This window comes from Amblyomma mixtum, chromosome 4 (assembly GCF_055824585.1).
Source record: "Amblyomma mixtum isolate Tamu chromosome 4, ASM5582458v1, whole genome shotgun sequence".
NCBI classification, from domain to species: domain Eukaryota; kingdom Metazoa; phylum Arthropoda; class Arachnida; order Ixodida; family Ixodidae; genus Amblyomma; species Amblyomma mixtum.
The window spans coordinates 35228644-35300141 of NC_143015.1; the positions used below are offsets into that span (position 1 = coordinate 35228644).

General features: G+C 50.2%; 2 protein-coding genes and 1 pseudogene across 2 annotated transcripts; 1 reads left to right on the plus strand and 2 right to left on the minus strand.

Moving 5' to 3' along the window:
- Nucleotides 1–10368: 10368 nt before the first annotated feature.
- On the minus strand, nt 10369–11887 carry LOC149346109 (uncharacterized; annotated as a pseudogene).
- Nucleotides 11888–13683: 1796 nt separating this feature from the next.
- LOC149346110 (beta-1,4-mannosyl-glycoprotein 4-beta-N-acetylglucosaminyltransferase-like) lies at nt 13684–43267 on the plus strand. Its single transcript, XM_089586333.1, has 2 exons — nt 13684–14817; nt 39224–43267. Exons 1-2 carry the CDS (start codon nt 13711–13713, stop codon nt 39428–39430), a joined length of 1314 nt encoding a protein of 437 aa, XP_089442459.1. The 5' UTR covers nt 13684–13710; the 3' UTR covers nt 39431–43267.
- Nucleotides 15129–21083, minus strand: LOC149346111 (uncharacterized). Its single transcript, XM_089586334.1, has 2 exons — nt 21024–21083; nt 15129–15873 (listed from the first exon to the last, which is right to left on the minus strand). Exon 2 carries the CDS (start codon nt 15870–15872, stop codon nt 15384–15386), a length of 489 nt encoding a protein of 162 aa, XP_089442460.1. The 5' UTR covers nt 15873; nt 21024–21083; the 3' UTR covers nt 15129–15383.
- Nucleotides 43268–71498: the final 28231 nt, after the last annotated feature.

Consider the following 71498-nt stretch of genomic DNA (forward strand, 5'->3'; position numbering starts at 1 on the left):
GCAAAATTTACATTATTTACAAGTGAGCTCGGTAACGAGACGCTCACTGCTGGAACGCTGCATGAGGACAGCGCATGATGAGACCATCAGATGAAAAAGCCCCCCTGGCCGTACCGCTGTCGAGGTTTTAAAGAGTTCCCTTTCCCTAGGTTCCCTAGATGGGGGCCGGGTCTGCCGTGGAAGGAAGTTCTCTGTGGCACCAATCACAAACACACACACACTCCCGAGGGATCACACCACCGTCACGCGCTGGGAGAGGGAGAACGATGCCATCCACGTAGCGCAGACGCCGGAATGTCCATGAGCGGCGTTCCCGCGCGTTTCATGCGTTCGAACGTGCGTTCGCACTCGGTGTAGGGTAAACGCTCGCTCAAAACTTCATCCGGGCAGACGGACGCGGCTTCCGTGGACAATCCAGGCGCTCACCAACGCGCGTCTCGAGGCTAGTCAGCGTTCCACTGCTGCCATGCCGTTTTCTTCCCCACGGCGAAGGCGAAAAGTAACAGGCTGCCCCGCCGGGGGAAGGAGATCCCGATGGACAGGGGACTGCATCCGCTGTCCGGAATGATGTCGCCTGAGGCTGGCCTTAACCGGAGTCGGTTGTCTCTCGGCGGTTCTGGAGCTCAGCGCAGCCCGAAGGCTTCCTTTGCACGTGCAGGTTCACAAAGGGCACTGCAAAGTGACTCGGGCTCCGCTAGCGTTAGAACCTCGCCGAAAACCCAACCGCTCAGTCAGCAAGCACGACACAATCCCCACTAATCAATGCCACAATGCCAGGCTCTTTCCCTCTTACAAAGCCAATGAATCCCTGGGAGTAGTCCAGCAGCACTTAGCAAATGCCCACAAATCGGCACATTACACTACAATTCGTATCTCAATTTAAAACAATAAACAAAACCAATAGATTCAAAATTCTACATCAGGAAAAAAAAACACCAGCAAACAGCAACTTTGATGCTGCTTCTTGTGCTAGGGACCTCGACTTAAGCCATCGGCGTTGCCGTTGAGACTTCCCCTTTTTGTAAACCTTGCATAACCCCGCAAGGCTTCGCTCAAAATCAGACAATGCCATAAAATCAAGCGACTCCAGGCGCTTATGCTAGTGGCCTACAATGGCCCGTCTGGCTAGCACTTCGTGTTTTAGCGGGCGCTGCTAAACATGGGCACCACTAGTCCATGTTTCAAAACAATCTTTATCAAAAGAAACGCTTCCAATGTAAAAAACGCGTCCGAAACCTATTCCTCCTCAAAACTTTTTTTTTCCCGCAGGAAAGCAAAAAAACAAAGAAAAAGCAAACAGCAGAGACATTCTCGGAATCCGCTGCTAACGAGCCGCGCCGCGGCCCAAAGGGGTTGCCTATTCTTCAACCGCGCGCTGCGGGGTCGCACACCAACAGTGGCTTTAGCAGCCGACAATCGACAAAATTCGAAGCGCTTAACTCCGCTTTGACACCTGCGAGCCCCAGACGCCATGCAACGACGATTCATTCTGCACCCCTGCCGCGCGTCTTCAACACCCGAGCAGCGTCTGAACAGGTGAATGCGAGGGGTTGACGGTCGCGCATGAAAGAAACGCCTGCGTGTACTCTCTCGATTCATGAGTACCCTTCGCTCCTTTTTTTTTTTTTTTACTTGAGCGCGCTCTGCTGCGTTCCCTCGTGCGGTAGCAGTGCGTGCTTCTCTGTGGCCCGCTGCAAGTTTCACCCGTCCTGCAAGAACTACCGCAGGGTCGCCGCAATAGGGCAGGTGGCTTTCGCTTTCTCTGAACCCGCCTAAAAAGCCTGGCCTTCGTGCGGTGCCTATCGCATCTAGAGTGTCACGGTGGCAACCTCCGACGATTACGTTGTTGACCGGCCTTAACCCCTACAATGTTTTGGGCCTGTCCTTCGTCCTTTTTCTGCGGTCTACCCCTTGACTTGGCTCTCCTTGAGCGCGGCCGCTTTCTGGAAACTTCCTTAGCAGATAGGCCCTGCGCGCCTCCCTTTCTCGCGGTGTCCTCACCCTCCGCATCTTCTCTCTGACGCAGCACCGAGCCGCATTACCCGCTTAAGTTCGAATTATCGGCTGGTGCTTTCGGTGAGTCAACGCATGTCGCAGTAGCCAGCTGTGCCGACAGCACTTTACCTCCTGCTGAGCATAACTTGCGCTCCTGAGGCTTGCTATTCGATCCTACTACCCTAACGCTCTTGCCCGGAACTTGAACTATGCGACGCTGTTCGGCTAACGTAGCGTTATTGTCCTGGGTACTACCTTCTCGATCGCAGCAATCAGCCTCCTTCCCGGAAAGTGCATGCTTCTCTGGGCTCAAAACCAACGCATTGCCGCTTTCCTTATTCCTAGCAGTGCCTACATTATCCCCCGAGCCCTCACGGCTTGCGGATCTGCACTCTTCCTCATTGCTAGCCTTAATGCCTACATTATCCCCCGAGCCCTCACGGCTTGCGAATCTGCACTGTTCGCTAGCTTCTTGACCGAAATCATCGGCCCTCGCTCCCGAAGGGGCCTTTCTTTTCTGGACCAAACCTGTCCTATGCCGCCAATTTGGAGCAGCAGCCGGGCCATCCGGCGACTGAGCTGAGCTCCTAACTCGGTCCCTGACACTCCCGCGGTGTAGCTTACCACCGTCAATTTGGCTTTCGAAATCTGCCTCCGCGGGAATTCTAAAGTATCGGAAAAGCGCACTTTTAGCTATCGTAGAGTTGTGGGCATCCTCGTCAGACAACCGCGCTAATACATTGGCGGCTTCAGACGGTAAAGTTCCCATCAACACAATTGGCCAATCACCCTGGTCTAGCTGCTCCTCCATGGAAGTTCTGTCAAAATTTTCTAGAAAATTTCTGAAATTTTCGCCTTTTCTGAAAAAACTTAAACGAGATCGCGCTCTCATTCCTCTGAGCGCGTTAAGTTCACGCGTGAGTTCCCGCAGCTGTCTTTCGTGTTCCTGTTGCCGCTGCACTCTTTCGCGTTCCTGTTCCCGCTGCTCTCTTTCGCGTTCCTCTCTCTCTTGTTTTTCTTTACATTCAAGTTCCTCATCCTTTCTCTTTGCCAATTCTCTCTCCTCAATGGCCTCAAGGCATTCCGCAAGCTCGTCGTCTTCAGCCTCCAACGTAAGAATAGCCTTTAGCAGTTCTGGTTTTCTGAGTTTGTCTGAGACATCCAGATCCAACTCTTTCGCAAGCTCCCGTAACTTCGGTTTGCGCAGCGTCTTCAAATCCATGGCTGCTCCGAGTGCTGCTTTCTCTACTGCCCGCTATTGTCTTCCTGCAACTAACCCAGCAGCAACGACAACCCTGCAGTTCTGTTTCTGACCCTAACAAAAGCCTGGCAAAACTCAGCAGAAGAAAGTCCCGCACTCACCAAACCTCGCAGCCAATAATCCAGCGCAGTCGTTCCACTGCAGGTAACCAGTCAACACACAGGGCTCGTTGCACTGCCCCCGACTCGCTGTTCAGCTGCTCAGCGTCCCTTTGACCAGATCTCTCCGCTGGCGTCCGTTGTTTCGCATCCCACCGCTGCCACCAGTTTGTTAAAGACCAGGTAGCATGGTCGGGCGCCGGAGAGGGAATGAAGGAGGTCGGAGACGAGGATGCGGGAAAAGACAAGGAGAGAAAGCTTTATACAGCAAAATTTACATTATTTACAAGTGAGCTCGGTAACGAGACGCTCACTGCTAGAACGCTGCATGAGGAAAGCACATGATGAGACCATGAGATGAAAAAATGGCTGAGGCTTAGCTAAGGTTAAGCCTAGCCAGATGCGAAGCATATTGATGGCTAGGCTTGGTAATACATGGCTTTCCTTGGTTGAATACTTGGTCATTTTAATACAACCACTAGAAGCCTTCGTTGTGGGAGAAGACAACGGCATGGCTACAGCGGAACGCCGACTAACCCCGAGGCGCGCGTTGGGTGAGCGCCTGGATTGCCACGGAAGCCGCGTCCGCCTGCCCGGTGGAGCGAGCGTTTCACCTACACCGAGTGTGAACGCGCGTTCGAAATGCGCGGGAATGCCGCTCGAGGACATTCCGGCGTCTGTGCGATGGCATCGTTCTCCCTCTCCCAGCGCGTGACGGCGATCTGTCGTGACGTCATCGTGTCAGGTGGTGTGGCATCATCGTGTCGCGTAATTTGGAGGCGCACAACCACAGCGACGGCGCGAGGTGGGCCCCCGTTTCTCCACTGTCGTGACGTCATCGTGTCACGTGGTGTGGCATCATCGTGTCGCGTAATTTGGAGGCGCACAACCACAGCGACGGCGCGAGGTGGCCCCCGTTTCTCCGCTGTCGTGACGTCATCGTGTCACGTGGTGTGACGTCATGTATCACGTGATTTGGAGGCGCATAACCACGGTGAAGGGCTGAAGGTAGCTAAAGTAGTATGCTTCGCATAAAAGCCCTCCGGCCGTACCGCTGCCGAGGTTTTAAAGAGTTCCCTTTCCCTAGGTTCACTAGATGGGTGCCGGGCCTGCCGTGGAAGGAAGTTCTCTGTGGCACCAATCACACACACACACTCCCGAGGGATCACACCGCCGTCACGCGCTGGGAGAGGGAGAACGATGCCATTCACGTAGCGCAGACGCCGGAATGTTCATGAGCGGCGTTCCCGCGCATTTCATGCGTTCGAATGTGCGTTCGCACTCGGTGTAGGGGAAACGCTCGCTCAGAACTTCATCCGGGCAGACCGACGCGGCTTCCGTGAGCAATCCAGGCGCTCAGCCAAGGCGCGTCCCGGGGCTAGTCGGCGTTCCGCTGCAGCCATGCCGCTGTCTTCCCCACGCTGAAAGCGAAACGTCACGGAGGGCAGGGGCACAGGCTCTGCAATGGCTGAAGCCTACAGCAGGGCGTGGCGGCTCTTCTCTGCGCTCCTTCACTATTTCTCTCCCCTACTTCTTTCTATCTTTTCTTACTCCACCTCTCCTCTATCGGCATGCAGGCAGTGGTGGTGGTACCCCTACCAGTCACAAGCCCGTGCCCTTTCCTCTTTCCTATTCTCTACAGCCTCTAACAACAACGACAACAGGGTTTGTCTGAACATTTCTTGTTTGCTGCGTCAGTTCCGCCATGATTTGATGTATCTTCGCCGTTCCCGTTCTGTCACGTGACCTTATAATCTCATGCTCCTCTTGATGATAACTATACTATGCGTCAACTTTTCTTGGCACCGCTAGCGAAGTTACGGAGGAGGAGCATCTGTAAATGTGTCCCTCCGCCATGTAGTTCGGTGGGTCGGCCTCCACGGTGTCTTTCATTGCAGTTTCTGTTTCGCTTCCGCGGCCAGATAAAAGTGCTTTCGGCAGCTTACTTATCGGAGTACGATATCTTTTTTTTATTTCACTAAAGTTCACAAAGCTTTGTAGACATCGTTACTGAAGCCGGAAAGTTAGACATTGTTGTTTTCCTTTATATGTGCGCCGCAGCATACAGTAAGGCAATCCATTTGTAGCTGTTAGCTCAGGCATATTTTTCACTAACGAAGTGACGTACTTTGTTGGCAGCTTACCTGTTTTTAGCACTAGAATCCAATCAATAACGTGTGGTAATGCGCAATATTCCGTTAGGTTTTTGTGAAAAATAAAAAGGAAATTGTAAAAGAAGAGACAGCGCCTCGACTGATTTTTGCTAATGCTCGTAGAGACTATCGTAGAGAGTATCTGATGTATGCGTGTGTAAGTAAGCATTCAATAAACACTTGGACCAGTAGATAACACCACGTATTTTTATATAGCAAAGAAAACTACAGCACATAAGTTTTTCTGTGTAAGCACAACACTGTAGTCGAATAAATTAATAACAAAAATATATGGATGCTCCACAACACTGTCACTACAAAACGTGACAATAGTTTTCAGCGAAATCAAATCAAATTAATCAAATCAACGTTTATTTCCCATCTAACACTACAGATGGAGGAATCGTAGAAAAAAGCTGCCCTTGGGCAGCTTGACGAGTCTACAATCCTAATTATTCACAGGGAGGCAACACAAGAGTTTACACAATTTAAAAAAAAACAAGCACATCAAGGAAGCACCCGAGAATACACGAAAGAGCAATATGTATACATAATAAAACTTAAACCATGTTATTCAAAAACAAATTATGTAGTTCACGACGTGAAAAAGAAAACAAATCGAGGTTAATGTGGATATACCTATTTAGAAGAGATGGAAGTGTGTACTGAAGGCATTCCCTACCAAGATTTAGTCGAGGTGTTGGCACTGTCCATTCTGCGCCACGTCTTGTTGGATAGACTGATTCTTCTTTCCTTAGTTCTGCAAATTTTTTAAAGATTTGGTACATTCTTCTTGATTTCTGTTTTAAAAGTAACACTGAGGCGATATTTATAAAGATTATGTGCTTTAATAACTCTGGAATGACAAAAGAAAGCTGCACTTGGATGTCGGAACGGTAAATTATATGCATTTCGGAGATATCTTTTTTGCATTAAATTAATACGTTCAAGGTCAGTGAATGTCGTAGTGCCCCACACCAACTGGAAATAGTTTAAATGCGAGTTGAACATTGAATTGTATACCAGCATCTTAGTTTTTGCAGGCAGTATGTATTTTAGACGGCGTATAACACCAGTGATTTGACCTATCTTTTTGACGATATAATTGACATGATAATCCCATGACATACTGGCAGAAAATATGACCCCAAGGCGTTTAAACTGCTAAACAATTTCTACAGCCCGCGAGTTTAATATAATATTATCATGCGGTGGGATAACTTTATTTTTCGGCCTAAATATGACAGCTTCGGTCTTACTCTCGTTTATTTGCATCAGGTTAACTTCAGACCAGACCTCAATAGCTTTCATTGTGGCATTACACTGTTTGATGAGATCATGAACATTTTCACCCGAAAAAAATACGCTCGTATCGTCGGCATAGATGAAAAACTTTGTATTATCGCTAATGTTGACAATATCGTTTAGGTAAATATTGAAGAGTAGAGGCCCTAGCGTACTGCCTTGGGGGACACCGCAGAAGAGCGGCTTCGGTTCAGACCGTATACCATTCATGTACACCACTTGCTGTCTAAACGACAAATAAGAACTTCAACAATGAGAGCGCTTTTCCTCGAATACCACAGTAGTGTAATTTATTTAGTAAGATTTTATGATTTACCAGGTCAAAAGCCTTTGAGAAGTCCCCAAATACACCAATGACAATAGCTTTGTTTTCAAGTTGCTTTATTATATATTCCTTTTGTTGGAGTAATGCAAGTTCAGTTGGTTTGCTTTTGCAGAAGCCAAACTGAAATTGTGTTAGCAAGTTAAATTTATGGATGAAATTTGGCATTCTTAGATGGAGCATTTTCTCAAATGCTTTCGAAAACACTGGCAAAATAGAGATTGGTCTGTAGTTGGCGAGGGCGTTGCGGTCTCTTTTTTTGTAAAGAACAACTTTTGCTTATTGCATTTTTTCCGGAAAAACTGCAGTTTCTAAACAGATGTTAAAGATGTGAGCAAGTATGGGAGCAATTATGTCAACTACATGCTTGGCTGGCCGTATTTGAATATCATCAATGTCACAGCTACTGCTGTTGTTAAGATTTGTTATCACCGACACTAGTTCGTCTACCGTGACTGGGTGCAGAAAAATTGTTTCATCATTCTGAATTCGAACATATTTGCAAGCGTCAGATCCGGCAGCACGTGTTACAGCACGGGTAGCCAAGCTCGTTAAATAAGTATTGAATACATTAGCCAGTTCAACGCCTGAAACTTCCTTTCCATCAATATTTAATTTTGTTAATGCAGTGCGTGAACTTTCCCGCTGCAGAAGTGTATTTAATCTCGACCATAGTACACCATTTCGAGCATTCTTAACGTCTAGAAGGGACACGTGATAGGCTGTTTGTGCAGAACGCAGTTTTTTAGTCAGTTTATTCCTATATTTCTTAAATACCGCAAGGTCCTCAACCTTCCGGCTGCTCAAAAATTTTCTATACAGCTTGTCTTTCATTTGTATTTCTCTGCGAAGCTCTGGCGTTACCCATGGCTTGCGGATTCTGCGACTTTTCACACGTGTTACAAGAGGAAAGCAGTCGTGATATATCTGATTAAAGCAATCGACAAACGTATTATAGGCAACATTTGCGTCATGACGTTCAGCTACCTTACTCCAATATACTTTCATGAGCGCATCCCTAAAGGATTTCAATGCTGATTCTGTAATAGCTTGGTATGTGACTGATGTGGACTTACTTCCTATTGTACTAGCCTTCTCAATGCAAGCAAACACAGGAAGATGGTCACTAACAAAACAAGATAAAACACCAGAAAAGCATTCAGCTGCATAGAGTTAATAATAATTAAATCGAGAACAGAGTGGCCTCCGCTTGTGACTCTGGTTGGTGTATTGATCAGGTTAACAAAGCCATTAGACATAATAGTCATATTAAAATCTCTAGCAGATGGGTTGGGATTACCCATGTCAATATTAAAGTCACCACAAGCTATTAAGGTTTTCTTATTGTGATACTGAACAACAAAAGCCAGGAACATGTCATAAAACTGTAAAAATGATACAATATTACCGTTAGGAGGGCGATAACACACAGAGAACACAGCACTTTGTGTAGAAACTGAAATAATTTCATAATCTGGGGTAATTAAAGTGTATGCTTCAAGTAATTCGCCTTCAACGTCATCCTGAAGCAATAATGCAACATCATCGCCGCGAACATGTCTCTTTTCATAATATGTTGTATAATTCTTCAACCTGAAAACATCACAGTCACTTGTGCTCCACGTCTCGGTTAACATTATTGCAGAGAATTCAAAGGAAAAACTAGCAAAAAATTCTTCCAGGCAGAATACTTTGTTTTTCAAAGGCCTAGTATTAAGGTGAATACATTTGTAAGAGGTCGCCGGAAAATCTGACACCACTTGATCCACATCACTGGGAAAATAATAGCGAGTATCATCCGTCGCTTTTTTTTCAGCAAATTAGAACAATGCGTCAGTTACAGGCTATCAAGGTCAGCTTTGGTCTTAATAACGATGGCCACTGCAGCGCTGGTCTTTCGAACCAGAACTTTTCCGTTCACATACCAGACAAAAGCATAGCCTTTATCCTTTGCCTTATTCTTCGCGTTTCTAAGAAGTTCTCTGTGGTAGCGAGTTAGGTTTTCTTGAATGAAAGCTTTTGATTCGCTGTCTTTCAGCGCGTTCCTTTTCTGAACCCAAGTGTCCTTTGTCTGCTGCTTGGTAAACCGGATAATAATTCCGGGGTTTTTGTCTCTCCTGGCTGGCAGGCGGTTAGCTGATGCGACGTCAGCGTCAGTGAGCTGAGGGACTTGAAGCGTATCGGCAATCTGATTCAGAGATGGTAACAGGTTTTCGCCCGCGACAACAGGGACACCATGTACTTCCAGATAAAGCCGCCTACTGCGAAATTCTAGGTCATCGATTTGTTGCTCAAGATCAAGTTGTACTGTAGCACGAGCTAAGTCCTTCTCTTCCAATTCTGCCACCCGCTCTCTGAGCACCTTTATTTCTGCGTCCTGTCTTCTTATCTTCTCCTCAAATTCATCGAATTTTCCTGACTTGAACTGAACAAATTTTTCCATGTCACTGCTTTTTTCAACAAGTGCAGGCAAGCTTTCGAGCTTTTGATTAATGGCAATGAGAACATCGGTTTCAACTTCGCTTTGAACGCGTGTCGCAGCTCTTCTGCATGTTGGGCATCTCCAATTAGCCTTGGCGGTTTCGGTTTTTCCCTTAAAGGATTTCTCGGTTACGCCAGCGCACTTGCCAAAGTGGTACTTGCTCGAGGATTGTAAGCATTGCACTGACCCCGATCCTTCATCCAAGTCAATTGGCAACTGACATGAGAGGCAACTATAAGACATAGCTGAAAATCTTAGGAAAAAAAAGCACAGCAAGAACAACAAATCACGGAAGGAACAATTGCAGGGTGACACTATGGCAGCGGCAGCAGCAGCAACATTGTTGGCTAATTGTTGATAAAATAATAAGAGTGCTTTGTACACCAAACTGAAAAAGCAGGATTCCTCGATGAGCAGGTGTTCCCACGAGCTGCCGCCGCTGCCAAATGACCACCGAGCAGGAAGACGCCCAGTTATATCAGTTCCTGCAGTGTGCTAACTGCGCATGCGCTGGCAGAGTTCGTTGAAATGGCGATTCGAGGTAATCAGGGCTTCGGGGCTTGCAGCGTGGCACTTCTGGCAAGGGCTTTGTGCAGAGCCGGCACCACGTCCAAAGGTTCCCACGATGGCTTCTGTCAGCAGAGAAACAGCACGGAAACTGTAAAAAGCAGGAATCCTCGGTGAGCAGGTGTTCCCACGAGCTGCCGCCGCTGCCAAATAAGTAAGTTAAAAGGACAAGAAATTCATCTTAATCAGCAATCTTGCTGTCCTCCTCCCAATTCCGACACGCCACTTATTTCGCTGCTTTCACCGGAGGAGCTCGATTCAAAGTCAAGAGAAATTATAATGTTATCCAGCTGCGTGTCAATTGCTCCTTCACGTTACCATGCTTTTTCTTCAAGGCGTACGACATGGACACAGTCCCGCGACCAATTCTCTTCTGTAACGCGGGAGACCCCTTCGTGAACGAGTTTCTCGACTGCGGACAGAGTGAACGTGGTGTTATTGGCAGCGACGTAGCCTTTCACTTGACTCCGCATCAGTTCAATTGGGTTTAATTCACAGTGATAAGGAGGCAGCCGTACCACGTCGTGGCCAGCACTCTTTGCCAGAGCATCAATGCGGTACGCAGAATATCGATGTTTGTGTTGGTTTACAGCCTGTAGCAGCTCGGCCTTGAGCTGGTCGTCCGAAAACGGAATGTTTTTTTCTGTCAAGCATGACTCAATATCACCTTTCCGAGTATGCGAAGTTGGCATTTTTTCGAGTTGCACACTATGGTACGGGGCGTTATCTATCACTATTATACTGTTTTGATCAATGTTGGGCACTAATTGTTCCATGAACCACTTTTAGAATCGACCACCGTCCATTTCGGTGTGGTAATCGGCTGTTCCTTTGGTAGCACGAAAGAGCAGGCATGTGTTTTCGACGAATCCATTCTCACTGCCGGCGTGCACCATGATTAATCTGCCGCCTTTGCCGCTTGCTGCACGAAGTCGAGTTGTTAGGCCTTGGCGAAAAGCATCTTCCCTTGACGCCAATGTAGTATGTGTTCAAACTTTCTCTTTAACGTGGCCTGCATTAACCCAGGTCTCATCAAGGTAATAAATGGTCCTGCAAAAAAGGAAGGTGAATTTATGTGACGCGCGGTTTTGTGTTCTCCTTGCAAGATGAAAGTTCAATAAAAAAAAAAACAATGAGCCCAAAGTGATTCGACGCGATCTTTGATTTATGAGGGGCAGAGGTTGAAAAAAAAGCATATAGACTCACAAATGCAACCCCGAAGCGGCCTCGTCGCTCTAAATCGAAAGTGATCGCAGGGTACGTGAGACGATGCACCTGGGCGGTTTTCATCGCGATCATATGGCACGACGAAGCCGGCAGCGCAAGACACTCAGCTTACGTATCACCGTATCACTTCTATAACGCGCCTGCCTATCGGGGTTCATCCGAGCTGCTTCCAACATTGCACTGCGTGCTTTCTGATGCAATTGTCTCGCAATTTTGCAATTATACAACAATACATCTTGTTCTATCTTTGCGACATCACATAATGCATGCAGGTATATGTCCAACAATACGTAACAAAAAGCGTACTTGCCTCTGCTTCTTTCTCATTTGCCGGGTCGTCCGGAGGTACTTTCGTCGCCACACGACGATGTCGCCTCTTCCCAGGAGTGAATTGTTCCGCTTGCGTTTCCGGTACGCAAATCCGATATCGCTTAGTATCCTCTGCAACGTACGGACACTTATATTCGGCATATCCATATCGGGGTCGTTTACTACGTCCTCCCGTAGCTTTGCGGCAGTCGCCACTTCGTTGCGCATATAATACTGATGCACTTTGCGCCTCAGAGCAGCAAGAGTGACTGTGTCGTACCTTTCAAGCCGCGTCTTTCCGTTTTTTTTTTTTTAAACAAGCCCAGATTATGGTTTCTGCCTTCTTCGCTTTGGAGTTTTCAGACCACCAGAGAGGGCCTCCGCTTTAATACGGGAGACGACACGCTCACTCTCACCGGTGAGCGCGCTGACTTTGCGGCGCACGGATGATGTCGAAAGCTGAGGCTGACTGTTCCTTACGCCAGCGTACACGTTGCACAGCATCTCCTTTGCCTGCTTGGACAACCATCGGTGATTCAGTCTCACTTCGATTTTCTTTGGCGAAAAAAGAGGTTTAGTTTCGGAAGAACCCGACGGGGAGCAGAGAGTAGACGCCATCCTCTTTCAGCGCGCTGGGTGTTTTGAAGACCCGTGACGGCCGTGAACTCAGAAAACTCAGGAAAGAAAAAAAATACTTCGTAGTCACCCTTCAACGCTGACGAATCGTAATTATGTTAGAAATGTGCTAAAATCACAAGCTTTATGATTTTCATTCGTTTCAAGGTTAAACACTAATTTTAACCCAGGGACTATATTCATCTTCGCAGGCAGATAAAGCGCTTCGCCCCGTAGCCTTCCCAGCGATGCCAAAAAAAGTTGACGATGTGTTTACGCGTGTACAATCTGTTCTGCGGTTGGAGCATTAACCCCTCTCATTCTGTGAAGCCGCCCCAGTAGACTTTTTTTACGTCCAGAAAAATATATTTGGAATGGATTAAGTGTACAATTTTATTCTATTTCTAATGTGAGCTAATGTATATTCTCAGTATATTTTTCACGCATTATAAACATGGTAAGCGGGCAAGAATGCACTTTTCACGTACTTTTAAGAACCTTCAAAATATTATTCCTAGTATACTTAGAAAGCATTCGCATTGCAGTTTAAGGATAGGGACAAAAATGCGAAATAAATATGAAATAAATACAATGTGTTTGAAATGCATTTTTACCACATCCTCTTTTTCGCTAAGGGCAGCCGGCGTTTCTTTGCTTAATTCATTGTGTGCACATCTCTTCCACAAGTTCAACGCATGTTGGCGTGAAAGACGCTTGCGCTCGTTTAAAATTTGCCTTTTTTATGTTGTACTCTCTTGAACTGTTCGTGGAAAGAAGAGGTTGTGCCTTTAGGTTACCAGCTTCCAGCGTTGCTTATTCTAGGTGTGAAACCTGTTTCGTTTGTGTGTACGACCCAAATATTGACTTATATATTCAAACACCGTTGAAATCACAACTTTGTTTACGTTTCAGTAAAAACTAAGATTACTTGAGTTAAAAGTTATTCTTGAGTTAAAAGTTAAATTGAGTTAAAAGTTATTCTTTTAGAAATCAGTGGCAGCTTGTAGGCAAACAAAAAAAATGTTTTATGCGTAATGCAACTACATTCTAAAAAAGTACTACTGCTTGAGGGCGAGTGTACTTGCAATGTGAATACATAATAAGTCAACGCAATCATCTCGACTAAGGCGAAAGAGCGCGTTCAAAATGGCTCATTTCCACTATGAGCCACGCACATATACGTACTTTCAGCTCGACACATATCTGCACTTCTGCATGCCCTTCGCCCCACTAGATCGTAAATTTGTATTTTTATGTGCTACTTCGACCCACGAGTCACTAGCTTCAACAGCTGTGGAGCGCTGGTGAAAAGCTGCGTCTGCTGCGCGCAGCTTTTTCCTGTGCGCGACTCTGGTCGGACACCTAGATCCGCTTCCATGATCTCGTCGGCGAAACTGTGGAAGTTGCTGTTCTTCTTGTGTATAACTGGTTTCTTTGCTTGCGCAGTTTTGTGGTGCTCAGTTCGCGTGAAGAGCACGCGGCGAACCGATTATTTTCAGCAAAAATTGCTTTTGCCTGCTAACTTGAGTGCAAAGGCCATTCCACAAAATTCTGGGATCCGCGCGAATGGTAGTTCTTCTAGAGGATGGCACTTACCCAGGAATTCACAGACCGGACCACCACTGCGCAAGGACAGTGCCACTCACGTCACCTTGCCCAACTGCTTCCAAGAAGGTACGGTGCCGGTACTTTCAAAGAATATTTGCGTTTGCCGCAAAGGCTGGCACGGACACGAGTGTTCCGTTCCAGACGCTGTGTGGTCGAACAGGCACTTTCAAGAGTGGTACGCCCGTGGACTCATCAAGCGCCGTTCGAGACCACGTACCATCATCAATGGCTTCGTGTTCAACCACGAACTGGACCTGCTAGAAATTCGAGTAAAGGAGCTGGGTGATGCTGTGGACTACTACGTAATCTGCGAGTCCAACTACACCTTCTTCGGAACGGCCAAGCCTCTGCACCTGCGGTCAAACCTGAACGCCGGATTTTTGCGCGAAAACGCGCACAAGATCTTGCCACTGACCGTGGGCGTGTTCAACTACGGCGACGGTAGTCCGTGGGCGCCCGAAAACTACTTTCGCAGGTCTATCTGGCACAGAGGCCACAGCTTGCTAAAACACTTGCTACGGGACGACGACCTTTTCATGATAGCTGATGCCGATGAGATACCCAGCCGTGACGTGCTACTCTTCTTGAAGCACCACGACGGGTACGGCGAGCCAGTGGCTGTGAGTCTCCGCTGGTTCCTGTACGGCTTCTTTTGGGAAAACAGGAAGCCTGTCGTCGTGGGCGGCGCTTGCACAGTGGCCTTCCTCCACCACGTGTACGGAGACGACCCTCTCCGCCTCCGCAGGACGGACAAATATGCCGCAAGGAAGCTTTCAAACACTGGTACACAGCAGCAGCGGTGGACAATTGAAGGAACGCCGCCCCGTTACGCGGGCTGGCATTGCTCCTGGTGCTTCGATGCTCACGGCATACAGGTGAGTATCCTGTACTTGAAGGTTGTGGGCAATTCCTCTGCGCGGGGACGCACAGGCAGTCACTCGAGGCAGGACTTTGTACAAAGGGTTTATTCTCACATCAGGGGGCCGGTCGTCGTCGTGGCAGCTGGGTCAGGTGGTCCTTCCGCGGGGCTGGTCCAAGAGCGAGAGCTCGCGAGCCTCTCCGGTCTCGCCTTATAAAGGCTTTCTCCCAGCCTCGCTCCCCCCGCCCCCCCACTCGGGAAGAAGGGGTCCGAGGGTAACCGCGGTGAACGGCGCGAGATTTGACTCGCCCGCGAGCAGACCCTACATCTCCCCCCCCCCTCAAACGTCCGTCCCGGGGTCCGCCAGCAGGCGTTCGATGACCTCCGGGTCCGGGTCCATAGAGTCGTCGCAGGGGGGAGGGGTGCTCGCCGGGGGGCCGCTCACCGCTGGCTGGACGGGCTCCTCACGAGCCGCCCGGGGGGGCGAGGCGCCTGGCTCCGCTGGGGGCCCTGCCGGCAGCGCCCTCCAAAGCTCCTCGGCCGCCGGGGACAGCAGGTCTGGGCGGCTGGACTGGAGGATTGCTAAGGGCCGCCTCCTCCGGGCTGCCCCTCTGCAGTGGCGCAGCGGGGGAAGGCGCTGCAGCCGCCAAGCGCCTTTCCGCCGCGAAGGGGCTGCGCCTGGTCCCGCCACCTGGACCGCGCGCAGTACGAGATGGCCGCTCCGTTGGCGACCGTGGTCCAGGTGGCCACGTGCCGCAGGACCCTGGGCCGCTTGGGTTGCGGCTGCTCGGCGGCCGAAGCGCCGGCTGGGTGCTGAGGGGGGCCCTGCGCCTGGTCGTCTCTGGCCCTCTTGCGTTGGCCTGCACCACTGGGAGGTGCTCTCCAGTGGTTAGGCATGTGGTTTGGCGGGCGGTGGGGGCCACCGCGGCCGTGGAACCTGCGCCACTCGCGCGGCTCCTGCCGCCAGCCGGGTGGCGCGCCTTGATGGCGGCCACCGTTCGACGGTGGTCTGCCTTGCCTTCTGGAGTCCGAGCCACGGGCGTCGGTCCGCTGGAGCTTCCTAGAAGACATACTGAGAGGGCGAGAGCACTGCGAGTGATAATTGATCGAGAGACACGGGTGCTACCTGGTCCTCAGGTTGTAGCGTCGGTTGCAAACCGCACCGCTACCTGCTCGTCCTCCCGGGGGTGAGATCGCCGCATCGCGCTGATTTTCCACCGCTTCGCAGCCATCGTCCTTGCGAAGGTGGAAAGCCTTCAAATCAGCGACATGCACCGGACCGGCGGTTTCGCCGTTTGTCAACAACCGCAACTGGTAGGTGAGCGGCGTAGTCCGTGCCGTAACTTCGTACGGCCCAGCCCACTTGTGCGCTAGCGACGCGGCGAAACCGCGCGCTGCGTCACTAAGTGGGTGCGTTCTCTTGAGTACTAGGTCGCCCGTGTTGAAAACGACGTGACGGCGACCTTTGTTGTACTGATCCGCCTGCTCCATGCGCGCCACATCGAGGTTTTCGCGGGCTGCTCGCTGCGCTGCCTCCAGGCGCTCCCGGAGCCTTGCCGCGTACTGCGAAAGCGGAGGGGGCGCAGGCCCCGCCGCGTCGAGTAGGGCATTCTCTAGCGGAAAAGCGATCTCTCTCCCAAAATTCAAGTAAGCGGGTGTAATACCCACTGACCTGTTCACGGTTGTCCTTGTAGCGAACGCCAGTTCGGACAGCCGCGCGTCCCAATCTCTGTGCTGCTCGGTCGTCGCGACCAGCATGCTCTTCAGATTTCGATTCACCCGCTCGGTTATGTTGCTCTGAGCGTGGTAGGGACTCGTTCTCCTGTGGCGGATTTGAAGCGCCCGACAAGAGTCTACAAAGACTTTGCTTGTGAAATACGAAGCATTGTCTGTAATCAGGTCGGAAGGGAAACCGAAACGAGTGAAAGTCTCCAACAGTTTTTCCCAAATTCGTTCCGACACAAGCTTCCTAAGGGGGAAAACCTCAACCCACTTGGAATAGTGGTCCGTTATTACCAGGATGAATTGGTTTCCGCGCGCGGACCGAGGGAGGGGTCCCATGATATCGCACGCGACCACTTGCCACGGGTAGTTGCTAACTACCGCCTTCATCATGCCAGCGGGCTTGCCCGCCCGAGGCTTGGCTACCTGGCATACCGGGCAGGTACGGGCGTATCCCAGCACATCCTTTCTCATGCCTGGCCAGGTCGCGACACGGCATAACTTGTCGTAAGTCTTACTGCCGCTGCCATGGCCTGCCAGCGCTGAGTCATGGAAGTACTGCAGGAACCGTTTCCGCAACCTTCTCGGGACCACGACTCGGAAAGGGGATGCTATCGCCGCTTCCTCGTCAAGTTGGGGAATATAGCGGAGCAGCAAGCCATTATCGCCCAGCAGATACGCGTCGTACTTGCCCTCAGCGTTCCCGGTGCAAGCTGCGCTGCTCGCAAGCTCCTTCAGCACCCGCTGGCAAAGACCGTCTGCTTTCTGGGCCTCGATCAGCTCTTCTCTACTGACCGCTACTCCCCAAGACAGATTTCTTTCTGCCTCGCTCCTAGGCAGGCGAGCGGTCGCCGCCACGAGCTGCTGTGTTTCCCTTCTCTCACAGCACAGTGCGCGACCTTTGTCCGCCTCCTCCTTCTCCAAACCGGGCTCGACACTCTCGTCCGCCCTCTCCTCCTCTTCAACAGCGGTGACGCCGCTTTTTACAAAGCTGGGCTGCGCCTCTGAAGCGCTTCCGCCAGCATTCCATGGTGCGCGCGATAAAGCATCGGCCACCTTGTTCAAGCTGCCCCGGCGGTACTCGATGGCGTACGCGTAACGTTGCAACGTCAGCGCCCATCTCGCGAGTCTGCCTGCGGGGTTCTTGAGCCTCTTTAACCAAGACAATGCCTGATGATCTGTCTGCACGGTGAAGACCGCTCCGTCTAGGTACATGTCGAACTTCGACAATGCGAACATGATCGCCAGGCATTCTTTTTCGGTCACGGAGTAATTCCGCTCCGCCGATGTGAGCGTGCGACTAGCGAACGCGACAGGGCGCAGTTTGCCCTCGTGTTCCTGCAACAAAACAGCTCCAACACCGTAGTCACTAGCGTCTGTCTGCAAGACAAACTGCTTGTTCAGGTCGGGAAGGCGCAGACTAGCGGTATTCGCTATCGCGCGAGCCAAGGCAACAAATGCGTCACTCTGTTCCTTGCCCCAGACCCACTTCGAGCCTTTACGCAACAGCAGGTTCAGCGGCCTTGCAAGCTCCGAACAGCGCGGGATGAATTGCCTGTAGAACGCAACCATCCCCAAAAACCTCTGCAAGCTTTTCACATCCATGGGGCAGGGGTAGTTCAGAATTGCCTGCAGTTTGTCATCATTCGGTCTCAGTGTGCCATCATCCACGACAAAGCCCAAGAGGTTCACTCTCTTCGATGCCAACTGCACTTTCTTTGGATTTATGGTTAGACCGGCACGTCTCATTCTATCGAGAACGGAATTCAGGTGAATGAGGTGCTCCTCGAACGACTGTGAGAATATCACAACGTCGTCGAGGTACGCCATGGCGTAGTTGAACCTTGCATCGCCCAGCACGATGTCCATCAGTCGCATGAACGTGCTCGGGGCGTTAGACAAACCAAACGGGAGTCGAGTAAATTCGAAGAGCCCGCGGTGGCAGGTGAATGCGGTTTTCTCAATGTCACCTTCGGCCACCTCAATCTGCAGGTACCCTCTGCTTGCATCTAGGACTGTGAAGAACCTCGCGTTCCCTAACGCGTACATCACAGCCTCGATCGACTGAAAAGGGTACGCAACCGTAGGCGTCAGTGAGTTGAGCTTACGATAATCAACACACAGCCTGACCGATCCATCTTTCTTCGGTGCTAGAACCACTGGTGACGCCCAGGGACTTTGTGAGGGTCTCACCGCACCGGTGTCAATCATCTCGTCAAGGGCACAGTCGAGAAGCTGCCTCTTATGCGCACTTAACGGCCTCGGGTTACACCTGAAAGGGCGCGTATCACCCGTCTGGATCTCGTGCTGAAGCAGGTCGGTTCTGCCCGGTTTCTCCGTGAAGCAATCCGAAAACGGGAGTAAAGTTTCCGCGAGCCTTCGGCGCTGACTACTGGGTCCTGAGAAAGACGCAATAATCGCTTCCAACGGGCCACCGTCTCTCAGCGTCTCGAGGGAGCTCACCTGCCTTTCTGTCGCACAGGTGTGGACAACCACCTTTTGTGCAGGACAGCCGGGCAAGGATGCGCTTTCGAAGGGAATGAGGGGGGCGAGCTGGCTGTAACGATAGCCATTCTCCCCCATGTCGAGCACAATGCCTTCGCTCGAGAGAAAATCCCTTCCCAGAATTACTGGTATCGACAAGCCAGGCAGATAGACGAAGCGATGTCTCCGCTTTCTGCCGTCAAAACGCATCGTAAGACGCACTGCTCCCTTTGCCTTTGCCGCCCCAGCTGCTAAGCTTAACGGGGTTTCGGCCGGTCTGACACGGATGTTACCTATCCGGCAGGCCTCGTACACCTCGTCACCGACCAGTGACAGCGTTGAGCCCGTGTCTACGAGTGCAGAGTAGCATCGACCCGCTAACTGCACTAGCATAAAAGGGCTTGAGCGCGGAACGACTCCCTGAGTCCTACAGGCGAGCGGGACAAAGGCCTCCCCGTCGCCGGCGCGGGAGTTCTTTTCCTGACTAGCGCCTTGACAACCATGAAATTCTCCCGCTGACGGTGAAAGGCCGCTGCCACCAGACATCACCGCCAGCGCCTGGCGTTTCCCTGCATACGCCTAGCTTGGCATTCGCGTGCCACGTGGCCGGGCTGGTTGCAATTCCAGCAAAGCCGGTCATTCACCCGCCGCGTGGACGGAGGACCCCTCGTTCCACGAAGCGGTTGGGGACGGCTCTCCCCTTTCTCCGCGCATTCCTGACGCTCGCTCGGCGCGTGGCCTGTGAGGCCAGCACGACGCCGCTGCTCGAATGCGTACGGGTCAAGCGCGCGAGGGACAACAGGGGGTTCCGCCTGATTTTCCACGGCCATTACCTCGGCGCGCCGAGCCCTCATCGCGCATTCTCGGCCTCCATCCCATGCGCATCCCGGTTCCAGCGATTCGGCCGGCCTGGGGGGCGGCCGGTAGCGCAGTTCGGCGAGTAAATCCGCCTGCACGGTCTTGGCCTCCTGCGCTAGGGCCTCGAGGTTTGTAAAACTGCGGCCCCGCCGATACGGCTTGAAGCGTGGATGGCACTGCCTGATCACACGCGCAACCTGATCTCGGTCGGTTGCCGTCGGGTCTGCCCTCTTGTACAGCTCTTGCATTGCGCGTACGTACTCGAGGAGGCTTTCCTCTGGGTGTTGGGTGCGCAACGCGAGCTCATCCAGCATCCGGCGCTCATAATCAGGCGGCAAGAACTCGGCGCGGAAACGATCTTTGAAGTCCGCCATCGACTGGAAAGTCGGCTGGCAGCGCCTCCATCGCGCCGCGCTCTCGACGAGTGCTACAGGCAGGACCTGCCCTAGCATTACGTCATCTGGGGCGCCCAGAGCCGTCTGGTAGTCCTCGAGTTGTTGTAGAAACTCGTGGACTGATTTCGCGTCCGTGTACCCGGAAAAGGAGGGGGCCTCCATATTTATCCGCGGGCGCGATGCTGTCGCCGATGCTACCGATGCTGCGGCCTGGTTGGCGCCAGCCACCGAACCGAGCTGACGGGCTAATGCGGCAAACATCTCAGTCACCTCCCCTATTACGGCCGCCGCGTCGGCCGTCTCACTACCGGCTGCCCCGCCATCCAAAGCCGTGGCTGAAACATCCTTTCTGGGAGGCATAGTTCGCGCTAACTGTCCGGCCGCACCGGCTAATTGCTCATGGCAACAAGAACATTCACATACACAACAATCTATCTACAAACACGCGGAAATACACAACACAAAACGCCCGAAAACTACATAAATAACACAAAACCCCTAACAAATTTACAACACTACACAAGTCGCTACCCCGCGAACATTCCGCCTGACCCGCTCCTTAACCCTATCGGTCCGGCGTGGCCCCGAACAAAGAGGGCCTGCCACGAGTCTGGCTGCACATCCCAAAATCGGCAGAGAAATCGTCCACAAGGTGTTAATTAAAGCCCCACGTTGGGCGCCATTATTTGTGGGCAATTCCTCTGCGCGGGGACGCACAGGGAGTCACTCGAGGCAGGACTTTGTACAAAGGGTTTATTCTCACATCAGGGGGGCCGGTCGTCGTCGTGGCAGCTGGGTCAGGTGGTCCTTTCGGCAGGGCTGGTCCAAGAGCGAGAGCTCGCGAGCCTCTCCGGTCTCGCCTTATAAAGGCTTTCTCCCAGCCTCGCTCCCCCCGCCCCCCCACTCGGGAAGAAGGGGTCCGAGGGTAACCGCGGTGAACGGCGCGAGATTTGACTCGCCCGCGAGCAGACCCTACAAGGTGTAGAGATGAGCATCATTCTGTGCCCTATTGAGCAGTGGTACTTTTAAGGCGGTGACTTTCTTCCATTGTGCTTTTTTGATGAAACGTGGCTCTCTGCCAAGAACGGAGCAGCTGAAAGCTACCTACACGACAGTAACAAGACGTCTGAAGGGTTCAGTGACTTAAATGTCTTGAGATATGTCAGTGTTTTTTGTTTCTTTTTGCTGCACCGCAACTTCATTTCAGGCAAATGTATAACAAATATCATCGATCTCCCATAACCTTTTTCATCCGCTTCCGTTCATGCTTGAAGTGATGACCGAATGAAGCGTGGCTCATCTGGTCGCAATATGTCGCAATGTGTCGCATTGTGTCCGCGACTCTCGCAAGCGAAGCACATGATTTCATAAAAATCTCTCATGCCGCGCTTGAAGGTATGTGGCTGTGTCTGATACTAGAGAATGGGCGCTGCTGAATCCACGCTTCAGTCTTGCGCTCCAGCTGCTACGCTAACAGAAGCTCTAAGCGCTCTAGCCGCTGTCACAGGAACAACCTCAGGGTTTGGCTCTGTACTTTCGACTATGCGTACTCTCTTTGTGTTCACCGTTACCGCCTAATTTCGCTCCTCATCTAATGCGGCCTCCACAGCTCGGTCAAAGTCGCTTTGCTTGTGCCAGAGCACCGGCGCTCCAGGTCTCGCAAACCGGCCACAATCAAAGCGGTCATTTCCTCTTTCAGAAGGTGTCCCACGTTTTCTTTAGCGAGTCTCCATCCTCCTCCCTCCTTAGCGTATCGCGCGCCAGGCTCTGACGTCGCGACACAAACGTTTGCACTTCCTCCCCTACCATCCGTCCGGCCTCGCCGAACTTCTGTAAACGCACGTGACGGGGTTTAGTATCAAAGTGCTCGAGCGAGCTTCTTCAATTCCGAAAGTGATTTTGAGAACTGAACTTTTTCATCTCGTCATTCAAAACCAAGAGCAGCACCTGCAGTCTTGCACCGTGCCATTGCCAGCAGTTGTGCATGGAACCATCCCCCCCCCCCCCGTTTTCCTAATTTCATCCAGCATAGAAAAGGAATCGCTGATTTTAACCCCCGTCTCGTCACCAGTAAATGTCCGAATAACGCTTCCTGAGGTGAGCTTGCTTTCTCCGAGCCATGGGTGCGAAGATCTCCCTTAGATTAAGACCTTTTGTCTGCTCAAGCCCTTGGGTGTCTCAAGTCTCTCGAATGAGGTCAATGTCTCACAATCAGTCCGTGATTTTCCTTGGATTACAAATTTGAAATCATGAATGGCGCAGCATTTAGAGTACTTTAATTTTCGAGGCCCCACTTCTCACACCACGTGTCACGATCCCACATACAGCGTGGGTTCGCACGGGACGGAGAGGCAAGGAGACACCGCTACCCTCAGTACAAAACAGATATATTCCAAAATTGCATATTATCGAGTGTATCACACAAAGGATGAGGTGTCCAAGCTTACAAGCCGCAGCATTCGTTGGCGCCAGTCTTCGTCAGAAGGAACGAAGAGACTGTTGAGTTGATTTTGGTCGCTGGCTGGGACGCAGCTTCTCACTGATGACTTTGGCGCTTCGGACGCCGGAGGACCAATTCCCAGCAATGTCGTCTCGGGCCTTGCTCGTCATCCCATTGACCATCTTTCGTCATTTTCTTCGTCCACGTCCATTCGGGCAATCCCTCTTTCCAGGCTGGAGTGCCTCCTCCCCCCCCCCTCCCCCTCTCACAGCACCGGTGCCTGCGGCATTCACCGTCCTCACCGGACATACCCTTGGGCCTTTCCCCTCCGGTCGGTGCCTCTGTCACTCTTGCTATGGTGTGCTTGACCAGCTGAATTGCTGTCGCCTTGAATGTCGGCCTTAATAGTTAAGCAGCGTGCTAGTTAAGGCGTCTTAGCTGTATACTGGTGCACTACACCACTGAAAATGCTATGACGAAAAAAGCGCTATTTATGCCGTTTTTTAAAATTCTGTAAAGATTTAGCTAGCACACCCTGCGTATCTATCATGAAGAATGCGTGTAAGTTTACCTTGAATACTCTCCATTCTCTTGCAATAGCTAATAGAGACGTTATTATGAGTATTCCTGCACGCTACTTGTCATTATTGAGTAGCGATACACAATTATATCCATCCAAATATCAGCACTGTTGAAGTTGAATAAATAGACAAGTCCAGCTGCGATTCTAGCGTACTGAAGTGCTCATTGTTTTTACACATAATTTCTGGTTTGTTGTGACACTGAATAACTTCTGCTTGTGAATGTCGGCTATAACTGTGCGGGCACATTAAATGGTGACTTACTACGGACAGCAATGTGTAGCAGAAACCAGGATAAAGTAATTCGTGAAATTTGCTCGCTCTGGTGAAGCTACTCGTCCAGATGTTTGAAGAAAACTGTTCACAACAGTACTTCACACAACTATTTTTAAAAATATCTAGAGAACCGAGGACACTGTATGGCGCTCAAAGAAAGAGAGAGAAAAGAAAAAGGAAGGTAGGTCAACATGGAGTTACCCGTTAGCAAAGCCCAATCATAGAAAGGCATGAAAACGCTCCAGCCGCGGATATTGTACCAGACCCAATTTCGTCGCCTCACCCGTCGACAGTGGGACTCTCTTGAATCAACCAATCGGGAGGGTATGCGCGCCATAACTTATCTTCCTTTGTACACCTATAGTCATTCTGCATGAGTACGCTCAACTTAATCCATTAAGTGAAATCATCGAGCAGCGTGAGGAAAACAGAGCATGCAAGATGTCGCTTCAGCTTCATCGTTTACAGATTCTTCCTCCATGGTCATACTGTCAACTCACAGACAATCGCTCCTCTGCTTCGACGCCGATATCAGCCGCGCATTTTCCTTCAGGGTGCATAATATACACCGATGCATCACACACAGCACTGCAGGGAGTTACCGCAGTTTAGTCCCTCCCATCCTCATCTTAACTCCCGGGCTACATAGAGCGCGGATACTTGCCCCCCCTCTTGCCTTGAAGCTTCAAGCGATACACAATGCAATTTCTTCCCTTCCACTCGTACCCAGTTTCAATAATCTTCACATTTACAGTGACTCTTTTGCCGCCCTTAAGCAGCTTAAGGCTGTCCGGAGCACATTGCAAATTACACAATCCGTTCACCAACTTTGCACAAAATGCCCTAGCTGTGTATGTATGCAATAGATTCGCGGCCATGCTCACGATCCGCATAATGTTCATGTGGATACAATGACACACCTCGACACATAAGATATCCCGCCACCTTCCCCTCTTCCCCCAGATCCGTTCCTGTCCCATGATTCCAAGACACACGCTTTGCGTCAGCGAACACGTGCTCTAATTCCTCAATGTTCGTACCCTCTCCCCGTAGTCTCACTCGGGAGGAGGAGGCATGTGTTCGCCGAATTCGGGCAGGAGCGGCTCTGACTCATTCTGTAAGTCATCGGTGGCGTGACAAACGTTTCGAAGTGACTTACAAGTGCCCTCATTGTGAAAAACACTTGTTGTGCACTTCCCCGGCTACAGCCTCCGTGAGACGACGCTTCCTAAGGAAGGCAGGCCTGTGATGGGACGTTGCAGGCGACTATCGCAAGTGGACACATGATGATCGCTGTAAGGTATCGGTAGCGTTCGCGGGGGTTATCGGAACGCGGCTGGGGGCACTCAAAGTGGAGCGTCTCCTTTCTTGGAACGCGGCCGCTCGCGAACGCGCCGGGAAGTACGGGTGTCCACCCGACACACGGTACCGAGCACGAATGTATATTTGTGTTTATTTTCATTTGACACGACCGTGCGTTTGGGTTTGTGGAAAGGGCGTTTTGCCCTACGGAAGCTGGAGGGCTGGCCAGGCTCTTGATAAACCAATCATGTGAACATCGTAACATGATTGGAAGCCACCAAATGTGGGCCGGGCCTTTAAGTCTTTAAAACTGGGCCCCGGAGCCGGAAGCGGGGTTCTGCGCTAAGGTGAGATGCAACGCATCTTCGGCAACGCCGAGTAGGGGCCTCCCCTAGTATTAGCCAGTTGCGCTTTTTTTTGTTGTTTGTCCTTTTGCCATTTAATTTGTCTCGAGTGTCTAAACTTGTATATGCAATGTAAATACCTGTATATAAATCTTCAAGTATTCCTTTTTGTTATCCCTGTGTCTTCAAGTCTTCAAGTTGAAACCACCCGTCTCTGGCGGGGCACCTATGGTGCAAAGAAGAAGAAGAAGAAGAACCTGAAATTTACTGGCGCAGTCGACGAGGATCCTGCGGCCATCGGAAGACGGCGCAGGAAGAAGATTGAACGCAGGGAGAAAGGCGACGGTCAGGCAACAGCAGCGTTCGAGAAAGGACCTGCGGAGAGACAGCGGCAAGGATGCAAGGATCACGACAGTAGTCCAGCGACGCGGGACTGCATACGGTCCAGAAAAGCAGCGCGTCGATAACTTGACGGTCACCGGCGGCGGACCAGCGGCGTGCGACAGCTCATCGCAGCGTCCGGGGAAAGTGCGGTGGACTCCGACGCCAAGGAGCGGGCAATGCGGATCGACGCATCGAAACTGTGAGTTTCCTTGGTCGCATTGTTCACGTCCCTGTGTTCGAGCCGGTAGGACAGTTGAGAGGTATAGACGACGGTATGGAGAGCTATCCATGCCGGCGCTCATTCGATGTGAGGTACCAAGTGGAATTAGCGAAGGCGCGCTTAGCGTACTTTCAGGCTGAACTTGCAAAAGTGAATGGAGGAAAGGCGCCGCAATGCGAGGAAAAACCTCCGGATGTTAAGTGCGTCTTGGAGGTATTAGAAGCAAAACGCCAGCAGCTAGCGCTGGAGCTCGCTGAGCTGAAAGAGTCTAGAAGAGCCAGTGATTCAGCCAGGGAGAACTGCTCCGAGTCCCGAGAGGTGAGGCCGCCTGTGCTGGAAGTCAAAGGATTATGCTTGTCATGCACAGGTCAGGGAAACAGCAGTGAGGACGCTGAAGGCAATCAGCCGATATGCGCGGACGCCTCTTTGTTAGAAAATGCCGCAGAGAGCGAAAACGAGATTTCTGAGGGGATCACAGCGTTCCCGCCACTGCGGGCGACTAGCAAAGAAAAAGAGCAGCCCAGTTCTGATGGTCTAGGGCCAATCGATACCAAATTGTCCGAAACCAAGCAGGAGATCGATCTAATTCCTGCAGGCTCTATGGATGAGATTGCGATCTCTGACACGGAGCTAGTGACAGGAGAAAACCTAGCGTTGCCGCAACCGCACACTGTGTCCGCCATAGGGCATGAAGTGCCCCGTAGCGTTTCTGGTGGCAAGAGCCCTTCATCCGAGGCAAAGAGCGGAGGTGGGCCTGCTGGGCCGACCGGGCAGAGCGCCGCACAGTTGTGGAACGCACCCGATGTGTGTCCGGGCAGGTCATTTGAGTACCCGGAAATGAGTGGCGACTTGCCGCAAGGCAAGCTCGGGTCAAGTGACTGCGAGGGAGCTCATAGAGCCTCGGAGTTAGACGATGCCACGAAGCCGGCAAATGCCTATCAAGCAGGGAACGGCAACATCAGTGTTTGCTCGTGGAGGAACGGGGCAAATGGTTCCAAGCGAGGCGAAGTAGCAGGAGGCAAGGGCGTGGCTTTCAAATTGAAAGTCGCTGCGTGGAGAAGTACGTTCCGTGCTGCAGTATGCCAGATCAAGAGTAGCAAAGCCGGCCGCACTGTTATAGTTAGACTGTACAAGGCTAATGTTCCTTACGCAGTACGCTGTTCGTACTGGTGCGCCGGAGAGAGCGTTCCCTTAGGGGCGTCGCATGGTCAAAGATTTGGACTTGTCGAGGATCAGGACGTTGTTTTCGATCCTGGAGGGCAGTATTTTTGAATTCTTGCCCCGCTGTGGCACCAGCCTAATGAGCCGAGTGGCAGTTAGGCGTTGTGTTGAGACGCGTAGTGGCTCGAACGCACACAAGGACGCTCGGTGCGACTAAGGAGGCTCATGTGGCCACTTACGGACGTCGTGCGAGTGCTACTGAACGCTCTAGTTGCGAGTGTCGGTGTGTGTGTCGAGCAGGACGCGGGTGTGCATGCTGGTGAACTGGGTGCAACGCACCAACTTGGACGCTGCGTTACGGCGCACGGCAGGCATGCCACTGTGTGTATTTAGTGTGCATTTTGCGTGATGTTGTGTTGGTGCCCGTGTGCATTTTGTTGTTTTTGGTTTTGTTGGTGCAACTGGTCGCAGCGCGACAGCTTGGACTTCGGTGAATGCGCTGGTTTTACAGGTGTGAAACGCGCATTTGAATGTGTACGTTTTGTTTATGTTATGTCACCCGAAGGTTGGTTTCGTGTCAGACACCGATCCCTTTTGTTTGTAATTCTAAAAGTGCCATTTGAGCCCTTTGTAGAATCTTGGGAAGGGCGTGTAAGGTATCGGTAGCGTTCGCGGGGGTCATCGGAACGCGGCTGGGGGCACTCAAAGTGGAGCGTCTCCTTTCTTGGAACGCGGCCGCTCGCGAACGCGCCGGGAAGTACGGGTGTCCACCCGACACGCGGTACCGAGCACGAATGTATATTTGTGTTTATTTTCATTTGACACGACCGTGCGTTTGGGTTTGTGGAAAGGGCGTTTTGCCCTACGGAAGCTGGAGGGCTGGCCAGGCTCTTGATAAACTGTCGCGTCCGGTCGCTGTGTTGAATGCAGCGAAAGACGCACACGGTACTTTAAGACTTCGTTTATTTAAAGCCGATGAGGGTGCGACCAGCGTCGACCGAGGCAGGAGCCGAACTGGCCGCCCGAAGAAAGGAGGGAGCTGAGAAGCGTCCACGGGAGGGAGTGGCTTCCCAGAACAGGAGGAGGGTGCGGGGACGCACCGTGGGGGGGCATCTGGTGACAGCGTGCGACGAGGGGCAAGTGTCGTTAGGAGGAGGATTGAGTGGTCGTTAGGAGGAGGATGCGAACTGTCGTTAGGAGGGGAATGCGAGTGGTCGTTAGGAGGGGGCGCACACACACAAAAGCAATAAGGGGACACAACACTTCCTTCCCCCTTAGAAAGTTGCCTGGTATCGTGCAGGGGGTCGGCGCTCACGCGTGGAGGCGCGCTGGCTTTGTGCGCTCGGGGGAGAAACACTTGTAGGCTGGCTGTTGTTCGCTGTGTCTCCTAGGTCTGTCCTGGGCGAAGTCTCTTCTTCCGGGAAGAGGTGCCAGGCTATGTGGGAAAATGGTGCACGTGTTCTCTCCGCTGGCGGACAGCTCTCAGACGGCGTCGTAAATCTACGCAGCTGGTTGAGATGTCGGCGTGCTACTGTGCCATGTATGTTGACGAGCCAAGAGCGCAGGCCTATGCGTCTGACAATTGTAGCTTCCTCCCAGCGTGGCTTTTTCAGAAACTGTCGGGCGAGGACGCGCTGCCCCTCATTAAGCGTGCCGCAGCGCGGAATTGCTTTTTCTTCCCGGAACGTCTCTGCCTTTGGCTCGGGGAGGATGGCTGTGAGCTGGGTTCGCATTTCACGCTCGAACATCATTTTCGAGGGGGTCTCGCCTGTTGTGCTCTGAACCGTCGTGTGCTGCTTGAAGAGAAAGCGCGCAAGGCGGCGCTGCAGCGAGCCTGTCTGATCTCTTTCAAGGGCGCGTTTTAGCTCGGCTACGTAGCGCTCGGCTTGTCCGTCTGTCGCTGGGTGGTAGGGGGCCGATGTAACTGATGAGATCCCGTTGTCGCGATAAAACTTGAGGATCTCCGCAGACACAAACGGTGTTCAGTTGTCCGACACTACCTTGCGCGGCAGGCCGAACGTTGCAAATAGTGATCGGAGGTTGTCAATGACTGCTGCCGAAGTCGTCTGTCCCATTTGCCTTATCTTAAGCCACTTTGTGTAGGCATCTACGACCACAAGGAAAGTGCAGCCCTCAATCGGTCCTGCAAAATCAATGTGCAGTGTGTGCCATGGTGTGTCTGGCTTTTCCCATTCTGGGACAGGAGCTTTCGGCGGGGCGCTCCGGCTGCTCTGGCAAGGCTTGCATTCTCGCACCACTGTTTAGATGTCGTTGTCAATGCCAGGCCACCACATGTAGCTTCTGGCACACTTTTTCATTGCAACGATGCCCCGATGTCCGGCGTGGATGAGAGACATAGCTTGTCCGCGTAGTTCTCTCGGCATCACAACTCGGGACCCAAATATGATGCAGCCGCGATGGGTGCTCAACTCTGTAGCTCGCCTGCGGTAAGCGTCGAAGTTGTCCCCTTTGAGTTTATGCACGTTGCCTTGTTGAACAGCTGTGTAAACTAGCCGGAGAGCTGCGCACTTCTGCGTAGATGCTGCAACTGTGCCTGCTGTAAGCGGAGGTTCTGGCAGTGCTTCGAACATCAGAACGTCTCCTGGTGGAAATGGTTCGTCAACAGTTGCGTCTAGTGGCAGACGGCTTAGCGCATCGGCGTTTTGATGTTTGCCGCATATCATCACGCCTAGTGGAGAAAACCAGTTTCTCCCTAGAAGGCTTGATCCTGTGCCCTTCACAACAAGCAGAGGTAGCGTATGGGTCTGGCCGTTGTAGTTAACCTGCACGTTGGCAGAGCCCAATAGTGGCAGATTCTGTCCTGACCACGTTCGCAGGTGCGTGTCGTCTTGTTGCAGGGCTGGTGCGTCAGATGGCCATGAAGTTCGGAACGTGTCCTCACTGATCAGAGTACAGGCTGCGCCGGAGTCCACCTCGAACTTAATCAGCTGGTGATGTACGCTTACTTCTGTAAAAATCTTCGGTCGCGTGCCGAGATTCATGGTGTTCAGGTCGTACAACACAGATGGTGTTGCTGATGTTGTTCCATGGAGATCAGATAGCGGCGTATTCTCTGAGGCGTTGACGCTGTGATTAGGCTGGGAAGGTGACTTTATCTTGGCAAGTCTCCGTTTCGTAATGCATGCTCTTTCGATATGCCCTCGCTTGTGGCAAAAATTACACGTGGCTGACTGGAATCGACATCCCTGGGGGTTGTGTTGGTCGTCACACCGCCAGCAGCGTTGTGCCTTTTTGACCGATTTTACAACAACAGAAGGCTTGCGCACCTGGTTGCTTGTCTGGTGTACCGGCTCGGTGTTCCGGCGAATCCCTCTCTGCTGGTGACCGGCGCTCTCCGCTCGAACGGCGATGTCGTAAGCTTTGCTGAATGTGAGGTCCTTCTCAGCGAACAGGCGCTGCTGCAGTGACTCGTCACTCAGTCCGCACACAAATCTGTCGCGTAACATCACGTCCAAGGGAAGCATGGTGGTGTTAGCAGAAGAAGCTGCGTCTCCCTCCTGCCCGGTAGCTGTTGTCGACAGCGTTCCAAAATTGCAGTCGGCAGCGAGCTTCTTGAGCGCGGCTACGTAGGCGCTCACAGTTTCTCCTCCCAGTTGATCTCGTCGTTGGAAGCGAGCCCGGCTGTAGACCTCGGATGGCCTTGGGTCGTAGTGCTTTTGCAGCGCTTTTACGATGTCGTCGTAAGACACTGCCGCTGGTGTGCTTGGCTGAATAAGGGCGCAGACAGTATCGTAGGTCTGCTCCCCGCACAGCGTCAGCAGGTTGGCCCTCTTCAAGGCTGGGTCTGTGATGTTGTTAGCTTCAAAGTAGAACTGAAGGCGTCCAACCCACGATGACCACGATGAGCCGTTGAACTCTGGTATCTGATTGGGAAACCCTCGCGTAGCCATGGCTTGTCAATAGCGTTGCGTAGCGCGGGTCGAATCCACTTTCTCGTCGCCACTGTCGTGTCCGGTCGCTGTGTTGAATGCAGCGAAAGACGCACACGGTACTTTAAGACTTCGTTTATTTAAAGCCGATGAGGGTGCGACCAGCGTCGACCGAGGCAGGAGCCGAACTGGCCGCCCGAAGAAAGGAGGGAGCTGAGAAGCGTCCACGGGAGGGAGTGGCTTCCCAGAACAGGAGGAGGGTGCGGGGACGCACCGTGGGGGGGCATCTGGTGACAGCGTGCGACGAGGGGCAAGTGTCGTTAGGAGGAGGATTGAGTGGTCGTTAGGAGGAGGATGCGAACTGTCGTTAGGAGGGGAATGCGAGTGGTCGTTAGGAGGGGGCGCACACACACAAAAGCAATAAGGGGACACAACATAAACCAATCATGTGAACATCGTAACATGATTGGAAGCCACCAAATGTGGGCCGGGCCTTTAAGTCTTTAAAACTGGGCCCCGGAGCCGGAAGCGGGGTTCTGCGCTAAGGTGAGATGCAACGCATCTTCGGCAACGCCGAGTAGGGGCCTCCCCTAGTATTACACAGTTCCGCTTTTTTTTTTGTTGTTTGTCCTTTTGCCATTTAATTTGTCTCGAGTGTCTAAACTTGTATATGCAATGTAAATACCTGTATATAAATCTTCAAGTATTCCTTTTTGTTATCCCTGTGTCTTCAAGTCTTCAAGTTGAAACCACCCGTCTCTGGCGGGGCACCTATGGTGCAAAGAAGAAGAAGAAGAAGAACCTGAAATTTACTATCGCTTTATCGAGAAGTGTTACAACTTTTTAAGCGAGGCTTGCTGACACTCCTTCTTCTAACTTTCTCTCCCTTTCTCGTTATGCCTAATAGGAAACATCGCGAATAAAAAAAGAGTATCAAGAAAATGAAGTCAGTATGCATAGGCAGCACGCGTTCGGTAAAGCCACAGCCTATCGTGCAGACCCTAAGTTCTCAAGAAGCAGAGCAGTGCCTGGGAGGCCTTCACCGCCTACGTCGCCGCAGTCACTGACCGAGAATCTTTATTTCCGTCAGTGTGCGTGGATATAGACGGTCCAGCGCAAGGCAGACAGACTGCCTTTGGGCATTGTATGCAGAGCATTCACAAAGAAGCTGGGCTGTAGTCTCGTCTCACCCTTCGGGTCTGCCCGCTGGTTTCAAGAAATCCTTGCGGGGCGATCCCACCTAACTCGTTTATGGCATCACCCTGGGCCATCTAGCCAAGCTCGTACAGCCCCTATCCCACTGCGAACCCCCGGAGGCACCCTCATTACTCCAGCTACTACAACACTCGTTCGCTGTGCTTCAACCCATTCAGCCTCGTCCCAAATCCGCAGAAGCAACCTTCTCCTTCAACGATCTGCATACCAAAACTCGTGTCTTTCTGCGGAGCGATGCGATCTCTGAGCCGCCATTTCCTGGGCCGTATCTGGTTTAGGCCCTCAAACCAAACACTTCACTATACGCGTCCGAGACAAGCCGACAGTCTTATTAGTCGGCAGACTCAAGCCTTCCTACATCGAGAGCACCATCATGGACATTTTTTGCCTTGCCTCTTTATTCTACATTTCCGAACCCCTCGCCGCCGCCACCTCCAGGCCCACCGGATTGTAAGTGTTCACAGTCTACCGGACATCGTCCATGCGGAAGGCGGCTGGCGATGCCTTGCCGCGATGCGCGCTCTCATCGGGAGCAAGCAGAGGAGCAGACTGGACTGCGAGCTTCGGGTTGTAGAATGAACTAGTTAGGAAGACTAATCCCTAGCAATAGGTCGCATCTTAATTGCGCGTTTGCGCGACAGATTTCAGCCTAATAACGATGCGCAATGGGCAAGAAGTTGGAGGAGAATATTTTCGGAAATGATATATGTTGGTGCCATGGTTTGTGAAAACAGTTACATACTCCTATTTACTTTTTGTTCAAAATGCCGAGCTTTCCTTTAGGTTACCCAGCACATCATATCACGCTAGTAGCTTACGCTCTACTGCTCTGTAAATTTCTTCCCTCCGTGTCACTATCAACGGTTGACAACTGCCCTGATTCTGTGCAAAACGTACGCGTTAGCAAAGAAAACCAGCAGAAAATGACACCCACACGTTTCTCTCCAAGCAGTATTTCCATCTAAAAGCAAATACACTGGCCGTTTCAGGCTTATCAGGAATCTAAGAGAATAGGGCTTCGAAGAGTGAATAACAGAAGGCCTCCTAACAATAATAGTTTTGTTAAGTTTTGAAAACAAAATCTCTCTTCACAAACTGTTCTTTTTCTAAAGCTTCTCAGAAACGCTTGTAGTTATGCAGGCCTATTCAAGACAATGCCGACGTATTCCCTACGCAATGTGCAATCTTTCGATCCGTCCTCAGATTAAATTTCTTGCATTATGGGATCAATAAATGTAAGAAGAAGTCAAACTTAGCTGGCGTTCCTTTATTTTTTCTCGGGGCCAGCAGTTTCAGTTGCAGTTCAGTCTCTTCGGGAAGCCTTACTAACAGAATTACCAAGGCGGGTTCATTTGTTAAATGTGTAGCCTCACCATTCCCGATGGCTAAGCTGGGCAGGAAGAAGTGGCCGGCATGCGCTAGACAGAACGCCTCTGGCTACTCGGCTGCGCGGACGGTGTTTCTCGTTTTTCAGCGCCGGCATCATAGCACTCAATAGATGTGGCCGCCGAACCCGCAGTGTTGGGGCTCTATGACATTCCTATATAACACAGCCAGCCACTTAGTCCTACGCGAGTTACCGGTGCCACCGGCGCTTCCGCAACCCGCTACAGGCCCCGATCATCGCTGTCGGCCTCCCTGACCTCTCAGTCCACACCCCTGGCCGCTCAGCCGGGGACCAATCGCGTGACGAGAGGCAACCTCCCCTACTTGACAATCCTACTACGCTGGGCTTCCCACCTCTCCATCCACACTCATTGGTAGCCTGCTGCTCACAAGCCGAGGCCATTATCGACGCCAGCGGCGCCTCATGCCAGGTATGGTACTACATTCTGATGAAGTGGATGCTCCCATGTCAGTTCTTCGACCATCTCATCCTCCCACCTTCCTGACGAGCCTCTACATGACACGCTGAAGGCGGCCTTTTTTGACCATAGCGTGCTGTTATTTCGTCGCGGTATGGCTGCAGACCAAACTCCCCCGCGCATCCCGCCGCCTCCGCGGATGACCCCGCCGCTTCGTCATCACCGCCCCTGCCACCCGTATCTTACAAACGACATTCCCAACTCACCGACCTTTGCTCTCCAGCTATCCATTCCTGAATATTCTGAGAAATCTCCACCACCGAAACTTGCTGAAATGATTATCTCGGCGCCACGCACGCTCGCAGCTGACGGTGACGACACGATAGGCTCCAACGACTTGCAGCTGCTAAATATGTGTCCAGCATCATACAGTGCTATACTGGGCTCTGACTGGTGGCTCCTGCCTTTTCACTAGTACGCGCTGTCCCCTCTTATGACGAAGTGTAGGTCCACACAGTTTCGAACGTTTCCCGAGGTACTGCGGAGCGCGGTACCCTCGCCTAGCGCACATGGCACCACCGAACGTCGTGACTCATTTCCAGACATCTCAACCTCCAGCGCATCGTGCACTACTCTCGAGGGCTTCCTCAGGAATTCACGTTGTCACCCGACGTCGTATCCCGGCGCATGTCTTCCGGCATAATCGCCTGTCAGCACTGCTGTCTCCGCAGCTAAGCCGCCACTTCTATATGCATCTACTGTTCACTCAGAATATACGTCTTTCCCACGTATTATTTCAGTTGGGTTAGCGATGGCTGCGACGCTGCACCCTGTTGAGAGCTTTTCTTGAGGACACCTGCGCCCTACCGCCTATGTACCAACGCGTCGGACCCGTCTTCCCTCCCTGGAGCGTCACCACCCTGGCCACGTTAGTGTCCGGCACCACGTAATACGCCACCGTCAGTCCCATTGTACAGGGCTCGCAAGAATTTCTCATGTATCCAGGCTTCCAGAGAACGCCTTTTATTTACTCTACGACCTCCGAAAAGCCTATCCATACTGCTGGCTGTCATACCTAGGCTGCGCTTATGCCCGAGTTGTATAAGGTATCAGTAAAAGAGGTTAAAAGGCTGTTGTGTTGGCGCCGGCGTTGTTTTTAAGCATTCTGGTTTTTTTTCGCAAAAGACACGACACAAAAGAAACGAGGTAGACAGGACAAGCGCTTCTTTTGCGCAAAAAAACCCAGAATGCTAGGCACCAACTAGCCTGCAAAAACATACTCGCAAGTTGTTTTAATCTAGGTCCGGGCTGAGCTCTTTCTAAGTATTCTTTTTCTCCTGGCTAAGATCATAACAAAAAGGTTTGAAAATTTTTCCGCCTTGGTTTATGCGCTTTTTTCTGCGCCTGTATCTGCCAGAGCTAAATGCGTTTATGGCCCGTATGATCCATTCAGAAAATTTAGAGGTAACATTTTATAGAAAAGGAACTGTTACTGAGTTTCAGGAAATTTTAAGCTCCAAAGTTTTCTTCCTTTGTCCCTATTGATAGATTTTTGAAGACGCTACAGGAATAAAGGGTCTGAAATGGATTCTTGAGTCTGGATGAGGGCAGTTTCGGGTACGGCGTGAAACATCAGTCTAATGACTTCGTTTGGTCCTACTGCTCCTTCGTGTCGCTTATATTTATTCTGTGCACAAGCCCTTTCTCAGCATACGATATATAAGGACTGGTGATGTGCTGCTCTAAAATCAGAATGTCCCTTCTCTGTTATAATAAGAAAGCCCTAGAGGCATTCATAACAGAACAAGTCGAATCGCTTTGCACGCGCACATTCTTGGTTGTCTTATTTTATTGTCGCGAAGAGCTAACAATTTTTTATTGGCGCAATGAAACGTACAGTATCTCGAACAGATTAACTAGCAGGTTTGACATAGGAGAATGCCAGGAAGGAAAAAAAGACAAATGTTCATTTCCATTCTCGTTTGCTGTTTTTTTGTTTATTGGGGCTTAACGTCCCAAAGCCACCCAGGCTATGAGGGACGCCGTAGTGAAGGGTTCCGGAAATTTAGACCACGTGGGGTTCTTTAACGTGCACTTACATTAGACGGGCCTCTACAATTTCGCCTCCATCGAAATTCCTCCGCCGCGGCCGGGATCGAACCCGCGTCTTCCGGGTCAGCAGCCGAGCGCCGTAACCACTGAGCCACCGCGGCAGGGCCATTGCCGTTTAGAGATTTCGGAATGTATGCGGCAAGCAAAATTTTTGTCGAAATCAGCCGGCTAAATATTAAGACCGGCAGCACTTCCTATTTGCTTAAAACTTGTTTTCTGGAAAGTTTTTTGTTGATTTTTTTTTAATTTTGTACTCGGAACCCTGCTTTTACGATAAATTACTCATGCATATAAAACAATTGAGCTTACATTTTAGCTTCACAGGAGCGCGACTTTATAGTTTCATATTTTCAGCCTCTTGCGATGTGTGAAGCCATCGCGTGACTATAGGCTTGTCCCCTGCAGTTGAGATATGCTTTTTTTTCTCATGTCTCCAGTAGCAGCTTTTTACGCAAGCCAGCAGCCTAATTTCTCAGCACCCAGTTATCTCCAGAGGCGCTTCATGAAGGTTTGCAGAAGACACAATAGCGGTTGTTGAATAACACGCCGCCAGGCGTAGCCAAGGTTATAGCTAAACGATAGCATCTTGCACAAACGTGGGCACCTTCTTTTCTTCGTGCGACTGGTCACGATCTCTACTGCCACATTTAGCTTCCAATGACCAGGCTATTTCCTCTAATGGGGTGCTGCCTGTCATGCGCTCTATAGCGAAACGTTGAAGTCAAATGACATAAATGCGTTGGTATATACTACATATAATCCCGTGTCATGTGTTGTATACTGCTGTTAAAGTTTTACTCCTTCATTCTTTGTCGATTGGTGGTTTTTTAGAACTGCACCTCCATCTATTAAGGCAGCGTCTTGACGGAGGCCTTTGAGGAGCTACTGAAATCATAACGAAGTAGATATCGTTTCCAAAGCCACGAGCACAGCTGCTTTGCGGGTAGCAGCAACAATTATTTTCATGCTAGCTTCTAAAGGTGCGCTTTACTTGCTGGAACTAAAACCGGCTTGTTCCACTTAGTGAATCTTCCGACCAGAGCGAAAAATGACAGCCTGAAGTATCTGACAACACCGTTAAATATTGTGCTAAAGTCTAACAGCTAGTAGCTATTATAAAGAGTGGTCTACGTACATATTCTCGCTACGTGTAGCGAACAACCTTTCTGAGACTGCCCATATCTACAAACCGTTCTGTCCAGTGTATTTCGCAAAATTCCCATCTCTAAGACGCAAAGTTGCAAGAGCGAACTCACTCCACCATCTCACATCTATGCACACAGCGGCAGCATGTCGTTAAACATGTCATAGCCGGCATCGCATCATAACACCAGACAGGGCGTTTCTTTACAGGCGACTTCTTTCTCGCTGAGTTCGCATTTCCATTAGCGTAGCTACAGGAAATTACCCTTACGTAAAAAAAAATTAAAAGACTCGAGAGATCTAAGCATTCTCATAACCTGAAATATGCCAGTTTTAAGCACCATACAGCGTCTACGTGGAAATGTGTTCGACTGTGTATCTTTCAGCTTCAATCGGGGTATCTGTGGGCAGACAAATCTCGATATCGTCTGTTACTTCTCGGAAACATTTTTGACCTAATCGCTTTCGAGCCTTACAGAAATTACACGTGTTAATTTAACACAGAATTAAACGACATTTCTCTTCATCCGGCACATGCACCTTGAGAAGCTATAAACATGCACTTTGGTCAATTGTTTAGGGCAATCCTCCAAGGTGGAGTATTGGGGATTCCCCTGAACATAGGGGATTGACCTAAACATTTGGCCAACACTGTTCCCACTTCGAGTTATTGATCAATTCGCTCTCGCCCTACCATAAGCTTGCCGTCGCGGTTAGCTCAATTGGTAGAACGACTGCTCCGGTGAAGCGGTGGTCCCGGGTTCCAACCCCGGACCCGGACGAATTTTTCTCCAACTCCCTTATTGAAAACATGTAGTTTGCATGAGGTTTTCGTAGTTGCCCCATACCCAACAATTTTGAGCGGAAAACCTTTTATGAACGAAATTTTGCACATAATGTAAGATTTCACTCTACAATCAATGTAATCACGGATCACCCGACGGCACGCTTGAATTTATTTTTCTGTTAACGCATTTACTATCGTCAAAAGCGTTCCCCTTAGGTTTTCTGTGGGAGTGTTAAATGTTCGACGCAATCAATAGAAGCACTTAAAAGGAAAGATTTTGCTACATATAAGAAGAATGGACGTTACCTTGAATATTTCCGTAAAGTATCTTACAATTTTTAATTTGAAAATTTTCTCCGAAATTTTTAGACTAATCATACTACGCCCCAACCATGATACTCAGTCTACGCAACAGGAACTAGTGCAGTTATTCAATACATTCACATCTGTGATTAGGAGTTGTTTGGAAAGTACGTCGTAAGTCCATTTAATAGGCAAATCAGGTTATTCCTTTTAACTTTTCCTTCAGGTTTTCCTTTTAAGTGCGAGTAACTTGCACTTTGTTATAGTGCTAACGTGAAGGAAGCTGGAAACGTAATTTCCCATTTATACGTTCTAATGGTTCTTTTTTTCACTATTTTGTGTTAGTTTCAACCTACCATACGTTCCAGTAGTATACATGTTCTACTGTTTCTACTTGGTAAAAGCTACAAATTATGCTTTTTTTCTTTACTTGTTTTCTTTCCTGCTTTATTATGCTATCTCTTACTGTGTGGGTTGCCGAGGTGGCTCAGTGCTCATGGTGCTCGGCTACTTACCCGAAAGACGCGGGGGCGATCCCGGCCGCGGCGGTTGAATTTCTATGAAGGAGAAATTATAGAGGCCCGTGTACTGTGTGATATCAGTGCAGGTTAAAGAACCCCAGGTGGTCGAAATTTCAGGAGCCCTTCACTGCAGCGGCTCTCGTAGCATGAGTCGCTTTGGGACGCTAAACCCCGTAAACCAACCAGCCAATCAACCATCTTACTGTGTGGGAAATTGTGTCCAGCTGTCATGTGCCCCTAAATGTGAATGCGGTTCAAAGGCTTGTTTTCTCGCACCTCGTGCGCCGGCTGTAAGCCTTCTTTCTTATAACCTAATTCATTTCAAAATTGTAACTCATCATTCCTCTTGCAGTGAAACGATGAGCCTTTGGAATGTCTCTTCCATTGGTGATTTGTATTTCTATTGGCAACAAATCTGCCGCTGTTTCAAGACCTTGTCCACAGAAATCGTTCATGGACTGCTGTGTGTCACTACGCAGGTAAAACTGGCGGCGGCGCAAAGGGATGACGGGATACGGTGGGGCGACTTCGCCGAGAAGAGAGATACCTCCTACATCGAATCCCTGCGCAAGAGCGGAAGATACTTCGACAACAGCCCGCCTCTTGTCAGCTGCGACCCTTACGAAGCGGCCCCGACTTACGTCAGGAACAACTTCGATCGTTTCCGATATCTTATGACTGCGTGAATTCTTGGTCTTCCTGTTATATGAATTCTTGTTTAAGAACGTGACCCCCAAGACCGCCGAGGTTCAGGTGGCTCCTGGAAGCCCTCCAGGCTTTTACTGGAATGATCACTGTGTGACCATTGCAGCATTAATGATGCTGTTTTGAGGCAGTGCCTACTATTCTTCAACTTGTTGATGACATTTAGAATTTTCGGAAATATGGCCTACCTGCCATTGCATGCTGTGGTTTTCTAACCTCCTGGTTGTTTTCGAATCGCAGATGTACTAATGTACCCGCTCGTAACAAAACATATATTGCTTTAGCCGTCCGTGTGAGGCCATGTTGACAAGAAAAAGCACTATATGAGTGGACTGCCTGTTGACGCCCCGAGGCATTCGCCCCCTTTGTGCAATAGCCCTCTTTACTTCGTGCCCTAACCCTAGTGCCGTGCAGATTTTATACAAAACCCAGTTGAGAAAAATGACAAAGCGATATCAAAAATACAAAATAACTTTAGTTTTGTAATAGTGAAAGATATTTCAGTTGTTTTGTAGTCGATTTCTGTAGAACTGCAGTTTTGCACAATGCTTACCTGCAGTCTGCGGTTCTGTAGCACATTTCTGTACCATATACACAATATTATGCTGTTAATACTATAAAAACGTTCTTTTATTACTCCACGTTCTTGGTCAAAAACAGCACAGAAAATCTGTTGTGAAAACAAAAATTTTTGTGTTGCTTTTTTCGACTGAGACGGCGCGAAATGTGCCTTAGCGAAAAAGGTTGGCAAGTTTCCAAGCGCCAGTTATCAGTTACTGATGCAACAGAAGCGTGAGTAAATGTTATTTCCCGAAACCTCCCACAGTGGCGCTGAAAACCATAAAGTTGATAATCGCTGCCATTAATCAGTTACGGCGTTGTGAATTTATTGCTTGAGTTGGCGAAATTTGGGGCCCGATTCTCGCCAATAAAACACAAGGAACTTTTATCCAGCGACTCTGGACACAGAGGGTGTAGCATCAGGTAGGTGATAGGCCATCGTTATCTTGTGCTCTTGGCTTGAGCGTAAAAAGCTGGGCTCGTTAGTTTGAATTCATTGTTGAAACCAGTGCGCTCGACGAAACGAAAGGGAGACGTACTGCAACCTCTGTATGTGGTACTGTCCGTCTTAGCTCTAGGTGAACCGAATTGCATCACATATGCCAGTGCAATTTGGCAGCAGTGACCTGGAAGTCATACCCATGCAGAGTGCGCTTGAATAACTTGTACAATGAATTGTGGCCTTCCTTAGCAGAAGAGCTGCGAATTCTCTAAATAAATCTTTCCAATTTTGGTATGGTTTGTGGGGTTTAACGTACCAAAGCGACTCGGGCTATGAGGGACGCCGTAGTGAAGGGCTTCGGAAATTTCGACCACCTGGTGTTCTTTAACGTGCACTGACATCGCACTGTACACGAACCTCTATAAATCTTATGATTCTATGAAAGCCGCCATCAAAAACTGCTGAGGGGAGCAAGAACCGGATTTAATATCGGATACGCACACAAAAAGGGAATACCTGCAGCTGTACACGTCTACCATAAAAGCTAGCGCTGGGCCTACTATACAGGTTGCAGCTGTTTGTCTTTCAGACTATATCCACCCTTCCAAAACTGTGCAAAACGTCGTTTGTAGGTGTACCTCATACATAGCGGTATAAAAAGCCAGAATAATGTGGTGACGTGGAGCCGGGAACGCAACGTTCCGAACAACGCACGCGCAGAAAACAATACTTCGGCGCGAGGCTTCTTTTCCGGAAACGGTGCACCTGCACAACCCGCCTCTGACGTTCCGCGCCTACCCAAATAATGTATTTCCAACTCCCAATTCTACTTTCCTTTTTTACGCATCCTGCAGTCAGCAGGATGTGGACATGTTTTGCTGAAACAGACCGCAAAGATGAATTGCACCGGGACTCCCTCAATTTCTGCTCTGAGAAACGTTGTTGTTGACGCCTTCTAAAGTGAACTTTTGCTAGTTTTGCCTCCTCTTATTTTTGGCGTGGTCTGCGAAATACAATTTCCGCAGTCTAAACACCAAACCCCATGTGGCACAGTTATGTTAAACACAGACAACCTCATGCACTTCCTTTTCTGAATAGATTTACCGAATATTTAGGGCTGCTCACTAGAAGCACATAAGCTTGGTCCTACAAGTCCAGTGGCCTCAATTAGGACTTCGGCTCTGGAGGAGGCAGAACCGCTAAATAGACGTTTGAACAGCAAATGCGTTTTCTTTTTTCTACCTGGCGCAACTTTTCTCCAGCTAAACAAAGTGAAATTTCTAGTGTTGGGCTTCATTTTCATGCACTGTGGGTCGTCCCTGTTTACCCACCGCCACATCTTCCAAGTCAACACAGTAGGTGAAAATCCTTAGTTTTTAGTCGCCGCTACTCGGGCTACAAGTGCTTTTGGCACACAGGCGCTGTAGAGAGGCAACGGTGCGTGGCTCACCTACTGATCCCGGCGTGCAGGGGGCTACCTGAAAGAGCTTAAAAATGCTCTTAACCTTCCAACGTCGGGCGCTCTGAAGTACTTCACCCTAGAGCCCTGCGTTGGATCGACTGTACCCAGCAGTCCACCACACGATCACAATATGCGGAGTTTCGGCGGGCTTGGACCGGGCCCGGTGTTATGAAAAATGCGCCAACCTCCTTGCAAGCTGATTGTGATGTTAAGGAACTTGCTGACTTAGTACCTGAATTTCTTAAAAAAACACCTACACATTGCAGAATTCACAAACAAGTCTTGGGCTAGTCACGAGCTTACGAACAATATAAACAATTACCTCTTAATCTCCTTTGTAATAACTTCACGCATTTTACTGTCTATGCATATGTTTTTCCTTATTGCTTGCTCTCTCTTATGTTTCTGGTTCTGTTTACTCCTGTTTTTTTTCTCGCCACATTAAAGTAAACTTCGGTGTTTTCTGATTTCCATCCTCATCGATCATTGTTTGCGTTTCTAAAAATGTTATTTGTCTATTCACAAGTGTACAGTTACATATGCCTGCTTACCAATATGCATATGAGTGGCGGTTATTGCTTGCTCTCTGTTATGTTGCCGGTTCCGTTTACTCCTATTTTTTTCTGGCCACATTAAAGTAAACTGCGGTGTTTTCTGATTTCCAGCCTCATCGATCATTGTTTGCGTTTCTATAGATTGTATTTGTTCTATTCACTACTGTACAGTTACATATGACAGCTTACCATTATGCATACGCGTGGCGGAGTTTCATGAGACAAAAATCGTTATCATGTCTCCCATTCCCTCAGAACTTGTTTGTGTGAATAAAATTCGATAGCCATATTATCTAGTTGCAGATATCAACGTTGGCAGGGGACTGGGGTGAGCCTCGAATTGTTCACTTCATTTCTGCTCGTCAACGCTATACACGAAAATACAACCCAGAAACAAATGTAACTGCAATTCTTGAGTTTTCCGACGTGTTCATCAAAGAGAGTTGCCAAATTAAATACTAATATTGACCCTAAAAACACACCGCCGTCATTTTTTTGCTCAAATAAAAACTCAGAGCTTTGATTAGATGCTTCCAAACTTAATCTGCCTCCAGTAACCATTTCTGCATAGGCCAAAAAGTGTGAAAAGTCAATGCTCATCCGTTCGGCACAGTTAACCAGCATGTGTTTATATATGCTTTCCAACTGTTAAACAGTAGCTCAGAAACACTTCTCTCGACCGCCTTAGAGCGTAGAACCAAAACATCCGCCTGTCACTAGCAGGGCTGTTGGTAAACGGCAATCTCTTGTGTGACTTTGTATTGGCGAAAAAATTTTGTCTTTGTTCTGCGCTGCGTATTAAATTGCCTTCATTAAAGATCTTTGTTTTCTGACATGACTGTTTTGTCGATCGTCATTTAATTCGCCTGCTTCCGTCTATGTTTTCAAATTATATATATGACGTTCTACGTCACACCTGCGGTAACTCAGGACGTTCTACGTCCGCCGCTTATGAACGTGGGTGGCGCTGATGAACACTCTCAAAGGTTAGGTTACTTGTAAACATAAATACCCCCGAAAGCAGAACAATTGACAGCCGTCGCCGTAGCTCAGAGGTAGAGCACCGGACGCGTAATTCGGAGGTCGTGGGTTCGGATCCCACCGGCGGCATGTGGTTGTTTTTTCTTCTGCTTTTCTAATCAGTTATCTTTAAACGATAACATATTCAGTAATATTCTAAATTGATCAACACCACAAAATAAATAACTTAAAAAAATCCCCTGTGCCCCTTGGTTTCTGTGGCTGTTGGCTTCTGTCATATATATATATATATATATATATATATATATATATATATATATATATATATTGTGGTTTCCGCTCCTTTCCTCGTTCGTCAATTCTAATCAGAGCACCTCAAATTTCACTCTCCTAATATAATCCACCCCACATGACCTACATAAACCTAATCCATCCTGGGCAATATGAAATGACACATGTTCTTAAGAAACACACATCCTTATCTTATTCACAGCGCGAATGATATGTTTCAACCAGGTCGCAAGTGTGAAACTTGAGTATGCAGCACTTGGGCCCTGTAGGGCGCGTCAGCTTGGCACAGACGAGCCCCACAAGTAGCAGGTACTTACGGCATATGAAAGTTTAACATTTGTTACCTATATTTCGCGTATCCTCTGCCGACTCGAACCTTCGTGGACTCCAAAGCTACTACTGACCCCGTAAGCATCTGCCATCATGAAGTCCGTTATCATGCCAGCGTTCCTGACTTCGCATCAACTGAGAGATGAGCGATCGCAGAAGCGATCATTCACCAGCCCCACTAAACAAACACCATCACAGTGCGCCGCACGGACAGCCAGAATGTCCTCCGTGAAATCACCAGCAACTCGCTCCTGGCACTTATCCACGCGCTTCTAAACACCTACATTGACCATGACCCACACCCTCACGTCTTTTTAGAATGCGTTCCCTATCACCCAGGAATAGAATGGAAAGAACGGGCTTATGCTATCGCTGGCGATAATGCTAAAGCAACCGCTCCCCTTGGGCGTATAATTGCAACCCCAAGAATGAGCGGGATGCACACCGCGAACACGAAAAGAAAAGCTGAAAAACTGCGATAGTCCGCCTCTTGTTTCCTGCCCTTCCCAACGCATCACTGGCCGCGAATCTATTTACATTAACAAGCGGAAATATATTCTCCATCAAGTTACCTTTACAACTCTGTCCACCCTCTATTCATATGCGTGGCTCCGACTCCGACAATACACAGATGCATATTCGATGTGTCCACGCGCTGTACAGTGTCCGCTCTACCTCAGATGTAAATTATGGTCCATTCGTACCGCATTCCTAGGAGAGATGGCACTCTCCTCCTCATTCACTACACCGAACGCTGTGGGCGCTGCTGGTTGCCCATATCCACCACATGTGGATCTCCAGCTTCAATTTCCGGGCTTTAGATGGGAACACATTCATTTTATTTGGCCTAACGACTGGAAAGTAGAAAGGTTCCGAACACCTCGACCTGAGTCTACAATAAGCTTTCTCTCTCTTTCCTTGCAGAGACCACCCAAAAACTTCCACTCAAGGCAGTTTATCCTAAGAAAGCTGCGTTAGTTCTATTGTTCTATGTACGGAATCTGTGAAGAGCAAGAAGCCTTTCAGGCATGAAGGGCATCAGCCGACAGCGACAGTTCACTCCAGCAAGCTTAATGGGGTACATAAACAAAATTTTGAACTAAAACAAATGATATTGTTATGTGACGGCAAGTCGATCAGGACAGGACTACATGACATAAGGCGCTGGAATGATTTAATGGCGCCGGGCCCAGCGCGAGCGCTCCGTGCCGGGCCACTGCCCACTTTGAAGTCTTCTAGTCTGTGACACTACCAGGGGCCACCGAGCGATCCTCCCGATCACGCGAACTAGAAGAACGGGCATGAGAGCAGGGATTAACGCACAAGAAGAGATGCAGGGCTTGTCGTATCGATGAAAGAGATAAGCAGATGATGATCGGATGAGGGCTGGTCCTGGAAGCTGCCGGGCCACAGGTCGCCCTGAGCCGACGGCCAAGGTCAATGGGCGCACCAAATGGCATGGGCAGGGAGGCTGTGTGCGCTGTTGCGAGGTACGGGCTGTGGACTCGGTGAAGGCTAGGAAATGGGTCTTTATTAAGAAAATGTTACCCAAAAGAAAAGAGGGCCCCAGGCCCTTGGAAGGTATACAGACTGGCTCCCCGAGCCGCTGCTCTCTTCCGCTGCTGGAGGACGACTCTCCTCGTTTACTCCCGTGCGTTCCTCTGCTCCCTCGAACGCCGTGCCCACGAGACCAAGCAGCGCGTTCACGGGAGGAAGCGTCCCTAGGCGCTGACGGTCGTGTTCTCGAACGCCGAGTCCCCGTGTTCGCGTCCCTCGACTTTCACGTTCGCGTCTTCGAACGCCGAACATGAGACCCGCGTCCGCGACGAGGCCGGCACTCTGCGACGCCGAGTTTGGGTCGGAACGCGACACAGCACAAACAGTTTCCGGATCTCTGGCCCACAGGCCAGCAGTGTCTTGCAACGTAACAAACTCCTCCCCCCGATGAAGTCCTTCGCCGAGGCTGCGTCCGCAGATGCAGGGTCGGGAGAAGACGCTCCGGACGACAACAGGGCAAATGCATGCGCTCACTTTGCGCGCGCGCGCACACACACACACACACACACACACACACACACGCACGCACGCACGCACGCACGCACACACACACACACACACACACACACACACACACACACACGCACGCACGCACGCACGCACACACACACACACACACACACACGTTCGCTGAACCCCCTGGCTGACGGTGCCCAAGCGACGAACGACTGCCAGACGCCGATTGCAAGAAAAACTCTCCCTGCCTGTTTTTGCTAAACAAGTATTCGGCTCTCGACAACACATGGCAAAAACACACAACAAAAACAACGCAGAGAACGCCATCTCATTTTCTCGGAGCTTCGAATCCTCTACTCAGACCGTCCGCATTTCGGTTCTGAAGTCGAATTTGTACTCTAGCAATATGGACTAAATCTACTTTTCACAGTTGTCTGCTTTCTAACAACTGCAAAATCATTAACATAACAACGGAATAGAAAGTTCTTGGTCCTTCAATTTGCTCTCCAGGACCCAGCAGAAACTTTCACTGCGCTGGAACCTGTCATCACGTTGTCAAGCAATACAACTATTTCAATGTGGTCACAAAAGAAAACGATAAGCACAAGTACCCCTCTCATTTGTGCTCAGTGATTAACATTTCAGCCGTGCCCTTCGGGGTCGCGTCCGTCTGATCACTTCAGCTGCGGAATCGCGACGAATGAAAACTCTAGCGTTCGACATTCCTTGGCCACTGTCTTTGTCTCTGTGCCCTGTCCAGACACTGTGAAAGGCTCGGTAGCGCGTGCAGTGCCGAACCCTGCTATGTAACAATGACCTGCCAGCAAGGCGACTGTCTGTCCCCCCTCCACACTTTGAGCCGGCCGCACTATTGCCTTTCTGACCCGTCTGCCGACACGGCAGACGCAAACGGGTTCCCCGTGCCTTTTCTTGTAGCCTGGCGCCACAAACTTGCTGTGGTGGCTTTCCACGTCGTCTTTTCCGGGGGATCATCCCACACTTTTTCAAAGAATCTCTCGGTTGAGTGTATGTGCAGTCAGGGTTCTTTAATATTATTTTTATTTTCGTTTCTCGAGAAGCCAATGCCCTGTTTCTAGCAGGTCGACTCACTCTCATCCCGACTGCACATGTCTTCAGACAACACAACTGTGCTACTTTTACATGTCGAAGCCTTTTTGTGGCCTTACTGCCACTTTCGCCTATAGACGACAACTTCCTGGCATTTTGGGGGGGTTTTGTTGTCTGACCTATCCGCCCGCGTCGCACGCTCAGAACCTGCTTTCTGACACGCAATGCAGTTCTTTTCTTTAGGCTTTAAGACAACCCCACCTTTCCTTCTATCAGTGACAGATAGCCCTGCCAACTCAAGATAACAGCCCTTCATTTGTTTTTGCTCCGGCAGTGGTGCGTTCATCTCTTCTCTTTGCTGCGAGCCTTCCGCGTGCACCTCGGGACCCACAACCGACTCCTTAGGTTTCCCACACTCACTAAGGGTACACTTCTCTCCGGGTTGACGAGCAACTATCTCGTTTGCATCGCAGTTAGGCACTAACTCCGCGCAAATGACCTTCGGACGTTCCACTCCCTCTGGTTTATGCGGCTCGTACCTCTCAGGATTGTCGTGTCGCTCCTTTTCGCACCTTTTAAGACTACCTTCTTCTTGTGCATGTCCTTGGCACTCTGCTTTCTCACTCTCCGCTTTTGCCGAAGTTACGCATCCTTCATTCCTGAGTGCTTCTCGTAGCATCTCAACTTCAAGCTGCAATCTTTTCAACTCCCGCTCCTGTTCCTCTATTTCCCGCTTCTCTTGCTCTGCCGCTACCCGTTGCTCTTCTATTCTTTTCCGCTCATTTTCCTTCTGTACCCGGCATATCTTTTCCCAAGCCTCCGTTATCTCGTCCTCTTCAAACTCCACCTCTTCAATTTTATGGCGAATCTCTGGCTTCCGCGTACGTTGGTTTACTTCTAAACCAAGTTCAGCTGCTAACAGCAGCAATTCGTCTTTACTCAATTTCTTTAAATCCATGGTTGGCGAGAGCCGTCTACAAAATCTACAAACTAATCAAACACCCTGTGGTGAATAAATGCAGTCCATTGCTCAGATAGAATCCAGTTCTAAATCATCTGGCAATACGTAGTCGCTTCAGCACTCACCCAACCAGGAGCCCTCGATGGCCACCGTGTCTTCCGAAGACAGGAACTGCCAAGTCCGTCGATCCCAGATCGTCGATGTTGCCTTTTAGCGGTTGTATTCACGCCTGGCCTTCACGCTGCACTGCGACAAAGGTGACTCCCTGAGCCACGTAGCGGAGCTTCGTTAATCTCCGATCCTCGAGGGCGCTCTATCGTCAGCAGGCGTCCACCAGCCTTGTCCTTATCCCGCCGTCAAAGAAGCTACACCATGTAGCAAGTCCGGCGATCCCAGATCGTCGAGGTTTCTTTAAGCGGTTGTCTTCTCTCCAGGCCTTCACGCTGCACTGCGACGAAGGTGACTCCCTGAGCCACGTAGCGGAGCTCCGTTGATCCCGGATCTTCGAAGACGCTCTCTCGTCAGCAGGCGTCCGCAAACCTTGTCCTTATCCCGCCGCTGCCAACCAGTTTGTTGCGAGGTACGGGCTGTGGACTCGGTGAAGGCTAGGAAATGGGTCTTTATTAAGAAAATGTTACCCAAAAGAAAAGAGGGCCCCAGGCCCTTGGAAGCTATACAGACTAGCTCCCCGAGTAGCTGCTCTCTTCCGCTGCTGGAGGACGACTCTCCTCGTTGACTCCCGTGCGTTCCTCTTCTCCCTCGAACGCCGTGATCACGAGACCAAGCAGCGCGTTCGCGGGAGGAAGCGTCCCTAGGCGCTGACGGTCGGGTTCTCGAACGCCGAGTCCCCGCGTTCGCGTCCCTCGACCTTCACGTTCGCGTTTTCGAACGCCGAACATGAGACCCGCGTCCGCGACAAGGCCGGCCCTCGGCGACGCCGAGTATGGGTCGGAACGCGATACAGCACAAACAGTTTCCGGATCTCTGGCCCACGGGCCAGCAGTGTCTTGCAACGTAACAGCGCACATGTCTCGGATCGGTCGGGTCGTGTAGGGTCTGGACGGTAGGTTCAGTTCGTCGTGTTTTGTGGTCGGGGGGGAGGATGGGCCTAAGGCGAACGACGAGGTCTGTTATGGTCAGGTGAGCTGGGGAACAGCCGGCCGGTGCTGACCGGGAACTCAAGGCCGACGGCCATGACAGAGGCAGCATGCCGAAGCTGTAAAGCCAGCACGGTGATGATTACCTGTGCCTGACCCCAAATGTTACAGCCGGCAAGCCGGTGAAGACAGGATTACATGGCATATGGCGATGGAATGGAAGAGATCCGTAGAAGAGATCAGGCACTGCTTCGGGGATACCATTGCCAAATGGAAATGCACTGAGCAGTCTTTGCTTCAGAGAGTACAAGTTCCTGGTGAGAGGTGCACAACATACATAGAAGATGAACTGAAGCTCTGCAAAGTCGTTAATGCACGTATGTCCGACAAAGATCACGTTGGCCATCTCCTCAAGGGCACCGTAAAGGACGTTTATAATTTTCTTATTAGTAAAGACAATTTAGACTCTCCCACCGACATCATGAAGCACTGTCGCACCTTCGAAACTCTTAAGCTGCGTCGAACTACTCCCAAGTTCGGCCGTCTACCTAACGTCACCACTGTCTCTAGCATTGATTTCCATGTGCCTGTGAATGCTGTGAATTTGCCTGACGGCATTCGTCAAATCATTAGAGACGAATTCTCCCGGCATCAAAATCTTGGACGCCGCAGTGCAGGTCCGTATGAAAGCTGTTCTCTGCAGGCAGCTTCGGCCCTCTTCTCCTTCAATTGGAGTTTGTCCAGTCGCTCCCCTACCTGTAAAACTCGCATTGCTTTCACCGACGCTTCCCGCATCACCCGTCCCTGCGCCAGTGCGGCAGGTCGTCCACAACGCCACCAGCGGCAGCAGGTGAACTATGGCCGCTTCGACACTGGCTATGAGGAGTATGATTCCGAGTGCCCTTGTGACCCGCCATTTTGTTACCGATGTGGTCTAATCGGTCACATCTCCAGATTTTGCCGTCGCCGGAGACCGATTTCTCGCTACCAGCACCAATGGTCGGACCCTCGCCCGAGTTCCAATGCGCCTGGTTCTGACCTTGTCTTTACATCTTCTCTGCGCCAATCCATTTATGCGCGTCCTAGGGCGACTCCTTTGTCTCTGACCGCAGCCTGATTCCACCTCTGCAACGCCCTCCTCGCTCGCCTTCTCCCCAACGTCGTTCCTCACCGTCAGCGGGAAACTAGCGTGTGCGGCCAATGAAGGTGCGGAGGCCGGGTTATCGAAAGTGCCAATTCCTCTGCAAATTCTTGTTTTAAATAACCGCATTGAAGTCTTAGTGGACGGTATTTTCGTCATGGCCTTAGCGGACACTGGTGCCACAGTGTCGGTGATGAGTTCAGCGGTCAAGAAGCGCCTCGGTAGTTAAATATTTTTCCTTTTGGATTGTGCTGTGATATTCCATGGTGTAGGGGGTGAATCGCTCGTACCGAGTGCTATTTGTCTTGTAAATGTAGCGATCGCTGGCCACGTATTCCGAACTGAATTCACGGTGCTCCCTCATTCTACGCACAACATCCAAGGTATTGACTTTTTACACCAGTGCGGCGCCACTCTCGACATCCGCAGTGGTAGCATATCATTAAGTCCCGGTCTTCGGTATGCTCTTATAGAAGACTCGCTGCTGGATACCCAAGCGTTTTCTCTCTCCGCAAACACCGTTGTTCAAGCGATGTCTGCCATATTCGTTCCCCTTTGTGTCCTTGAGCCCGGTTTGTGTCCTCAATAATCTGGTCCCTTTAAATGTGCAAAGAAAAGTGCGCTGATACCCCCCGCAGCCTCGTCCGTGTGACCAAGGGCCGTGCCACAATTTGGACTTCCAATCATTCCAACGCACCTGCGCAATTCCACGTGGTTTAAAAATTGCCGGCTTTGAAGAATGACTTTCTGTATCAGTTGCCGCGCTCACTGACAGCGTTTTTCGCCAACTAGACACCGCGACCTGACCAAATCTCAATTCCTAGCCATGGTCAACAAATCCATAACCCATGGGCGACCGTCGCATATTGGTGGCCGTCCTTTTTAAGCATGCGGACGTGTTTGATTCCGGTCGCTACTAACCACCGCCGATTCTAGCTTCCTGTACCATTAACAAGATCAATATTGGATCTGCGCAACCGATTCAACAGAAGCCATGCCGCGCCTCGCCTTCCGAACGTCAGATAATCGATGAACAAGCCGTGACATGTTGCAACGAGGCATTATTGAGGGATCTTCAAGCCCGTGGCCCACTCCAGTGATCTTCGTCAAAAAGAAAGATGGCACATGGCGATTGTTTGTCGACTACCGTCGCATTAACACTGCCATAAAGAAGGTTGTCTACCCGCTCCCACGCGTTGACGATGCCATCGACTGCCTCCAATCAGCCTCCTACTTTGCTCCGTTGATTTATGATCCGGATACTGGCACATCCCGATGCACCCGCAAGACAAAGAGAAAACTGCGTTCGTGACCCCTGAAAGGTTGTATGAATTTAATGTAATACCATTCCGCCTTCGCAACGCTCCTGCCACTTTTGAGTGATTTATGGACACGCTTTTACATGGCCTGCAGGGGCAAGTTCGCATGTGTTATCTGGACGATTTTATTTTTGTAAGAACCTTCGCTGAACATAACAGCCGCTTAGCCGTTGTCCTGGACTGCATAGAGAGAGCAGGCCTAGCGCTCAACTCTAAGAAGTGTCGCTTCGATGAACGCCAAGTTACTGTGCTTAGTCATCTGGTTGACAAGGATGGTATCAGGCCCGACCCGCGGAAGATTGAGGCTGTAAGCATTGTCAAAGAGCCCAAATCGGTGAAACATCTCAGAAGTTTCTTAGGAGTCTGCTCATACTTTCGGCGCTTCGTTCCCATGTTTTCTGACAGCCCACCCGCATACAACTCTCTTGTAGAAAGACACTCCTTTCCAATGGACTCCCGAATGCGACTCCGCGTTTCGACAGCTCACGTTTCTCTTTATCTGGCGGCCACTATTGCGTCATTTCTGCCGGACAGCACCCACTGATCTCCAAAGTGACGTCGGCGGCAAGATACCGAAAGTCCTCCTTTTTCTTCGTGCGCCCTTCTCTGTTCCTTCAGGGTCCATAGGTAGCGCGTGACAATATAATGGCGGCGGGCGACATCATAATAGCGCGAGCGCTCCGTGCCGCGCCACTGCCCACTTTGTCGTCTTCTAGTTCGTGACAATCTGATTTGCTTCACGTATTTAAGATGACTTCTAGCAAGATTCAGTCGCTGCTGTTGAGTGGAACATAATATATTATGATTTTGAATGCTATCGTACGAGCGGCTGTGCGCTTCCACCCCCATCGAGGGACGTCAAAGTGCCCTTGCCCGAATTATATTGACGGCACCGAGCCCAGAGGTTGTTCTGAGGAACAACCAGTGATCAGGAATATGGTAGTCCAGGTTGGGTGATCGAAGGTGACACCAACGCGCACTTCTGCGCTCGAGGTGACCGACCGGCACTCCCGGTAAAATATGTTTGTAGTGTAGTGTAGGCTGCAATGTCGGTACCAGTCGCGACCAGAGATTTGACAGACTGCGCAGGTACGTCGCCAAATGGAGCGTCACACAGCGGAGAAAAGCCAATTTCTGCTCGGGCGCAGTCAATAACGGCACGATGAGTCGAAAGGAAGTCACATCCCAGGATGATGTGGCGTGAGCAGTGAGACAGCACAATAAACTCGATGGTGTACAAAACATCGTGAATGAGGACACGGGCCGTACATGCGGCTGAGGGATGAATGCGCTGTGATGAGGCGCTGCGAAGCGAAAAGTCAGAAAGTGGGGTAGTCACTTTGCGGAGTCGGCGGCAGAAAGGTTCACTGATGACGGATACTGCAGCGCCCGTGTCGACGAGGCCGAGAACCTTGGCGCCTTCCACGAACACTACGATTACATTAGCGGGACGACACGGAGGATTTGTAGAGTTCGAAACAAGCGCAGGTTCTTGCCCCCGGAACTGCGACTGTTAGTTTCCCTGAAGTGCGTAGCTAGTACGTGGCAGCAACGGAGAAGGGGAATGGCGTCGAGGGGAAGGCGATCGGCGAGTGGTGTAAATTTGGCAATCAGGGGAAAGAAAGGGGGGACCGGGTGGCCTTCTCGGCGAGGATAGTTCGGCATCGTACGGGCAGGAGCGCAGATCAGGTCGAGAAGGCCGAAGACGCTGGCGGCAAAGCCGCGCGACATAGCCGGGCAGACCACCGGCGTAACAGATGGGTCGGTTGTCCGCAGTACACCAGGGGTTCGTAGGATGTGGGCGAACTCTTGAGAACGGAGCTTGATACGGGGCCACAGACGGCGGTGGAGCACGGAAAGAAGGGTGATGAGGATTGCTGGTCACTGGCCAAAGTCAATAAGATGGAAAGACGTATCGGGAGCGCTACGGCTCCCTTGTTCACTATCTTGTTCACGTCTTTCCATCTTTATTGACTTTGGCCAGTGACCAGCAATCCTCATTACCATGATTCCTGACCAGACGGTATGCCGTCAAACCCTCGACTACACGGAAAGAAGGGATGGCCTGGTAGGAATCAGGTGCCGGCGCATGTCGTGGCCTGGCCACCGCTTGGGCGTACGTCAGGGGTGCTGTCACAGGCGGGAGCACAGGACTGGATGGTAGCAGATCAGCGGCTTGGTCTTGCACGACACGGCGAATGGTAGGAGCCAAAGACGGGGTCGAGACAGGAACTTGGCGGGCAGGGTCTTGAAAATGTTATATGAGGGACAGCTGGCGAGCGACCTCTTCGCGAACCAAAGCTTTGATTTGGTTGAGAAGAGGGGAGTCCTCAAGAGTAGTACAGCCCAGGGCCAGTGTGGAGAGGGCCTCGTCGCAGACACCACCACGCCGTGTAGAAGCGCGCTGCTTCCGGAGCTCGTTGTAGCTCTGGCAAAGCTTAATGACCTCACTGACGGCGATGGGATTTTTCGCGACGAGCATCGGAAATGCGTCGTCAGCGATGCCTTTGAGGATGTGATGGACTTGCCCGCTTCTGGCATGGCGGCGTTGACACGTTTGCAGAGGTCAACGATGTCCTCAATGTAACTTGTGAAGGTCTCGTCGGTGTGTTGAGCGCGGTCCAGTAAGCGCTGTTCGGCATGGAGCTTGCGCACCGCAGGGCGGCCGAGCACTTCCGCAAAACTCTTCTTAAATACGGGCCAAGTGGGTAGGTCCGCCTCGTGGCTTCGAAACCAGAGGTGCGCCACGTCCGTGAGGTAAAAGATGACGTTACTCAGCTTGATAGGGTCATCCCACTTGTTGTAGCTGCTCACTCGCTGATACGATGACGACCAGTCGTCAACATCTTGGTCGGCAGTGCCACTGAAGAGGGCAGGGTCACGCTGCCGATGACGCCAGAACAAATGACGGTGGTTGAACTGGCCGCCGGTGTTGGGGCAGTCTCATCTGGCATGGTTGACACGGGCGGCAGCGTACTGCTCCGGAGTTCCAGGTTGGTAGGGGATGTACCCTGCACCTCCACCTATTGTAGGAGTGTGTTTATTAGGCGCCCTGAAGACACCGAACCGCCGTGTAGGATCTGGCAGCGTAGACAAGCGTAGCCAGCACTATAGTGTACTAGAATATGGGGTAGTGTGTTCAGGGAGGACTCGCGGCTGTCGCTGTTGATGTCGAAAGCCACGATATGGCGCCACCAGAGCATGGGCTGTCACTGCATGCACTCCTCCCGATACGCGGCGGTGCGTTCTGTACATCGCACAGAGTATTTTTGGTGCTTTCAAAAGCCAACACTTCAATAACGTGTCCTGTAAATGTTTGTCATTGTACATGCACGACAAATAAAATTAAATGCGATAGGACAAGTCGCGCACGGAAGAAAAAAAAAGAGCAGTGACTAGCAGACAGCCGCAAAACAGCCAAAATTGCGGAAAAGCAGCTCCAAATTCTTTTCCAATAGCTGCATTGTGTACAGGCGCAGAGATCTTACAGCGGGTACTGCTGCCGAGGAAAGTTTGAACACAAGGGTAATGAACAAACTATTGTGCATACTGCAGCGAGCAGGAAACGCGACCTCGAAATCGTGACCAATTCATGATCAGACGGCCGCAGGGCATACTTATGAACATCGTCTGATTTTCGCATGCAGTTTTTCCTTTTTGCCCTGCCTCTCGCGACTGTTTGGTGCCCTTGACAAAAAAATGACAAGTAGCTCGGGTTATTGGGAAGCAACGTCGGCACGGCGTCCGGCGTCAACTCTGGTTTCCCGCGTGGTATGTGGACTCCTCCGTTTATAACGTGAACGTAATTTCTGAGAATGCACGATGGCTCGAAGTGCAGTTTTCATACCGAGTACGTTTCATCCAGGGTCTTGTCTTTCCTGTGCAAATTCCGCTCCCAGATCTTCCTGAGCGCTTCATCTTTTGGAACAGCGAAAAGCAACGGCTGCTCAGCCTTAGTCCAATGGTAGCCTGTTGTGCACACAGGTGTAAAGCAGTGCCGTTGCCGCCGACGATTCGGCATTTCTTCACTGTCGGACGGCCAGCGGCAATTATAGCACGAGAAAGGGATCACATGAAAAACTTTCTGTGAGCCGCGTACCACGCAACCGCGTCACTGCACGCGTACGCGACACTGACTAGCAGACGACAACGAAAAGTGCGCCTTTTCCCGACAGCCCATGCTACAGCACCGCCGCCGCACTTTCGACGCGCGCCGCGACACGCCAATGCATGGTGAGCGGCGGCGCCTGAACACACTACCCCATATTCTAGTACACTATACCAGCACCAAGAGAGTGGGGCAACTTCGTCGTCGTCAGGCGCAGCGTAGTGTCGGTGCAAAACTTCGTCGTCGTCAGGCGCAGCGCAGTGTCCGCGCATGGCGGTAGCGGAACCCGTCAGAGTTGGCACACTACAGTTGGTAATTATTAAAGCTGAACATTGGGGTTTTGAGCAAATTAATATGGCTGCTAGGCGCGTAGACCCATTTCAAGGAAAACACCAACACCCAAGCATTTTGTGTGGACACCTCTTTAACTGTGGCCCAAGTCGTTTTTGCGCAGGTGTAAAATTAGCCGCCGGCGACCCAATTGATGCCTTTGTTTGCAGGGGTTTCTTTTACGAAACACGATGAGATGAAGTTACGGCCTATAATTAATCTGATCCATTTCCGACTACGCAGCGCATCTGAATCACTAAGTAACTGGGTAAAGCTACGTTTGTTTAGGCGGCGTAGCTCTTAGGCCCTTCAGGCGTAAGACACCACCTGTAACCCACTTCTTCCCATCGCTTGCAAAGCAATATGTTTTATTGAGCAGTGCGTTCCCCTATTCTGGACGCCTGTATAGCCGCTTGAAAAGAAAACAAAGCCTTTCTGATGAAACACATCATCAGTGACGAAGTGTGACGAAGACGAAGCTGGCAGTGGCGCGGGACGGAGCGCTCGCCCTAGGCCAGCGGCCATTAAATCATCGCATACCCATCGTTCACCACGTCTCATTCTTCGGCTGGCCGCCACGTAACATTTGGTGTGAGGTGCTGGGGTCCCTTCATCGCCATCCTGGTACCGGAGCTTCGGTGTCCTGCGCCTGCCGTGGACGTCGGCCTTGAGTGCCTGGTCCGCGCCGCCCGGCCATGCCCCAGCCCGCCCGACCTGAACCGACCTCGCCGCTCACCCCAGCCCCGTCCCCCGCCCGGACCAGAAGACACGACGACCCAAGACACGACCGACCCGAGACCCCACCGACCCGAGACCTCACCGACCCGAGACCCTACCGTCCCAAGACCGAAGATCCACACGTGAAGACACCGCCCCCCTGCCCCTGCCGTCCGGTGCGTCCAAGGACCTCAGCCGTCAGCTCCTGGCACCCTCCGGCCCGGATGCTTCGTGGACCGGGACTCATTCTCTCATCTTTCTCATCGTGGCGGCCAGCACTGCACCATCTTCTACATATTGTTCGATCCTTCACTCAAGACCATCGCCATTTCGCCGTCTGTTCGTCACCGATCGGGACGATCGCTCGGAGGCCCCGGGTAGTGTGACGAAGACGAAGCTGGCAGTGGCGCGGGACGGAGCGCTCGCGCTAGGCCAGCGGCCATTAAATCATCTCATAGCCATCGTTCACCACGTCTCATTCTTAGGCTGGCCGCCACGTAACAATATAATGTGTACCCTTCAATCAAATACTCTAGGCCATTTCCAGTAAGAACAATTTGGCGATGTCGGCCTTCCGCTTCGTATCAGGTCGCCGCTGAATCAAAGACACGGAGGAGCGAAAAGGAAAAAAGAAAGTACATCTGGCACATACAAACTAAAGAGCAAAAAAAGACCTGTTCATTCTTTCACAGCACCGCCCCCTCATCACTTATCACCACCACACTGTGCTGCCACCAAACCTATATCTGCCTTGTCGTAGTGATAATAGAGACAACATGGTCGAGCAGACTGCTGCCCGCTTCCTCTGGTGTCTCGGATTCAAGAGCAGTCAGCAGCAAAGAAGCGCGTGCAGCAGACGAAATTCTCAGGCACATCCGAACCGCATGTTTGAACTCCTCATCTGCGGAATTGCAGGCAGCATTTCTCTTCGGCACACCATCGGTGAGGCTTGCTCTCCGCATCATTGTGCACAAAATGTCACACCTCGCCTTCGCAAGGAAACCGCTCTGCTGGTGTACGCCCTCATAGGCCTTCCAGATACCCAGAAAGCTTCACGCATGATCGTAGGAGATCGCTATCCAAAGATCTGCACGCTCTGTATTTGATCTGAAGAGTAACGGTTAGATATCAGGAGAAGTTACCAAACTAGCAAAGTGTTTGGCAAGGAGAAAACGAGCATGAAAATTGGACCGTTGCTATACCCACCGAGCAAGTATGAATTATGGTCTACGCGTGAACAGTGCTTCGACGTAGATGATGTCGAGAAACTTAGGAAACGAGAATAAACATGCCAATCTATAATGTCAAATCAGCTCCAGGTCACAAACATTGTCACCGAAAAACAGTGGACTTAGAGAACGTTTACTCGGACACGCTAGGACTAGGGATGTAAAATTTCAAGAAATTTTGAATGGCATGAAAAAACTGTTTTCTTTGAAGGTTTTTTTCATGAAAAATTAAAAATTTTGCAAAACGTGACAAGAACAGATTTATTTGCGATAGCACAACAATCAATAATAATGCTCCGAAGTTCAGTCCAATATGCAGTTATAGATATCCTATTGTGAAACTAACTTCTTGTTCTATTGCACAGACAAGATAATTTGCACTTCAGGCGAATATGGAGATATAAATATCATATTTGTTCAACGAACTTATGTTCTATTGCACCGAGAAAGGGAACATCAAAACTGATCTATAAGTCACTCCATATCAGACTCAGAGTCACTGTCACTGGATGCGGCACTACGCGCAGCAGCAGCATAGATTGAAGCTGTGTCCACAGCTAGGTTCGAATGCACATACACAAGCTTTCGAACGCGTTCCCCTGAAAGCCTGTTGTGAATTCTTGTATGGACGTTTCCGAAACGTGACCAGTTTCGTTCGCAGCTGGCGGATGATGGTAGTATCAGCATCAGCATCAGCATCAGCATGGGGCCACGTTCTTCGCTGAACACCCCTGTCTTGGACCAAATTCCTGTGGATGTCCTGTACTCTGCTACGTTGGAAATCAAGAAGCTAGGCTTGTATTTGGCTAAACCGCTTACTTGCACAGCAGCCTATGTTAATTATGCCGTATGTGTAGCGCTGCAGAATTGTCAGCCATTCTGTTCTACTTCAGCCGTGAGTTCAAGGATTAGTGTGTTTTAAGTCAAGCCTAGATCTTATATGGTACCTGGCCTTCAACCCACGTACTCGTAGCACGAACGTTTTAAAAGCACTACCTGGCACCGGCGATGACGACTGCTCTCCGATCGTTCAACAATGCACGCTGTAATGGTTTTCAAAGCCAAAACAAAAACCTACGCTAAACGCAAGCAATCATGAAACCTTGAAATTGCATTCTGAAAATTTCGATGTTTCTTTCAACGTTTTCTCCTCTGAAAAAACCGAAAAAAAATGTTTTTTTTTTCAAAATTGCAGTGTTTTTTTCAGGCCTTCACATCTCTAGCTACGACATGCAAGGCAATGGAGAGTTCTAGAGAAGTTAGAGGAATCTGGTGGCCCCTGCCATGTACAATGCCAGCCAAGAGCAAATATTTCTGTTCAGCATAGTGGCACTGCAGCAAGAGCGGCTATTAGCGTGGCGTCACTTCCCCTCACAGAAACGTGCCTACTTGGTGCCGAATTTTGACTGGAACCAATAGTGATCCGACCAAGAAGGAATAGCGCAAGTGTACGGTGCATGCTGGTAGTGGTGGTGATGACAACTTTAGTCAGTAAAACGTTTTGCGCCCCCTGAACTGCGAGGGGACCTGTTCCCAAGGCCTTAGCTGTTTGCTGCACTCGCTGCACCAGCTGTCTTTGGTCCTCTAGGCTCGAGCTGGACAGAACGGTCTTCCACTGCTTATGTCGTGGATCTGGCTTAGCCTGCTTTGGCAAGCTATGTAGTGCTATACAGTGCCCGGTATTCCCCGCCGAGGGGGGAATGTGTTTTTATATATTGTGAGGTGTATGCGCTGCAAGAGGCTCATTATGGGTATGTGTTCGTCAGTAGCTGCCACCAAGCTATGACTTCTTCCTCCGTCACCTTTTGTGCCGTGGGGTGTAGATTTCCCGTACTCGCTTGCGATAAGTGAGGACATCACTGTACCGTTGCGGAACCGGCCCGGGGCCAATGAGTCTACTGTTGGGGCCCACTTAGTAAGACCTCGAGCTACGCCGTGCGCGCGCTGATTACCACTTACAGTTTCAGGAAGTTGACGCGAACGGCTAGCAGGCTCGTTAGTGCTTCATTATGACAACGTGGACAACTCGGACAGCGCCAGTCTGGAAGGGCGAACACTTCCTTGAGGGAGCACCCCGTAGTTGACCTGGCTTACTTGGCACAACACATCGTTTGGCCAAAAGTAGCAACGAGGAAACTTCTGAGAGTGTCTGCTCAGATGAATCAGGCTGCGCAGCCTGACTTGTTTGCCCGGCTAGAAAATCCCGCCCCTGTGGTGTAGTTTAGAGATGTGAACATCATTTTCTTCCTGGTGCCGGATTCGCTGTCAAGAAATCGATGGTTGTCCTCCGCTTGTCTAAAAAAATTTTGTCAACACGTCGAAAGAGAAGTTAGCATTATCTGGAAGCAGCACTATCTGGAAGCAGACCGAACACTAAACGAAAGGGTGTGAAGAGCGTCATTTCCTGGAGCGCATTATTATATGTAGAGGTGAAGTAAGGCAGTATTGCCTTCCACTGGGATGGTTCTTGTCGACATACATCGAAATCATGTCGGCGATCTACTTTTGTTGAGTCGTTCGATGAGTCCTCCCTTTTGAGCATGTTAAGGGCTCTTTTTCTATTACCAGTGCCACTGAGAAGCATAACTTCCTGTACAAGTTCCGGGAAAGCGAGGTTCTACTTTCAATGACGAAGTATGTTTTGAAAGAATTAGCAATTTCTATAGCTGTACCGTGGGAAAGACCCTTTATCTACAGTATCGGGTGAGATCTCCGCTGGCGACGACAATGTACGGGTTACCCAGTGAGCAGGCTGGTTTGGTTTGGTTTGGTTTATGGGGTTTAACGTCCCAAAGCGACTAAGGCTATGAGAGACGCCGAGACCAGGTGGTAGGCGACTATGGGATAGGTTCTGGGTTTAGCGGGGGAGAGTTATTAGTAGAGCTCGCAGATATAAATAATTTACGGATCATGTATACCTTCTCCCGCAAAAGAGAAAACAGGAAGTGGACGTGGTAGAGCCCGAATGGTAGGAATAAAAATGAAATAGACTTCATACTGTGAGCTCACCCTGGTATCGTAGATGATGCGGAGGTCCTCGATAAGGTCCGCTGTAGCGACCACAGAATAGTAAGGTCTCGTATTAGCTTAGATTTGAGAAGGGAACGGAAGAAACTAAAGAAGCGGGAGGCTATAAACGAGTTAGCTTCAAGAGGTAAAGCAGAAGTGTTGAGGATTGCACTGCAGAAGAGATTTTCCGCTCTAACTGAAGAAGACGACCGTAATGTTGAAACAATGAACGATGATCTCACATCTATCGTTACGAAGTGTGCCTCAGAAGTATGTGGTGGGTCAATAGGATACCGGCAAGCTATCTCAGGAGATTAAAGATCTGATTAAGAAACGCCAAACACTGACAGAACTAGCAGAGCTATCGAAGTTAATAAATCAGCGCAAGGTAGAATGAAGTTTAAAATGCAGAAAATCGATCATGCCCTAAAGAACGGAGGCAGCCTAAAAGCAGGGAAGAAGAAACTATATATAAGTAACAACCAGACGTATGGCCTAGGAGACAAAGAGGGCAACGTCATTAGCAATATGAATAAGATAGTTAAAGTAGCCGAAGAGTTTTGCTCAAATCTATACAGTAGCGAATGTAATCAGAACGTTACTGAAAGAGTTAGCCAAGCACAGCAATGGGACATTCCGCCAGTAATGAAGGAGGAAGTAAAGAAAGCCTTGGGAGCAATACAAAGGAAGAAAGCAGCTGGTGGGGATCAGATAACAGCATATTTGTTGAAGGGCGCTAGAGAGACTGTGCTAGAAAAACTACCCACCCTGTATAAGCAATGCCTTGTGACCTTCAGCGTAGCAGGAGCATGGAAGGACACTAACATTATCTTAATTCATAAGGAAAGAGACGTCAAGGACTTGAAGAATTACAGACCGATTAGCTTACTATCAGTTGCCTAGAAGGAATTTACTTGCTGGGCGCAACGGCCCAGAAAACTACCTCCATTTTGCTTATCAGTTCGGGTGGTGAAACGAACGGCAGCGACTGTCTTACCGGGACCTGGGCTCCCGCCCTAAGCACTCAGGACATGGCTCAGAGCCTTTAACTCTTGGAATGCGAAGTGACACTTTTCAGGCGTGAGGGCGGCACCGGCTGTCCAAAAGGCTTCGGAGGCAGCGCAGAGGCGCATCCGATACTCTTCGAAAATGTCGTAGAACCACATAATCCACGTATACAAGGCACATCTGCCATTTCAGGTCGGAAAGCACAGTGCGAAGGTTCCAAGAACCGAAGTGAGGCACAAGCTATAACCTTGAATTTGTACAAATCATCCGGGATAATAAAGGTGGTCGTCTCCTGGACACGTTGGTCAAGCTTCATTTCCCAACAGCTACAATTCAAATTATTCGGTGAAAAGTAGGCGATGTGACGCAGCTGGTCTAGGGAGTAATCATTGCGCGGCACAGGATAAACGTCGTTATTTTTACTTTGTTTAGACATCTGTAATCATAACAGGAGTGCAAGGTTCCATGTTTCTTTGCCCCTAGAAAAAAAGCGACGCCCATGGGCTCGTCTACGGCTGTATTTGCAAACGAACATCATCATATTCTTTCAGCTTATGCTTCTTGTTCTGCACGAAATTCTCGCTTCCGAGGCGACGTACCATGGCAGCCGCCTGCTTCTCTTCGTCAGCAGCCTTCTTCACGTCCCGACCGTGGTGAGTGTCCCCTCTCCGAGCTTTGCATTTCTCCGTCCCCACTGCGACCCGGCCGTTCCCCTTTCCCGTCGCCCTTCCAGCCCGCCCTAAAACAAGGAAACTAGCCGGTGCGACCGATGGAGATTAGGTCACCGAAAGGTCAGCTTCACCGATACCTCTTACCATTCTGATGTTGAAGAATAAAGTGGCTTTGTGTGTGAACAATGGTAAAACCATTGCTTTGGTGGACACTGGCGCCGCTGTGTCTTTGATGACAATTTCGCTTAGGTATCCACTTGGGTAGATGTCTTCGTAGAACGGAGCCACTAGTATTTGCGGCGTTGGGGTTCAAAATTTACTCCCAGTAGCTCTTTGATCTGCATCTGTGGAACTGGGTGGAAAAAGCGTCAGGACAGAATTTATTGCTTTAGAGCGTGTTACGCATGACGTAATCCTGGGCACTAGCTGTTTGCGCAAGTATGCAGCTACGCTAGACATTGTAACCGATGAATTTTATATGCGACGACACATGCTGCCAGCTTTAGTCAGAGATTCACCCCACAATCGCAACGGCTTGCTTTTTCCCATGCCAGACGTGTCCTTCCAATTCAGACAGGTGCTTTCGTCCCCGTGCAATCTTCAGGAATTCGACTGGGGCTTTGGCAGATCATAACATAACTGGAGATAGCCAATGTGCTGAAGAAATTCGTGTTAGTGTCACATGCCGTCATGGACGCAGCGAACGGTTGCACTCTCGTGTGGGTCCTGAACCTTTCTGCGCAACCAGTGCAACACTTGTTGTTGGGCTAGTTGGTAATACATACTTCTGAAGGAACCAGCGCACAAAACACAACGGACAAGAAAAAGGTGGAACACGACGGACACGAGCGCTCAGCGCTCGTGTCCGTCGTGTTCCACCTTTTTCTTGTCCGTTGTGTTTTGTGCGCTGGTTCCTTCAGAAGCAACCAGTGCGTCTTCGAATTTTAAACTTCTGAGTTTTTATGAATATTGCCACATTGCTGACACTCTGCCGGCGCCACCTGGCAGCCGAACCTTGGCTCCCAGCGCTTGGCCGAGTGGCTTCTTTGTCTTGAATGAGCTTGGCGGTTCGGCTGTGCTTCACGCACAGCCTGCTTCGTTTGTCTGTGACATTTGGTGGAGGTGCTGGGTCAGCGGCGTCTGTCGCACCTTGGAAGTTGATGCAAAACAGTCGCGAAAGGAATAAATGAGATTTTCTATGGAGCGTTTCTGACTGGCCAAGAGGTGCGTGCGGGTTTACGTCGGTCGGATGGCTGTAGCCGTCGCGTCGTCAAGGTCTGGCGTCGTGGACAAAGAGCACTGCATGGTACACTCTCCGAGCTCGTCAAAGTAAGCGACGACCTCTGTCTTCGTTAGATGCTGCAGTTCACGGGTAAAGTAGGTGACTAAGATGTCGGCACGACCATTGGCGAGTTCTACTAGGCTTCGGGCTACACAAACTTGCCTACCGAGTAGCAGCGACATGTTCGCTTCAGCGATGCCAAGGGTGCCGGTGCTGCCATCGCACTCGACTTCAAAACAAAGAGACGCCGACCAGTAAAATGAAAAAATTGTATTGACGTTTCGGCGCCCAGAACGGGGGCCTTGTTCACAATGGAATCACACCAAGAGGGTTCGTCTTTTAAAAACTATAGTAATCGCCGTAAGGATCGCGCGTAAATCGGGTTAAGATTGCCCTCGTTACGATTAAGCGTGTGAGCCGTCGTCTGTATCACCAGGGACTCGAGATGAAGCCGTCAAGTTGTCAGTTTCTCTTTTTCGATAATTCTTGCCTTGTCCCAATCTATTTTGTGATTTGCCGTCACCGCGTGCCCTGCCAAGGCGTTATTGCGGGTATCTTCTTTCTGCACATCACGAGCATGTTGCTGTAAGCGCTTCTTGTAACTTCCGGTTTCGCCGATGTAAACACCGTTGCAATCTGCACAAGGGATGGCGTAGACAACTCCTGGGAACTTCTCTTTTGGCAACTGATCTTTGACGTTCATCAGTTGTTGTCGCATTTTCTTGGCAGGAACATGGGCAACTTGCACGTCATACTCTCGTAATACACGGGCGAGGCACTCACTTGTTTTCGGCACATAAGGAATAGCCGCACGTTTTTTGGGCGGAAGAGGGGCGTCCGGATGACGAGGCCGTGATAGCCGTCGTTCTGTGGACCTGATGAAATGGCTTGGGTAACCACAGCTAGTGAGATCTTTTCGTACCCTTGACGCGTCCGCAGCGGCGTCAGTGGTGCTTGTGCATATCTTCTTGGCCCGCTGCATTAAACTGCTCACAACGGCTCTTTTTTGGGCGGCAGGATGGACGGAACTGAAATGTAGGTAGCGGCCTGTGTGTGTAGCCTTTCTATACACGCTAAACGACAACTTCCGGCCTTTCCTTGAGACGAGGACGTCCAGAAAAGGCAGACTGCCGTCCACCTCTTCTTACAACGTGAACTGAATGGCGTCTTCCTGGCTGTTCAGGTGTGTCAGAAACTGGCTCACCGCGTCCTTGTGCAGAATGCAAAAGCAGTCGTCGATGTAACGGAAGAAGACCTTGGGGGCAGGGTAAAAGGAGGTTAACGCGCGTCGCTCCAATGACTCCATGGTGAGGTTAGCGGCCGTCACCGAAACAGAAGCACCCATGGGGGTCCCATGGACTTGCTTGTAGTAGTTTCCCCTAAAAACAAAATAGGTATTGCTCAGGCAGAAAGCAAGCAGCCGGCGCAAGTCCCGTGCTTCTATTGGCGATCTTTCCGGTAGAGAGGCATCGCTATCGAGCGCAGCGGTGCATACGTCGACAGCCAGGTCAGTCGGTACACTCGTGAACAGGGACTTCACGTCGAAAGACACCATCACTTCACTGTCTTCGATCAGGGTGTTGCGGGTCTTCTCAACAAAGTCGCATGAGTTGCGAACGTGACAAGTCCCATGGCCAACAAGCGGGGAAAGAACACGGTGCAAGAATTTGGAGAGGCTGTGCAGAGGGGAGCGGGTAAAATCCACGATAGGTCGCATTGGAGCTCCTGGTTTGTGTATCTTTGGCAAGCCATAAAATGCTGGCGCGGAACCATTGTGGCATAGTAACTTGTAGTAGAGCGGTTTTTGGCTCGGCGAGACGAACTGAAATACATCGGCGAGAAGCTTCTGTAGTTCCCTCTCCAACTTGAATGTAGGGTCCTTCTTGAGGCGGACGTATACGTGTCACCGTCTTCCAGGAGAGACAGGAGACGTCCGCCTCAAGAAGAACCCTACATTCAAGTTGGAGAGGGAACTACAGAAGCTTCTCGCCGATGTATTTCAGTTCGTCCCGCCGAGCCAAAAACCGCTCTACTACAAGTTACTATGTCACAATGGTTCCGCGCCACCATTTCATGGCTTGCCAAAGATACATAAACCAGGAGTTCCAATGCGACCTATCGTGGATTTTACCCGCTCCCCTCTGCACAGCCTCTCCAAATTCTTGCACCGTGTTCTTTCGCCGCTTGTTGGCCATGGGACTTGTCACGTTCGCAACTCATACGACTTTGTTGAGAAGACCGCAACACCCTGATCGAAGACAGTGAAGTGATGGTATCTTTCGACGTGAAGTCCCTGTTCACAAGTGTACCGACTGACCTGGCTGTCGACGTATGCACCGCTGCGCTCGATAGCGATGCCTCTCTACCGGAAAGCCCCAGTAAGCCCTATGATATGCCGTTTAAAACCCGCTAGTACTTCGAACAGCACTGCTAAAACAGCTTTACTAAGTAATACTCTAGAGTTAAACGCTCCTAGATTGTCTCCAATGGCTGCCTGTCCGGACCAAAAGGTCACACGTCTGAACCCTGCCTCGATCAGTGCCTCCGCAGACGCTAGGGACTGAGGTCCAAGAGTTAAAGGGTGTATTCATAAAGGAGGTTTTGGCCAAGTACTGCACCAGGGTGATCAAATCTTATTCTAGTGAGAAGTTACGTTGCCGCTTTGCTCGCCGGTATCATGTCACATTCTCTACTTGGTTGTTAATTTCCTCGACACTCAAATTATTTCTTCGAGTGGAGAAGTTAGTGGCCCAAGGATTCGAGCCGCGGTCCTCTTGAACGAGAGGCGTATGCTCCACCTTCGCAGACTCAGAAGCCGTACCAGCAAACAGCGGCATTCAATTCATTATTCCTCTGGTGTGCAACCTTTTTTTGGCATTCTGAAGTGCTTTTCAGTCAAAGTAGAGCCACACGATCGTACTCCTAGGTTTCTTCAACCTCGAGTGCGCTCTCATGTTACTGTTTCAGCACAATATAATCATGTCGATTAGGCTTCAGTTAATTTGGATCTACGGATAATCTGAACTGCCAGTGAAATCCCAGCCAACGGCCATGCAAGTCTATGCTATTGGACGCTCTCAAATTCGGACTGTCGCGCGCTTGCGCCTGTTAATTCGGATGCGCTCACAAGAGTCCGTCCGAACATCGTGGACGGCAATCGATAGTCATAATACCCCTAACGAAACCTCAACTCTATGTCGCTGTCGCACCTTTGAACAGTTCAGAGTGGTATGTGTGGCCACGATAGGTGGGCCCCTGTCCCTCGGCACTGAAAAACAGTCTCGTTCTTTATTTGTGTTTTCTGAGCTTCCTCACCAGACCAAGGCGATAAAGGCTATTGGCCGCGCATCAATCACCCAGTAGAGGCCATGTGCGGGCCGTTTCGGATGTTTAATGTGATGTCGATTGCCTTTTGTCTTCTTTTATAAGACATTCCGCCATTCCAGCGCCAAAGGGACTTTCCCGCGAATACGTCCATGTGGTTTGTCTTTGAGCGCGCTGCAGCAGCGCACTCGTGAGCTGCTGTTCACTGTGCATCGAGGCCTCCGCACGAGGCTCACCTGTTTGCGAAGACGGCACGCCATTCTGGATCAGATCACTTCGCCACCTCAGGCGAAGAATTTGACGGAACTGCTAAACGTCATCGTTGTCGCGCAGTTATCACCTCATAAGCAGACAGCCATTGTCTAGTTCTCACTAAATAAATTTACTCTGGTGTGTACTGCTTTGGTGAGCTTCTTCGCAGGCCGCTCGATATTTGCACTGACATTTCCGTTAGCGTCGCAACAGAGAGGCGCGTAGTACAGGCAAAGGTAATGACTCTGCAAGCGGTTCAAACATACGCGGGTGTTCGTGTAAGTTCGCGTAACATGTTTAAATTCGCTTCATGTAACGCTTCGTCCGGCGAACTAGGCAATCCGCAGCTTTGCGGAAAGTCGTTACGAGTCACCTCTGAGTACAACCAGCTCTAGCAGCTTGAACGTTAGGCATCTATAACACTTTAGCATGGGTGTTTTCTGCACATTATCTTTAGTGTTTAATTATTTCAGAGTTTTATTTCTTTTAAGCGTCTACATGTCGTCATTCGTCTCCATTGAAAAGCTAGTTGGTTTATATTGCTGATGTATCCTGTCACATTATTCTGCGTTCGTGTCTTTACAGTACTTGTTACCATGTCGGCGTCAGCTAAGCTGTCCAACTGCAAAATCTAGCGAACGGGAACAGGATAAAAAGACTGATGTCTTTTATGCACACATCGCTCAGCTCACGGGATCGTCACAGAAATTTACATGTGATGTGGCGCTGGTCTGCGAATGTTTCACGCGAGCGGCGAGTTCACTTGCCTCCAATGGGAAAGCTAAATCGAAAAGCCCACGAGCCCGAGGAAAAAAATAATAACAAATCAAAAATATAGAGCTCTACGGCAGAAACTCGATATGTTACATTCTTACTTTTCAGCCACTCACTCGTTCACTATTGCTACAGGAAATCGCTTCCCAGAGAGCAAGACTGGGCGAGGCACTGTTTTGTAGCAACATTTATTGCTGTCTCTGCGCTCGCGTGCGTTTTATTTAAGGCAGCTCTGCATCCGCTTTTTAACATTGTGACCCTGCACATGTTTCATGCGAGCAAGGGAGGCACAATAAAAGAGAAAGTTATTGCTTCGGCAGGAATTAACCCCGTATAAGGCAAAAGCTGTGCGTGTGTTTCACATCCATACAACTGTAGAATTCCACCAAGAACGATGCTACAAATTGAATGACACCACTTTCAATTAGCTTCAACAATTTATTTTGCGGAAAAAGAAGTACGCAGTTGTACCACTGACTTTGTAAAACGAAGACAAAGGTGTGAGTGCCCGGCGCAATCTTGTGGACGTAACTAAAGCTTACGGTAGAATTCAAAATTGCTTTCATCACTATTATGAGCCGAAATTTTCTTAATTTCGTTTTTGCCGCCAAAATAGGCCTCGGAAAAAATGTACTCCCGCGCTTCTAAAACGACGCGCGAGAAAACATAAATAGGGCCTATTATCCAAAGAAAAAAAAACTGAATAACGCTCCATTTGCGTATTTATACCAAATGCGAATTAGGTGCGCTAGCAGATCAGTTTTCACTTATGTTAGGGTGTTCGGATTCTTTGTTCACGGACGAAAATTGTTTGGATAGCGATAATGTGTTTCTGCCCATATATGCGGAATCGGTTGTTCTCTACTTACCGTTCATAGATCCCTGGGAATCCTCATACCACTCCTGGCGCAGTGGTGCCAGGGGCGAGATAGCGCGCACAACGTAAAGCTCAGTATGGTGTTTTTTTTATGACGTGTATGAGGACCAAAGCCTTTTATTACTCAGCCTCCTTTGATAAAGCACTGCACAATTTTCCTGTCCTTCGTTCACGCCTCTACTCTTGAAAGAGATTGTGAAATGACTGGAGAATATTTTCTTCTCTGCAAATGTTTCTTAAAAATTTCGCACGCTTCTCTAAACTGAGCTGAGAGGTCAAATTGCTTAAGTTGAATATCTGTCGATAACAATGCCGCTAACCCAAAGAACACAACGTCTAATCTCAGCTAGCTGCTTCAGGAGTTCGTTAATGCGACAATGGCGGCACGCATGATTCCATGGTTATTGTGTTTTGTTAAAGGCAACTCAGAAAAAGCGCTGTGTAGAGTCTGAAATGCTTAAGCGCAGACAGGAGCATCTCAGAAAGCATTACTAAACATCTCCGCGTACTTGGCTCCGCGAGTACTGCAATTTTCCCCGGAAAAAAGTGTTGCCATGACATTCACCAGGAAAAATATGACCAGATATCCGCTTCTTCTTGGTGGAAAGTTGCTAACCTACGTACAGACCCAACGTCTCCTCCGCATTATAATCGACCGAAACCTCTCTTGGACACCCATGTTAAAACACTGCGTGCGAGAATACCAGCAGCATAGCAAATCTTCAAGTTCATGCCAGGAACACGTTCGGGCTGCAATTGTTGCTCTACAGTAATCCGTGCACGTGCACCCCTTGCACGGTCCGTGCACCGATTGCCACGTGCACACACCATGGTCGGTTAATCCAAAATTATTTGACGGGCGCCTTTCTCTTCGTCACATTACAATAACTTTACAAAACACATTTCTGACTGCGTCTTTTACCGCTCACCCTACTGTTGTACCCCATGTCAGATGCCCTGACACATCTAATTCCCGAAAAGTCGGCACTCAGCTAAGCTAGTTATCTATCGACTCCATACCCAACAAAAGCTTGCGCAAAAATTGCGTTACGTTTTCGCAGAGTCTGCAATTTGGAGATATGACATCTTTAAACAACTTCCAATTGAGCGCGAAAACTGAACCGACTAGATGGATAACATGTCAACAACTGCAGTGGCTATGTGCGGACCCTTAGTGTTTCACTTTGAAGAATTCATTTGTTTTGTTACATTCGAGCACACCAACCCGAGGAATCCTTGGAATCCTGCCCACATATTGGGTTCTTTGCGATTCTTTCGTTTTCAGCTCGATTGTCTTCGCACTGTCAGAAGCGTGTAGCTGTATATCGCTCAATAGGAGCGGCGTTATGCAGAGCATGTTCCTTCAACGGTCTCATTTTACTTCGACAAGCTTTAGTCCTAATTAACAAGGCTCAGTATGAACTACATGGTCGCAAAATAAGCACAAGCATTGCCGTTGTCGACTCGCTTAGACGTGGAACCAAACATGCCTGAGCAGTAGCAGATACCAGCCATGAGATGGCTCTTCAGGTCGGCGCATTGGAAGCGGCAAACTTCTGCTCATGGACCTTCCGGCGATCTCGCTGAGCTAATAGCTTTTTACAACGAAAACTTTTACGCTAGTGATCCGAAGTCAGCTGCGCAGAGCTTGGAGAAACATGTCGGGCATATCTCCCGACTTACTCCGTTTGTTCTTCAGTGCTCTCATGAGCTTTTCAAACAGATGCCATAAACGCTTCAGCTTCGCCGCCTCTGACATCTTTTGTCTCTTTTGGCTCGTCATTGCTGCCGCGTTGAAAGCTGCTGCAGCACGACATATGCGGGGAATGCAGCAAGTTGCCCGATGCATGATGACAAATGCCCCATCCGTTATGCGAGGACGCGCTCGCCAGATGCGCGGCGTGTCTTTGCCCTGTTCTCATTGTTGCCATGTGAACGGTACAACGCATTCCACGTGATATAGGAACTCCGCAGAGTCCACATCCACGCTTCTGTCACCTGCTTGCCGCATTTCGATGGAGGCGAAATGCTACATCGCCCAGCCGCTCTGCGGTGTGAGCGCACTTTAGAGATCACGAGGTAGTCGAAATCATTCCTGCGGCCGCCACTACGGCGTCTCTTTCTCTCTTCCATCTTTCACTCGCCCCTTCATTCCTTCCCTTAAGTAATGGTTGCGTTGTCCTCTGAGAAGTGAGGGACTTAGTGCGCCTTTGATTTCCCCCAAGGTAATCTTCGCTTCTTTTTTGGG

Bases quoted from the DNA above. Each gene is read 5' to 3' on its own strand.
- LOC149346111 (XM_089586334.1), bottom strand. From the start codon at position 15,872: ATGTCTTCTAGGAAGCTCCAGCGGACCGACGCCCGTGGCTCGGACTCC.
- LOC149346110 (XM_089586333.1), top strand. From the start codon at position 13,711: ATGATCTCGTCGGCGAAACTGTGGAAGTTGCTGTTCTTCTTGTGTATA. The intron at 14,818-39,223 runs GTGAGTATCCTG...GTCACTACGCAG, and splicing joins TCGATGCTCACGGCATACAG to GTAAAACTGGCGGCGGCGCA.